The 72,089-nt window shown below is 40.8% G+C and overlaps 2 protein-coding genes and 1 long non-coding RNA gene across 3 annotated transcripts; 1 reads left to right on the plus strand and 2 right to left on the minus strand.

Annotated features, from left to right (window-relative positions):
• Positions 1 to 23,127: 23,127 nt before the first annotated feature.
• LOC141614843 (uncharacterized) lies at positions 23,128 to 23,766 on the minus strand. The gene is made up of 3 exons (XR_012529401.1): positions 23,650 to 23,766; positions 23,431 to 23,547; positions 23,128 to 23,329 (listed from the first exon to the last, which is right to left on the minus strand). It is a non-coding gene; the product is annotated as an uncharacterized LOC141614843 (long non-coding RNA).
• A 9,078-nt stretch (positions 23,767 to 32,844) lies between these two features.
• Positions 32,845 to 33,802, plus strand: LOC141614844 (transcription factor bHLH95-like). Its single transcript, XM_074433566.1, has 2 exons — positions 32,845 to 33,364; positions 33,622 to 33,802. The coding sequence occupies exons 1-2, from the start codon at positions 32,939 to 32,941 to the stop codon at positions 33,718 to 33,720; spliced, it is 525 nt and encodes a 174-aa protein (XP_074289667.1). The 5' UTR covers positions 32,845 to 32,938; the 3' UTR covers positions 33,721 to 33,802.
• A 32,259-nt stretch (positions 33,803 to 66,061) lies between these two features.
• LOC141611621 (U-box domain-containing protein 26-like) lies at positions 66,062 to 67,681 on the minus strand. Its single transcript, XM_074430206.1, has one exon. It carries the CDS (start codon positions 67,568 to 67,570, stop codon positions 66,299 to 66,301), a length of 1,272 nt encoding a protein of 423 aa, XP_074286307.1. The 5' UTR covers positions 67,571 to 67,681; the 3' UTR covers positions 66,062 to 66,298.
• Positions 67,682 to 72,089: the final 4,408 nt, after the last annotated feature.

The raw sequence follows: 72,089 nt of genomic DNA on the forward strand, positions 1-72,089 counted from the left end.
TGCACCGAATTCCGGGATCTGGCCGAAGAAGGCTGTCGGGGAAGTGATTGAGGAGCTCTTCCCTCTTCTTTGGTTCCTTTCCGTGGGGCAAATTTGACGAGCTGTTTGACGATAAGCTCGAAGCTAAGGAGAAAGCCGTGGAGGAGAAGGCCAAGGAGGCGGTGAGGGTGAAGATAGAGAAAGAGGCGGCCGCGAGAGTGCGACCCTTCTTGCCGAGAAGGCTAGGGCGGCCAAGGAGGAAGCCGAGAGGGCAAGGGCAAACCGAGGCCGCCGAGGCTAAGGCCGAGGTCGCCAAGCCGAGGTCGCAAGAACGCCGCCGGGTTGCCCATCGAAGAAGATGCTTGCTACCGCTGCGATGGCAAGCAAGCAACAGGCATAGGGAGACGGGCGGTCGTCACCGAGGCTCACCCGCGTCTCGGATAGCTTCACTGTTCGGGAGCCAATTACTAAGCCTTCCCTCCCTGCCATTTTTGGCGCTTCAAATGATACCTGTAATCTTTTGTTTTCTTTTCCTTGTATTTTGTACAACTTTGGTAGGTTGTATTTTGGCTTATCCTTATGGGGACGGCCGTCGTCTGTATTCTCCTCACTTGTAACTTGTCATTTTTAATAAGAGTTCGTTTCTTTTGTCTTCGGCTTGGCTGAGGTCTTTACCTCACTTTGAGTTTCCTTGCGCTAATAGTTGAGCGTATCAACTGTACTTAGCGTCTTCACTTTGCCTCTGGCTTGGCCGAGGTCTTTACCTCACTTTGAGTTTCCTTGCGCTAATAGTTGAGCGTATCAACTGTACTTAGCGTCTTCACTTCGCCTCTGGCTTGGCCGAGGTCTTTTTTCGTCTTCGTCTGAGTTGCCTTTTTGTTTCCGCCTCGGCCTGGCCGAGGCGGTCTAGAGTGCGCATCTCAACTGTGTTTAAACGCTTTTAAGGCGTTTTGATCGTTTCTGCGAGTATCAACTGCGCTGGCCGTAACTGCCGCGGCGTCTGCTTCCTGAGGGTGATTGCCACTCTTGTCGGTGTGACAGTGTGAGCCAGCGTCTGCTTATTGGTAATGACGGCCGCTCTTGTCGATGTGACAGTGTGAGCTGGCGTCTTATTTCTTGATGACGGCCGTGGCGTCTACCACTTGGAGTGACTGCGACGGCGTCTACCTCTTGGGGTGACTGCCGTGGCGTCTAATACTTGGGGTGACTGCGACGGCGCCTGCTTCTTTATGGAGACTACCGCTCTTGTCGGTGTGACAGGGTGAGCTGGCATCTATTTCTTGATGACGGCCGTGGCGTCTACCACTTGGAGTGACTGCGACGGCGTCTACCTCTTGGGGTGACTGCCGTGGCGTCTACTACTTAGGGTGACTGCGACGACGCCTGCTTCTTTATGGAGACTACCGCTCTTGTCGGTGTGACAGTGTGAGCCGGCATCTTCTTCCTGTTAATGACTGATGGAAAAAAATGGACACCTTGATGGAAGACTTGGACGATTTTTCATTAGGTATAAACATGCGTTGGGGTGCCCACAGCTATCTTGGACACCTCCGCCGCTACACAAAGTTTTCCCGAGATTACCAGCGTCCTAATGGCTCATCAAAGGCACACCTTCCCAGTCAGCCGCTAGTTGCATCCATGAGGTCGCCCTCCTGTTGTAAGGATGGACTTTTTCCTTTCTCTGACTTCTTTGCCACTTTGAGGGATTGCATGTTGCATCCTCTGGCAGCTATCTGGACGTTGACCACCTCGTCCTTTTCGTCCTTGGAGACGAGCTTATGCGCTTCCCCCCGGTCCGAGACGTATATCAGTGTTAGGGCCCGGATGGACATCACTGCGTCGGCCTCGCTCAGAGTGACTCGGTCTATGAGAACGTTGTAGGCGGATGAGCCGTCGATGACCACGAACTCGGCTAGGACATTCTTAGCCGCATTCCCTTCGCCGAGCATCATAGGCAGTCTGATTGACCCCAGTGGTACCAGGCCGGCCCCAGAGAAGCTGTATAGTGGATTGGTGCAGGGGCTTAAGTCCTTGACTCTCGGGGCAGAGGCCGAGGAAGCACTCCCTGAACATGATGTTCGTGTAGGCGCCTGTGTCAATCAGGCACCTCTTGACCAGGTGGTTGGATATGTCCAAATTGACTACAAGTGGGTCGCTGTGAGGAGCGATGACTCCTTCGTAGTCCTTCCTTCCAATAGTCATATCGGGGATGTTGGAAGCGGGGATCGCTGTGTTGGGCACAAAGTTGATGGCCTGATATAGCTCGTTCAGGTGCCGTTTGTGCCCATGAGCGGACCCTCCGTTCTCGTTGCCCCCGATGACAACATGGATCACTCCTATCCGTTCGAAGACGGATTTCTTATCTCGAACTACCGCGTCGGTCTTTTGGCCTTTGGCAACGTATTGCCGAGGCTCCCCTTCCGGATCGGTTCTTCAATGGCATTCTTCGATGATGCGGCGGTTGTCGATAAGGTGACCGGTGTGGCCGTGGTACTCACGATCGGCTCGTGTCACCGTCTCCCTTCGGCTTGGGGGGCCTTTCCCACTTCGGCCCTCGTTTTGCTCGGGCGAAGACCTCGGCGGCCGATACGACGAGGGGGGTTTTATCATTATACCGCCTCTGGCGGTACGATCCCGAACTCCACCCGGCGCCCGTCGAGTCCTGTTTCCTGGTAGATTTATCAGACCGTGACCTATTATTGTCACGGCGTCTTTCACCAGACCGTGACCGATTATTGTCACGGCGTCCTTCATCCGGGTTGTCCTCCCGGCGGCTCTTCTTTTCTGAGGGTTTGGCCTCGCTAGGGCCTACCCAGGTTTTGTGATAGTCTTCCACTTTAATGGCTTGATCAGCCAACTGTCTGGCGGCGTCAAAGGTCAGGCCGCCGTATTTGATGAGCTCGTTTTTTAGGTCTCCCCTTGGGAGGCCTTTCATCAGCGCGAAGGCTGCCAGTTCGCTGTTCAGCTCACGAATTTGCTGAACCTTGGCGTCGAACCTCTTCACATAACTTCGGAGAGACTCGCCTCCCTCCTGTCTGATAGTCAGGAGGTCCGATGTCTCCACGGCCCTCCTCTTGTTGCAGGAATACTGGGCTAGGAACGCGTCCTTTAGGTCGGCGTAACAGTATACCGACCCGTCGGGTAGCCCCTTGTACCAACTCTGTGCCATCCCATGCAGTGTTGTTGGGAAGATTCGGCACCAAACCTCATCAGGTTGCTCCCATACTGACATGTGAGACTCGTAAGCCTCGACGTGGTCGGTCGGGTCACCTTCCCCTTTGTATGCTATAGGTGGTAACTTCAGCTTAGTCGGCACCGGGGTATCTAGGACGTAGGCGCTGAGGGGCTGTCTGACCACATGTCGGACGACACGCGGCGATCGGCTCCTCGCATTCCTAGTCCGGCTTCTCTCCTCGTAGCGAGAAGGACTTCTCCTCCGACTCTGGTGAGTCGGGCTTCTTCTCCAACTCTGACGAGTTGGGCTTCTTTCGCTCCTCCGGGGTGTGCCTCGTTCGTGCCGCGGCGACGCTGTCTTCTCACGAGTGCGAGAAGGACTTAGGTCTACCACGACCACTTTGGGCTCCCCCGGTGTCTTGACAGGGTCAGCTTCTCCTAATGCTCTGTTCAAGTTTCTTGGGGTCACGTTTTGGGCCCTGGTCTCCTGGACGGTTTCCGCCGCTCTTGTCGGCGTGACAGTGTGAGCCGGCGTACTCCCAATTAGGTCCAGGAGCATCTTCAGTTTTGCTGCGTCAACCACATGTCCCATGATGGTGACCTGGTCGGCAGGCAGCGGAGTGTCTGGTATTATTGGCATTCCGTACTCCGGTTGAATCGCTTGACCGGCGGAGGGTTGCACAACTCCAGATTTGTGGACGGTATCATCTTGGTAGAATTCGGTTTCGTCAGTCACGAATGCCTCTTGTTGTTTCGACATCTTCTTGGCTTTTGGGGTGGGTTTTTTGTGTGTATATTTTTGTTTGGGAATGAATGTGACTAGCTTCTAGTGTCTATCCCCACAGACGGCGCCAATTGTTCCGGGTGTAATTTCAGAGCAAGTATTGTTACCACCCGTGGCTCGTAGAATGATGTCTTGAATTGGATTCCTCGTCTCTATCGTTCCTCTCGGCCTCTCCTGCAACAATGAACGAACTGAGGGTTTGGCTTTTTGCCAAGCGTACTCACTCCGACGCTCAAGTCAGTAAACTTAGAGGGATAAGTTGTTATTACTTGGCTAAGGATGTATTGTAGAGAGATAAGGAAGATATTACCAGATGAATAGTGATTCTTAGGTTAATTTTTTGGATCCTTTCCTCAATGAAGGTTGAGGAGTATTTATAGGCTTTCACCTTTTGTCACGTAGTGGCCAAGTGGCTAGCAGGTGGAAATACCGTTCTACCCTCGGCCGATGGACCGGTGGCAGGCCGGCCGAGGGTCTTGGATATGAGTACGCGGATATGTGTCCCGGCTGGCTGGTTGCCAGGCCGAGACCCCAGGTGACAGGCCGATGGGCCGCATCGGCTAGGCTGTCTAAGTCGTTGACTTTGCTGTGGATATCCTTGACCTTGCTCAATATGTTGACTTGGTCAGCGGTGCAGAATATGCCCCATCATCTATGAATAATTTTGATTTGCTACATGTTGATTTATGGGGTCCCTATCATACTCCTTTCACATTTAGGCAATAAATATTCCCTAACAATTATTGATGACCACTCTAAAACGACTTGGACCCATCTTTTCAGCCACAAGAGCAATGCCTTTCCCATAATTGAACCGTTCGATGTTAACATAATGCAATCTGACCCGTCGATAGGAAATGGCCTCTCCATTTCTTTTTAAGAAATGGAGAGGATCTTGACTCCCATGTAAGATGTACAACAGCTTTTCATTTATTCATGATTAATACAACATAATATTCATTCAAAATCAAAGCAACAATCTTTACATTCTCTGTTTTTATTTCTTTCTCTTTTATCATTGTTCATGAATTAAATTTGAAAGGAAGAACTAGAGTATTTGAGATGGAAATAACGTAAAAGAAATAGATAAAAAAACAAAACCTAGCAACTCCCCCCTCCGCATGTATTGTGCTCTTCTTATATACGAAGAGAAGGCCAAGCAAAGTCTACGTACGTAATCTTTTAATTGCTCACTTGGTATTGTCCAATTCACAACCCACTTGCCTATTTCCCATACAAAAACTCCACTATAAAAGCCCATGTGATCTATACTTTACCCGTAATCGTAGTACATGACAATTTATGGCAACATCTTTTCTTTTGCATTATTCCTGGCTCCGACTGATATAATGTGGATCCCCGACTTTCGGCTTCAGAAATAGACCAGCTTCTTAACTCACTCAGCTTATCGGCACATTTTAGTACCAAATGCTTCCTTTCTGCAAATAATTAAGAATACTCGTAGTAAACTGTAAAGGAAGGAAATATAATATAAAACATACTAAAATGCCAAAAACTAGTATAATATTACGGGAAATAACTATATAAAATATAGGTAGAATAATTAGTTATCAGTTCATCCTGTTTTATTGCTCATAATGGATCCAACCTTGAGAATTTCACACCATTATCAGGATCTAAAGAAACTACTAGTAACTATTCTAGTAAGTTTGACGCTACTATATCCACCTATTAGGTATAGCTTAAGGAAGTTAGTTATAGGTTCTAACCGACTATTATAACTAACCATGGTTATCTAGTCTATGGTAGTTAAGGTTGGTTAAGTAAGATAGCTCTCCATATATATACTGAGAGATCTCATTGTAACAAACTGATTTTCCATAACAATAATAACAGAATTACTCATTCAATATTATACAATCAACAATATACATTCATATTCATACATTTACAAGATTTTACATGGTATCAGTGGTAACGATTTTTCTGGGGTTTTCAATTGGGGATATTCATCTCTGCTTCTGATCTTGGGTATTTCTATTCCGTAATTCTTCTCAAGATTTGTAGGTATCTTCGAGTGTTCATCATTTCTTTTGTGTTTCTATCATTTTGTACTCTTTTACGCTTCCGCTACTATAGTCATTTGTTTACATTTACAACAATTTCTACAATATGCCTGCTTCTGAAGTTCCCAGTTCTACACCTTCATCTTATGAATATTATGATGATCCGTTGTTTTTAGCACAATCTGAACAGCCTACCTTTAGCTTGGTTTCTTCTGTTTTTGATGGCCATGATTTCTTGGGTTGGCGAAGGGATGCGTTTATGGCTTTAGTGTCTAAAAACAAGGATTGTTTTGTCGATGGTTCCTTTCCCAAACCTGCAAAAACGGACAAGAAACACAATCAGTGGATTAGATGCGATTTTATGGTTAAAAGTTGGATTCTAAGTTCTTTGTCTAAACCCATTAAGGATAATATGAAATATGTGAATTCTGCACAAGAACTTTGGTCAGAATTATTGGAAAGATATGGGCAGGCTAGTGCTTTAGAGATATACCAGCTCAAGAAGGAGTTAGATGCTGTTGTTCAGGATAATTCGTCTTTAGTGGATTACTATGGGAAGATGAAAAACTTGTGGGAATCTTTGGATGGTTTGGATCCTTTGCCTTCTTGTTCGTGTGGGAAGATTGATCAATGTTCGTGTTCATTGGTCAAGAAGTTTCTTGAACGAGAGAATACAGCCAAGTTGATACAGTTTTTAATGGGATTGAATGGAGGGTATGATACAATCAGGTCACAGATACTTTCCATGGATCCTTTGCCAACTATCAACAAGGCTTTGGGTTTGCTACAAAAGATAGAGCGTCAGAAGCAGATAACAGATGTCATTAGCAGTTTAACTGAAGTTAATGCTTGTGCCACTTACAGATATTCTGATAACAAGAAGCAAAATTTGCAGCAAGCTAAGTCAGATGCTCCTGTGAAGTATTGTGATCACTGTGAGAAGAAAGGGCATACCAGGGAAACGTGTTTTGGATTGAACAAGTGTCCCCACTGCAATAAGTATGGGCATAATCCAGATCATTGTTTTCTTGTCAAAGGCTTTCCTGGTGATAAGAATAAAGGAAAGAATAAGGGTACAGTGCAGAAAAATGGTGCTACTACTGGTGCTCCACATCAGCGATCTGCTAATGTTGCTGATGCTGGGACTTCTGCATCTCCACTTGATAATTCTGTGCTTGCTGCTGCTGCTGTGCATACCCAGCTACCTGAGTCTACATCTTCTGTGTCTCCTGATGTTCTGGATGGAATAATTACCTCTGTAATTGACCAGGTAATGCAAAGAATTTCTGGTCAACAGCAGACTGGTCTTTCTTCATCTCAGTTTGCAGGTATCATTTCTTCCTCTTCTGTTAATGCTGCACATAAATCAATGTTTTCCAATGATTGGATTGTTGATACCGGTGCATCTGATCACATGACACATAACTTGAGTATTTTAACTAACATTCATGATTTTGCTGTGCCTGTCAAAGTAGGATTACCAGATGGCTCAGTTAAATTAGTTTATAAATCTGGCACTGTGAAATTGAATGATATATTGAGCCTGCATAATGTGTTTTACTTGCCTGATTTTAAACAAAATCTGATGTCTGTTAGCAAGCTTATTGATCATAATTCTTTATCTGTTGTTTTCAATGGCCATGATTGTCTTTTTCAGGACCATTCAAATAAAAATATCATTGCAAAAGGAAGAAGAGTTGGTGATCTGTATAGAATTCGTGCTAAGAACAGTTCATATCTTCATAACAGAATAGTTAATCTTGTTAAACAAGTTTTTGATTCTAAATTCCCATCTGTAATAAATAGTTCAGCTATGGCAACATCTTCTGTAAAGGATAAAACATTCAATTTGTTTCATAGCAGAATGGGTCATATGTCTGTAAAAAGATTTCAGTATATACCCGATATAAAAGTTGCAATAAATTCTGAATTTTCTTGTGAGACATGTGTTTTAGCCAAGCATCATAGGTTGCCTTTTCAGTTGAGTAATAAACGAGCTGATTCTTGCTTTGCCCTTATACATATTGATGTTTGGGGACCTTACAAAGTTTCATCTTTAACTGGTGCCAAGTATTTTCTCACTATTCTAGATGATTATTCACGCAATACATGGACAATTTTATTTCAAAATAAAGATCAGGTCCCTGGTCTTCTTAGGGATTTCTTTGCTTATGTCCAGACACACTTCAATAAAATCATTAGGACTGTCAGATCAGATAATGGCACTGAGTTTTTGCAAAAATATTGTTCTGCTATGTTCAAGTCCAAGGGTGTTGTGCATCAAACTAGTATTGTTGGTACTCCTCAACAAAATGGTCGTGTAGAAAGGAAACATAGGCACCTACTTGAAACTGCTAGAGCATTAAAAATCCAAGCTAATTTGCCTATTAAGTTTTGGGGGGATTGTTTGTTAACAGCTACCTATCTCATTAATCTTATGCCCTCCTCTGTCATAAATAATCAGACACCTTATGAGCTTTTATTTGGTCAAAAACCAGAATATGAACACCTTAGAGTGTTTGGTTGTGTTTGTTATGCCACCATGCCTCCTACCTTTTCAGATAAATTTGGAAATAGGGCTAGGAAGTGTTTGTTTATAGGTTACCCTCATAATCAAAAGGGGTATAGGTTATATGATGTACAATTACATAAAACCTTTGTAAGTAGAGATGTTCTCTTTAGAGAGCAGGATTTTTTCTATAAGGAAACAACAGCTGCAGATTTGCACAACACACCTTGTGCACTGGTAAACCCAGTCACTTCCTCTTTTATTATTTCTCCTGGTGTCTCTGATGAGGGCCCTTCCCTTAACAATAATGAGGAAGATAGTCCCATTGGAAATGAGGCAATTGGAGGTACTGAAGGCCTTCTTCCTCAAAGTGTTGATCCATTAAACACTGGCTCTCCTCCTGCTACTTCTGAGAGTGCTAGTTCAGCACAAGAGGAATTGGTAAGAAGATCAGTTCGTCCAAGACAGCTAAGCTCCAGGCTCAAGGGATTTGTTTGTGGCAAGAGGATGCCTGGTCAGTCAGCTGCTTTGCATGCAGCTGTTCTTGATCAATTGTTTGAGTTTGATCCTGCATATGTTGCTTCTTTAGCAACTGCTTTCAAGGAGCAGGAACCTTATAAGTATTCTGAGGCACAAAAGGATCCTAGATGGGTAACTGCCATGAATGCTGAGTTACAAGCATTAGAGAGTAACCAGACCTGGGATTTGGTTGAATTACCCAAAGATAAGAAAGCCATAGGCTCAAAGTGGGTGTATAAAATTAAATACAAGCAAGATGGCTCTGTTGAGAGATTTAAAGCCAGATTGGTTGCTAAGGGGTTTAACCAAGTTAAAGACAAGGACTTCAAACATACGTTCTCTCCTGTGGCTAAACTAACTACAGTTAGAACATTGTTAGCTGTTGCTGCTATGAAGGATTGGCCCTTGTATCAATTAGACGTCAACAATGCTTTTTTACATGGGCATTTGGACGAGGAGGTTTACATGAAGGTTCCTGAAGGATATGCTGCTGGTGAGGGTCTGGTTTGCAGATTAAAAAAGTCCCTTTATGGTTTGAAGCAAGCTTCCCGTCAGTGGAATAAGGAACTGACCAAGTATCTTCTGCACATGGGTTATCAACAATCTATGCAAGATTATTCTCTATTCACCAAGTACAGTCCTGTCACTCAGGCTTTTACAGTTTTACTTGTCTATGTTGATGATATCCTTCTAACTGGTACATCAATAGATGAGATTAACAGTATCAAGAAAGGGCTAGATACAGCTTTTTCAATTAAGGATTTGGGTCTAATGAGGTACTTTTTGGGGCTTGAAATCTCAAGAAATCACACTGGTATAATGATCAACCAAAGGAAGTACATTTTGGATATCTTAAAGGATCTACAAATGGAAGACTGCAATCCAGTAGCATTCCCATTACAGAGGGTTCTCAAATTATCCACTGATGATGGTGCTCTCTTAGATGATCCTGAGAAGTACAGACGTTTGATTGGTAGATTACTCTACTTGAACCTGTCTAGGCCTGATCTGTCATACACAGTTCAGCACCTCAGTCAGTTTGTAAGCAACCCACGAGTGCCACACTTCCAAGCAGCACTGCATGTGGTGAAATACTTAAAAGGGACTGTTAATGCGGGCTTGTTTTACAAGTCACAGTCCATTGCAGACCCTGCAGCATTGACAGCATACAGTGACGCTGACTGGGGTCAGTGCCAGTTTTCTAGCAGGTCGCTTAGTGGATACTGTGTCTTTCTAGGTGACTCATTGATATCTTGGAAGACTAAAAAACAGCCCACTATAAGCAAGAGTTCAGCAGAGTCAGAGTACAGAAGTCTTTCTTTCACCACTTCTGAACTTGTTTGGCTAGATAGGCTGTTACTTGATCTCAGAATGACAATTCCCAAGCCAATTCCTTTGTATTGTGACAACAAAGCGGCCTTACATATTTCTGAAAACCCAGTATTTCACGAGCGTACCAAGCATCTGAGTATTGATTGCCATTACGTGAGGGAGCAGCAGGATGCGGGTTTTCTCTCTACCAAGCATATTAGGACTGGTGTTCAAGTGGCTGACATAATGACCAAGGCACTTGGTGCAGATCAGCATACTTATTTCCTTCACAAGCTAGGCTTATCCCTGAACAATGCCTAACTTGAGGGGGGTATATTAGGTATAGCTTAAGGAAGTTAGTTATAGGTTCTAACCGACTATTATAACTAACCATGGTTATCTAGTCTATGGTAGTTAAGGTTGGTTAAGTAAGATAGCTCTCCATATATATACTGAGAGAGCTCATTGTAACAAACTGATTTTCCATAACAATAATAACAGAATTACTCATTCAATATTATACAATCAACAATATACATTCATATTCATACATTTACAAGATTTTACACCACCACTGATAGTAGTAAGGATTCATCCAATTTGCCATCATTAAACAATGCTTTACACACACATGAATAAAGAAGGGTGATGAGAAGCAAAAGTTTCATTGAATGGGCACTGCAAGTTAAGTCACAAAAAGGGCACTAGGGTTAGAGACAATAACAATAATAAGTATTAGAATATGTAAATATTATTGTTAGAATATTTCTTATTCATGTATATCTTCTGTTAATTTGTATCCTAGTTTAGTTTATACTCTTGCTAATTACATGGGATTGCATTCCCTATCTTTAGATAGTAGTTATTGACTCCCCATGATTTATGGGATTGCATAGCTAAATTAGGATAACCATCTTGTATATAAGCTACTCAAGCCCTTACCGCTGTTTCGTCCGATGTCTGGCATGCCCGCTTAGGTCACCCGGGCCCTAGTATTTTAAATTCATTATGTAATAAATCCGACATTTCATGTCGTTCTCGTAAGTCTTTGTCGTTGTGTCATTCATGTCAATTGGGTAAACATATAAAACTTCCTTTTAGCAATTCTTTATCTGCAACTTTACATCCATTTGATATTCTTCATACGGACTTATGGTCTTCCCCGATTATTAGTTCGAACCAACATCGTTATTATGTCTTATTTCTTGATGATTTCACCAATTTTTTATGGACTTTTCCTATTGCTCAAAAATCTCAAGTTTATGACATATTCACTAAATTCCACAACATGATAAAAACACAATTTAATTCCCATATAAAGACATTACAATGTGACAACGGTCGCGAGTACGACAATTCACCATTTCACAAATTTTTTGAGTCACAAGGGATGCTTTTCCGCTTCTCTTGCCCTCACACTTCTTCACAAAACGGTAAGGCCGAGAGGAAAATCCGAACTATAAACAATATGGTCCGAACCCTTCTCATTCATGCTCACTTACCTCCCTCAATGTGGCATCATGCCCTTGCCATGGCCACTTATTTACATAACATCCTCCCTAGCAAGGCCAACAATTACCAATCACCAACATCGAGTCTCTACCATCGCACTCCGTCTTATAGCCACCTACGCACATTCGGATGTCTTTGTTACCCACATACCCCATCTACCACCATCCATAAACTCGCCCCACGAGCGACCCCGTGCGTCTTCTTAGGCTACCCGTCTTCTCACCGTGGCTATAAATGCTATGATCCTAGCACTCGGAAAATCATTATTGCACGACATGTGACTTTTGATGAAACAATTTTTCCATTAGCTGGACCAACACCCACGGCCCAAACCTCTTATGATTTCCTCTCTACTGACCAATCTCCTTATGTGGCCCACCAGCTACTTACCCCTGCCCCATTACCAAACCAATCCATACCCACTCCACCAAATTCTCCTTCACCTTCAACACCTGCCAATACCTCTACGGACACCCCTGCTTCTACCCCCGCCACCGCTCCAACCGCTCCATCCACTCGGGTAACACCACCCACCCCACCTACGCCACCAGCCCTGTCACCCCAAATGACCACTCGTGCCCAACACGGAATTTTTAAACCAAAATCCTTGTTTGACTTATGTACTACAACCCTATCACCCATACCGAAGTGTCCCAAATCTGCCCTCCAAGACCCCAATTGGAATCGTGCCATGAAAGACGAGTACGACGCCCTCATAAAGAATGAGACTTGGGTTCTTGTACCCCGACCTTCGGATGTCAATATTACTCGTTGTCTTTGGTTGTTTAAACATAAGTTTAAGGCTAATGGTGATTTGGAGCGATACAAAGCTCGTCTTGTGGTTAATGGCAGGTCACAGCAGATTGGTATTGATTGTGAAGAGACGTTTAGTCCGGTAGTCAAACCCGCTACTATTCGTACCGTCCTTAGCTTGGCTGTTTCCAAGAATTGGCCTATTCACCAATTGGATGTCAAAAATGCATTCCTCCATGGCCATCTTGCCGAGACAGTTTACATGCACCAACCACCCGGTTTTCGGGACCACTCTCGGCCCGATCATGTGTGTTTGCTAAAGAAGTCTTTATACGGTCTTAAACAAGCACCGAGGGCATGGTATCAACGGTTTGCGAACTATGTCTCTACAATTGGCTTCACACACAGTAAGTCGGACAATTCTCTTTTTATATACAATAATGGTGACCAACTTGCTTACCTCCTCTTGTACGTAGATGATATAATTCTTGCTACGTCGTCGGATGCTCTTCGGGTAAGTATTATGTCACTGCTAAAATCAGAATTTGCTATGTCCGATTTGGGTCCTCTAAATTTTTTCTTGGGAATCGCTGCTATACGACACTCTAGGGGATTATTTCTTCATCACCAAATATGCTCGGAAATAATTGCTCGGGCCAATATGTCTTCGTGCAAACCCGCGCTTACCCCTGTCGACACTAAGTCAAAACTTAGTGCTACTGGCAGCAAGCCCTTCTCTGACCCGGCATTATATCGGAGTCTCGCGGGGGCGCTACAATATTTGACATTTACCCGTCCCGATATCTCTTATGCGGTACAACAAATTTGCCTTTTTATGCACGATCCGCGAGATGAGCATTTTAATGCCCTGAAACGCATCATCAGATATCTCCAAGGTACATTTACTTATGAGTTGCACATCAGTCCCGCGTCCACCAGCTCCCTCATTGCCTATACGGATGCCGACTGGGGTGGGTGTCCAAATTCCCGCCGCTCCACCTCGGGATATTGTGTCTATCTTGGAAATAACTTAATTTCATGGTCTTCCAAGCGACAACCGACTGTCTCCCGATCCAGTTCAGAGGCCGAGTACCGCGGCGTTGCCAACGTTGTGGCTGAGTCGTGCTGGCTCAGAAATTTACTTCTTGAGCTGATGTGCCCTATCCGACGTGCGACTATTGTTTATTGCGATAATGTGTCGGCTATTTATTTATCGGGAAACCCGGTTAATCATCAGCGAACAAAGCATATCGAATTAGATATTCATTTTGTCCGGGAAAAAGTCGCGATAAATGAAGTTCAAGTCCGTCATGTTCCATCACGTTACCAGTACGCCGATGTGTTCACAAAAGGCCTACCAAAAATTTTGTTCGACGATTTCAGGTCCAGTCTCAACATCGGTTCACCTCCCGCTTCGACTGAGGGGGTGTATTAGAATATGTAAATATTATTGTTAGAATATTTCTTATTCATGTATATCTTCTGTTAATTTGTATCCTAGTTTAGTTTATACTCTTGCTAATTACATGGGATTGCATTCCCTATCTTTAGATAGTAGTTATTGACTCCCCATGATTTATGGGATTGCATAGCTAAATTAGGATAACCATCTTGTATATAAGCTACGTTGATTTACAGTATTATTCAAGGGAATATAACCTCTTTTAATAAGAATATGTAACATGCTTAACACCAGCAAAGGATAAAAGAAACGAGGATTTCCTTCTTGCAAGTATTGATGTAAAAGGGGTCATCCTCCTATCAAACGTTCGATAAGACTTGATCAGAAGTGTGCAAAGTGTATCAAGCTTAGATACTGTAAAGAACTTTACAAAAGAAATTTGCAGCGAAGGAAGGATGCTCGAATAACGAGTGAGAAGATCAAGAGGAACAGTTTTTTAAGCGTAACTAATTTACAATCTCAATTAGTGAAAGGATTTAAGCCTTCTTTGATTGTAACCAATCTACAATCTCAAGGACTTTTATAACAATTTGAAGTTAAAAAAGTTAAATCAGTGGAAACAATTCACTATTGATCCAATGCAGAAAGAGAAATCCACTTATTTGTCACTATGACTAACGCATAGAAAAACACATTAGGTTAAATCATCTCCATTGAGTACCAAATTGATATGCAAAGAAAGGAGTTGGCTTGCAAATTGTCTTACATGAATGTTATCAACCAAGTTGAAAAGCATGACTTGTTGGTAAATAAACAAAACGTTTCAAAAAAAAAAAACATGAAGAGCTACCAAGAAGTTACAGCTCATTGATACGAATGTGGGCTAAAATAAAAACAATCCTCACACAATGAAAGTAAATATTACATTGCCAGTAACGTTGGATTTATGCTCTTATTTTAAGTTGGAAATTACAGGGGTCTACTTCAAATTTAAGCATGAGATTGAGAATTGAAAGGAGTATAAGATTTAAATCTTCAAGTCAAATAACGCAAAGAGTACACTTCCTGTGAATTTTGTAAGTACTATGAGGATGATAAAATCAAGCACCAGTTTACAGCTTCATACACTCCACAACGGAATAGCCTAACTGTGGCGAGTAAGAAGCATGAGAATAATGGAGATGACCACATGTATGCTTTGTGAGATGTATCTCCAATAAAACACTGGGCTCAGGCATCAAATACCTCTATATAATTGTTAAAAAAATATTCCTCAAAAGCAATATGCATGTGAAAAGACGCCTTTGAGGCATGGTATGCTCAAACCTCTTATAAAGAATCTAAAAAAGTGTGTGATAGTTGTGATTTACCTATGTGCTGGGGATCAAGTGAGGCATAGTTAGACAAAAGAATGGAGCCTCGTTACCATATTTATTAGGTATAAATCAATATTTACAGTTTATAAAGTATTTCAACCTAACACGAGAAAATCCTTAATAAGCATATACGTAATTTTATCGAGAATGAGAAATTAAACTCGAACAAGTCAGAAAACCAGAAATATATTAAACTGGATTTGGATGAATTAGTGTATAATTAACATATTATTATGAGACAAGATTATTCGCTTAAATATAACCGAGATGAATGTTATTAGTATTGAGTCATCAAGTTATTGGAAAGATGATAAGAATCCTCTTAAAAGGTTGAAAAGGAGGGAGTGCTCTCTATGATTGAAAAAAAATTAGACTTGGAAACAGAAAGTCGTGAGCACGAGAAGGTCATTGGAGTAAATAGGTGCTTAGAAGAAATGAGAATGCAAGTGGCTTGCTTACCAAGTACTAACACGTTAATTGTGCATGGACGCATGGTTATGCTCAAGGAGTAGATTTCTCTAATATATGACGTTAAACTAGATATTATTAAAACTTTAGTACTAGTTATTTTATCATAAAAGTAATGAAAACATATCAAATTGATGTTAAATCAACTTTTTTAAACAAATATTTAGATGAAGAATTTTATGTCGAAAACTTAAAGGCTTTGCTTTTTGGTTATGAAGATAAGGTATATTTACTTAAAAAAAATGTCATTATGTGGGTTTAAAAAAGTTTTGAGGGTTTGGTATATGTGAATCAACGATTGCCTTTTGATGTTGGGCTTTTCTAGAAGCCTAAGTGAGTGCACGATATAAAAGATAGTGAAAAAAATTTGTCAACGTACATAAATTGTTCTCTAAGACTACTCTTAGAGTAAGACGGGCCCAATTTCCACAAAGTCCAGTCTATTTTATTAATCTTTCTTTTCCTCTCAAACCTTTCTTCTCCCCTTCTACTTGTTAGACAGTACACCTTCAAACTTGCTCCAAAAGCTCTCCCAAAGTCACGTCGTCCGGATCAACCAGACAACTATCTCGCTCCCCGTAAATAAAATACTCTACGCAAAACCTTCCCTGTATATTAATCTTAAGGTTGTGAGTCTTTTACTTAAAATATTAAGTTGTCAATTTACCTTTTTTTTTCCAGAAAATTCATATGATTTTATCATTAAGTTGTCAAATTACTTTCATTATATTTCATACAGGAAATTAAACTTGTAAAACACTCAATTATCATAACTAAAACTAGTGGTTTTTTAGAGTGAAAATATTTACAAACATAAAGTAAAAGGGAACAAGAAATAATATGCAATTTCCACATTAAAATTGCAAGTTTTGAACTCCAATTTACTAGTTATCAACCTAAGTCTTTGAGCAGAAAGAAGACCATTTACTGAGCATTTAAATTTAATTGCAAATCCCATCATTTTCAATTTAAAACGGGGTTATTAATTTAAAACATGAATGCTCCAGTTAATACAATTAGTTTTCATAAATTAAAATTTTTATCTTCGAAACTGATGCTTTTACGATCAATTCATTGGAGGAAGGAGCTCTTTGTCGTTCACCGTGAATCCGTCACTGTTGGTGATCTCCGTTGCCGTAATTGTCCGCCGTTCTTCCTCTTTATGTTAATAAATTGGAGAAAGGATACTTAGTTGTGCGAGGATAGTGGAGGGTGAGCGGGTGCTGAAAAGGTGGTGGAGTTATTGGTGTCAGAGGTGATAGAGGTGGTTACTACGGTGGTGTATGTGAATCTTGACAATGGTGGGTAGTGGTTTACACTTTTATAAAACTAAGGGAGTGAGGTTTTTGTTTACACCAGTTCATTTCATTGGGCTAATTATCAGTATTTCTCACTATTGGGCCCGTCCTATGGTATAAGACGGTCCTATAGGAGAGTTACTGTAGTAACTATGTTTAGGTCACTGGTAACAATATTGAACTTATTAGACATGATATGTAAAGGTGATCATTAGCGGGCTAGTGGAGGACATGGACAGGCCTACACTTGAAAAAATTGTTTGATGGCCTAATTTTAATACTCATGTTCATAGCAAGACTAGTTTGATTGTCCAATCCTACCCATCAAAATAGGCGGGCCTACCCACGGGCTTGTGGGTCCAAATTTAAAACAAAAAAACTAGTTGTTATCAAAACAAAACTACCTTCTACCAAGAATAAAGTAGGTTTATAAACATTTTTGGATTTGACTTCATTTTGCTTAAGTTTATAGTAAAAAAATAGTTAGTTCATAGTTACATACATTTTTTTTAAGTTATTAAAGTTGTCATGTAGATAAAAGTAGGAAACTGTTTTTTTCGAGCCTAGCAGGCCGGTCCAAAATTTCTCTTAGTCCATACATGCCCATTAATTTTAGTGGGCCTATTTTTGTTGCCCGTTAGTCGTTATTTTAATACGGGTCAAACGAGTCGGACCACACTTGATCAGCTATAATATGCATCTCTGAGATTACTGGTTTTATAGAATTGATTTATTTTCTCAAAATGGAAATTAAGCAAAACGAAGGTGAAACTTTCATCTCCCATCATAAGTATGCAAAAGAAATATTAAACGATAGCTACAAGAATATGAGTATTAAAATGAGCCGAAATAAGAAGTTTTGCAAGTGGAGTCAAAAGCTTGTGAGTAAACATATAGATCTTGATGTAATCTTACTCAACAAGGTTTTGCATCTTATATGATGTGAGGGTTCTTGCTAGTTATGAACTGTAGCAATAAGACTTGCCTGAGTCGCAAAAGGAGGTATTCGTTATGTTAACGAAACATTAAATTATGAAATGAAGTCCAGTTTAATCACATAATTTTGAGCTGCAAGGCTATTCTAGCAGTGATTGGGTAATGATCATTAGATGACATGAAATGTACTTTTGGTTTCTATTTATTTTGGGTCTGGATTTTTTACTTGGAGTTAAAAGAAGCTAACTTTTAATCATATAATATGGTTGAAAAATTCGGAATGATTTTAATGTAGAGTTAAAGATGATTATCACAGTAAATTTGATTAACAATCATCCAAATTTAGCTATCTAAAATATACCTATATTTTTCATGAAAAGAGAAAGCACTTTGGCATTAAATTGTACTTTATCATATGTTCATAAGGGTGAGGCATATCGATTCAAGTATTGAGAAGCGATTAGCTCCCTGACTTATCCACAATCCTTTTTCAAATGGAAGGTTTCAAGACACAAAAGAAAAACTTCGATTTGCACCTATTGATGCAAGGAAGAGTATATGATTATGCAATTAGTCTCACTATAGACGGATATCACTATAGACGGATATATCCGTCTAAAGTGAAAGACGGGTCAAATATGTTTAAAGTGGTGACATTTTTGGGTCCTACCATGTAACTTGTTGCTTGTCTTATGCTTAAAGTGGGTGAATATTTAGCATGTTTATAATTATAGATGAATATTTTCCGTCTATAATGAGAATTTGTGCTAATCATGTGAATCATCAACAACTTTGAAAGTTTCATTTTGCCCATATTTTATGTATTTTTCTTTTCCAAAGTTTTAATTCGATCAGGAATTGTTGTAGATTTGAATACATGAATCTCTTATATAGTATAATGTAGACTCGTTATATCCACTTATAGTAGGATATATAATCATATAAAATATCTTATAACAATCCTAATAATAGTATTTCTTAATACCTGGTAATATCTATCTTATTTTGAATTTATCATATCACATTAATATAATATGGTATATTTTCATACCAATTTTTTAACAATTTAGCAATTGTTAGAAACATTCTTGTTAGGGATGTCAGCGGGGCGCATACAGGAGGGTGCCGCCCCCGCCGCAATTGGGATAGGTCCGGGTAAAACATTTGCGGGTGGTAGGGCGAGTATGGGTACAAAAATTTCTCCCGTCATGGGTAATGGGGCGGGGGTAGATTTTACATTATACCCACCTATTACTCGGTTACCCAACAATTATTAAAAGAAAAATTAATATTATTATGACTTTTTATAATGTTTTTTATTAATTTTTTTATTGAAAATATTAAACTAGAAATAAAAAATGAAAATTCACGGATATTCATAGCGATAACATTTTATTAAAAAAAAACTATCGACAAAAAATATGACATAAGTGATTAGTGGGTAAATGGGGTAGTACCCCGGCTAATTTTTTTTCTTCTAGCCTGGTCTGTTTTCCTGCGGTCTTTGGATGGGTATAACTGTGACACCCTTATCTAGCCTTAATTAATTACGTAAATTCTACAGAAAAACTGGTAGGATATGTTTGTAATTGGTTCAACTAGCCAAAAACCTGTAATTTCAAAAACTTTTCTAAACCAATTAATCACAACATTTCCAACATTCTCAAGAGGCGGGTGCCAAAACCTGCAATGCTAATGAACTACTTACATGCCATAGCTAAATAAGAAAATAGAATGATACAAACCAAAAATAGAAAAGGGAGACATATGTCCCTTCAAATTATATACAAAACCAAAAGGTAAAAGGTTTACTAATAGAATAGCCAAAACTAGGTCCAAGGTTCCTTGCTCACTAGCTCGTCTGTGACCCCAACAAGCATCAACAACCTGTCAATCGCATTTTATACAAACACGAAAGCCACAATTCAAATGGGGGAGTAACTTCGAGTCCTCCCAGCCACGAATCGTCAAAATTAATGTAACATGTAGTAAAACATGTAAACAATATGATAAACAATGTAATTATCATGTAAATCCAACCTATGACCCCTAAACCGACCAAACTAAACTATCATGTGAATCATATAATTCAAATAGTAATCCAAACTTTATCAATCAGAATCCGCTTACATCTCACCTATTACGATTCATAAAATCACCATACAAGAAAGGGCAATATATCAAAGACAGGCATAAGTTCTTAGTACGGTCAATAGTCACTTTGTAACTCGAGTCTATACCACGAGGTAGGGAAGGTAATCGAACCGGTATCTTGGCTCAACGGTTAATATTAATAAAACATGGCCAAGAGACAACACAACCCTAGCCTAAAATCACAAGAGACCTAGACATGCGGATACACACCACCGCACCCAAGACCCACAATTTTTCTAAAACAAAGTGAGTACCCTAAGGAGTCCACCAAAGGGTTGGCTAGTACTTAAGTCGAACACTTACTATCAAAATAAGTAACGAGGTCATGCCCCAACTTGGATATAAATCCACTAGTCAGGAACACAAAGGCTATCAAGCGGTGAACATATACTCGTCAAAGACTATAAAGACCTATCTATGATGAAGGCCGAAATACTCACCTAGGACCTAGTCCCACTAGTCCCACTTGAATACTTTAGCCCACACCACACAAGACTCACCACACAAGTCAAGTAAGACACCCACTTAACCATAAGAGGACAAAGAGTCCTACTTACCAACATAAATTCTAACATTCTATCATGTGAAAGGCTATATAAATGTCTATTCAAAGATACAAATCCAACAATATCCTCAATAATTATTAAATACCAAATTTCAATTCTAACAATATTAACCATATTAAAGGCTTCAGGGAATCTAGGGCCGTTTCTACAATATAAGAAGCTACTTAAATCAACTAATTACACATGTGAGATAAAAATATAATGAATGGCCTAAAACAAGAAAAAGGCCGACTATCTAATTCATTCAAAATTTCATCCAACCGAATTTTTACCCGCAACCCCACCTGCGGCAGTGCGGGTTAAATTGCGGCTGACCAATCACTCAATTGACTGACATCGAATCAGTCAAAGGGATTAAGGCTCAGTTTTCGGCACAATCATCAAAACATGGCAATTATTGCTATAAAATTTACCTTGAGCCTAATCATTACAATTTCATCTTATAAACTATCCTAACATGTGATAACTATCAATATAAGCTAAATTTTACCAACCTCATTATCTATACTACTAACATTATTCATTTTAAGCCATTTTATTACCATTTCATTTTATAACCTATACTAACACATGCTAACTACCAATATAAGAATAATTTCTACTACTAGTATGGTTCAATTTAAAAGTGTACCCATATGTGACTTATACAACTCTAACATTAATTAACCCGAAATGACCAATATTGTACGAAAAACCGCGAAACAAGCACGGACCAACCCGGGCCAACCCCAAGGCCGGCCGTGGGCTGCCGTGGGCTGCACGGTTTACCGTCACCCCTACACCACCATTTTTCCATTTTTGTTTAGAAGACCATCCAACACTAATTAATCGTTCCCAATTCAACTTTGTTAATTTAAACTAACAAAAGGCATAAATTAAGCATGCATGCAACAAATTTTAACATGTGAAAACTACTACTCAATTAAAAATCACCCAAACATACAAAAATCAAAGCATGTGACGATCTTTCGTCGAGTAACTCGAAATATGTTACCTTAAGCTAGAAAATGAGCAATTAGCACCTCAAAAACCCAAACCCTAACAACAACTAGCCGCTATCCTCTACAATATACGAGTCCCCGAACTCGTCCTCCAATTCTTCACCTAAATAAACAATTAAAACACAATAATAAGTACCTAAAACCGAAATTACCGAAAATTCATCTTAAAACAACTTCAAGAAAACTGAAATTAAATTATACCAAGTTGTAGATCTCGACGAGGGGATTCCGGAAATATAAATTATGCGAAAAACCGATAAGAAACGCAAAAGTTATGGCGAATATGAGCTTTGATTTGGTAAAATGGTGTTTTCTTATTTTAGAACATTGAAGATGTTGATGGAAGCAAAGGAAATCAGAAAAAAAAAAAAAAAAAAGGAAGGGGTGTGGTCCGCGGGAAAGGGAAGAGGAAAGGAGAAGAGCGGGTTTGAGTCGGGATTTTTCGAGTCGGTTTTGACTCGTTTCGATAAAAATTAAAACCGTAGGTCAAACGCAACACTACAACAAATAAGGTAATTGGCGACCATATAAGGCGACTGAGAACAGTCGCCATTTAGAATAAAGCGACTAAGGCCCGTCGCCCGCACTTCGTAGCAAGGTTTGGTCGCTTTTGGCGACAGGCGTTCGTCGCCAATTTTGGCGACTGAATTTTTTAAAGAGGGCGACAAATTAAATCGCCAAAATTGGCGACTGTCATTAGTCGCCAATTTAGCGACTGCCATTTGTCGCTTTTTAAATATAAACGTCATCTCCATATCCTCCAAAATGGCGACGGGTAATGGTCGCCATTTTGGCGACAGAACTTGGTCGCCATTTTGGCGACTGATTTCCGTCGCCAATAACACTGTTTTCCGTCGCCAACGTCCCTAAAATTAATTCATGACCAGAGACTTAGCGACGGAATGCCGTCATAAATGCCCGTGTCCGTCGCCAAAATTACATGTTTTTTTGCCTAAAAATCGTTTTTGACCTAGCCAAATACGTAAAACCTGCAAATAAACCAACACTTCCAGCAGAGAACACATGGGAAGCCAACACAACCAAACTTGATAAAGAAAATCAAGTTCCATACACACAACTACGAGTTCTACGAGTTTGGTCATCTAACATTATCCGGGAATAACTACGAGTTCTACTACATAACTACGAAACAGGGAAACTTGCTCCCGCTCCACTACCACCTCCATGATTAGGATCTCTAGGATCCTTTGGTTGCGGGCGCCACCCAGTGTTGCAATTGGCGAAGAAGGAGTTCATCCGTTCCATTTCCTCCTTCATCCTCCGAATTTCAAAGATCTCTCTCGGCATCCCGCCTCTCCCTCTCGGCATCCCGCGCTCTCCCCCGGCGGCTAATTGAGCTTGGAGCACACTCACGACACTTGGGGTATAAGGTTGTTGTTGGGAGGAAATTGACCCTCTTCTTCTTGTAGGAGGGTAGAAAATCTCCTTTGCCGACCCGGCTCCATACACATCTCCTCTTTGGAACCCCTCAACAAGATCAAACCATAGCTCATTGTCATCAATTTCCGGGTTGTTCTTCCTACGGACAAGGAATTGTTCCTAAAAATTGATAAAACATTAATGGTTAGAGGTTACTTATCTAAAAATTGATAAAACATATACTTTAAAAAGCTAAGAAATTTTTATTTTTTGACACTTACATATAACTGTTGATCTTTTTCCTTCGCGAAGATCAACTTGCCCTTGCTTGTCTTCTTTGCGTGAGTGTCAACAAAGAGATCAACAATCGTGGGTACCTTACCCTTATTCTTCTTGGTCTTCCGGAAAAAAAACAAGGAAATTGTTACTCAAACATGATAATTAATGAGACTAATTAAATTAGAAGACTATTAAATTAAAAGCTAAGACAAATAACTTACATCTAATACCACACGATCATGAAAAGATTGAGACCCTCCATAATGAGTAGGCTCAACTTCCGCATCCTTATCTCCTCCTTTCCTGTTGATCTTGTTCCGGGCCGATGCTTCCTTGAACTCAGGATTGTTCCGGTACTTGGTATATTCCTCATATGACGAACCCGTAATCAATAAAATAACAATTATTAATTAATATATTTTCAAAATATGTAATGAATTTTAACTAATTACGGGTATTAAAAGAAACTAAATACCTTTCATGAAAGATGGCGCCTTCTTCCTCTTAGACACCTTATACATGTTGTCCCTTAGCCTCTTCTTGCCAATGTCATTATACCTTTGCCAAACTAGGCGCTCAAGGTTGGTTGGCCAATAGAACACACGCTACAAAAAGTAAACACATAGATGAGAAACAAATTAATAATAAGGTAAAAAGAATAAATAAATTATATTTAATAATATATATTTTATAAATAGATACCCGGAAGTTGTTGAACCACATCTCCTTATCTTCATCACTAGCGTTACTCCAACAAGTAACGCCGTGTGTCATGTTCTCTTGGGTGCTATTAGTCACACCACGAACAACTGTTTGACTTCTAAACCTGAAATCAAACATGTTAAAAACATAATTATATAGGAAAAAAAATAATGTATAATTAACATATGTCTAAACAAAGTCATTTATTACTAAATAAAAAAATTACAAAATAGAATGAATAAAAAATTACCAAAGACCATTCGGATCAAGGATCATCCTGTTGTCAGTATGTCGGGGTATAGCAACCTCCTCCTCCTCCTCACTCACCTCCGTAGTAGAACGGTCAACGTCCTCCTCCCGCTCTCCTGAGCTACTACCTCCCTCACTATAGCCTCCGCGCTGCCTACTTCCTCCAGGAGCCATGTGTACTACAATTGAATAAAAAGTGTTAGCAAATATTACAAGATAATTATTATAAGATACAAAAAAATAAAACCTAATAAACAAGTATAAAAGACAAAATAAAACGCTAATAATTGTTTCCAAATTTTGATATGTATACTTTTAATACCTTCTCTTACTCATCATCATCATCATCCTCATCTTCTTCTTCTTCTTCTTCTTCTTCTTCTTCCTCTTCCTCCTCCTCTTCTTCTTCTTCCCCCTCTTCTATCCCATCCCTCTCCTTATCATTCTCTTCTTCTTCCTCTTCTAACTCCTCCTCCGCTTCTATCTCATTTGCATAAATAATTTCATCATGATCAACGGGACAAAACTGCTTTCGATACAACCTCTTCTTGGAAAAAAAGATGTATCAACTTCTGATCGTGCCTTTGTTTTAAAAACGGCCCACCATTGCTTTTGTTGTCTATCATTGCTTGTGCTCGGAAGAGATGCAAAATAAACTTGATGAGCTTGTTGTGCAAGTATAAATGGGTCATATTGAGAGTAGGTTCGAGTATGATTCACTTCCACGAGTTTGTAACGATCATGGACTCTCGTTCCAGCTACGGAATTATCCCTCCATTGAATCTTGAATAAGACGGTTTTATAACTCCTATCCCGGCCATTGTAGCACAACTCAAAGATATCCTCTAATATGCCATAATAATCATTGCCATCAAGAGAAGAAATAGTAACGCCGTAGTTGCATTTAGCCTTACTTTTGCCATAGTCAAATGTTTGAAACTTAAACCCATTAATTGAATATCGATTCCACGTCACAACCTTTCGAGAAGGACCCAAAGCCAAGCTTCTTATCACATCATCTTGAATATTTAGCTTACATACATGCTTCCGAAACCAAGCTGGAAATTGATCCTCATGCTTATGCCAAACATCCTCTCTGTTCACATTAGGGTGATCTTTAATGAAATCACACAAATTGAGCTTCATATGGCTCCAAAACCTCACAATTAGATAGCACATAAAGGTGGGCACGGTTATACTCCTTGTCATCCAGAAATCTTGTTCCCCCAACTGATGAACACCCTATTTCATCCTGCATTTGGAAACACTTGGGTATACTTGTGTCTAGTTCATCCGCTTCATCAATATTCAAGTATTTTGCTTTGGTCTCAATATGTTTTTCAAAATAAAGAGAGCAAAAATTGGCAATCTCTTCCGTTAGGTAGGCATTGCATATAGAACCTTCCACACGAGCTTTATTACCAATTTTTTTCTTCACATGATTAAGAAACCTTTCGAAAGGATACATCCACCTATATTGGACGGGTCCACCAACTTTAGCTTCATATGGCAAATGGATAGGTAGATGCTCCATCGAATTGAAAAAGAAGGCGGAAATATCATCTCAAGTTTACACAAAATTTCTGGTATTTGGTCTTCTAAACGACTCATGTCCTCAACCGATATCGTGGAGGAACATAAATCTCTAAAAAATTGACTTATTTCTCAGAATCGCATTCCAAACTGTAGTCAGGAGTAAATTTTTAAAAGCCACGGGTAATAAGCGCTCCATGAAAACATGACAATCATGACTTTTCAACCCTTTCAACTTCAGTTCCTTCAAATCAACACAACGGCTCAAATCGGATGCATATCCATCGGGAAACTTCAAGTTTCCTATCCAATCGCACAATACCTTTCTTTGAGCTTTGTCAAGAGTAAATATGGCTTTTGGTTTAGCCCCATCCTTACGAATATGAAGTTTAGGACGATCACAAAATTTCTTCAATTCTATTCTTGAATTAATATCATCACGTGTCTTTCCTTTTACATCCATAATCGTATGAATAAGTAACTCAAAGAAGTTCTTCTCTATGTGCATCACATCCAAATTGTGTCCGATCAACATTGTTTTCCAAAGAGGGAAGCTCCCAAAAATACTTCTTTTAAACCAACCATTTTTTTTCTTTTTCAACTCTTTAAACTCTTCTTCAATCCCATCGACAGTTGTTGGCAAATCACGTACAGCCTCCCATATCTCATCCCCTTGAGTCGAACCGAGCATTGTCACGCACCTCCTTACCTTTTAAGAAAGATTTCTTGTTCTCTCTATGAATATGTCCATCCGGTAAGAAACATCTATGACAATCAAACCAACTAATTTTTTTGGAATTAGGAAGATAAAATGCTTTACTCCTATCCATGCAATAAGGACATGCCTTTCGCCCAAATGGTTGCCCATCCTGATAGCATACCATATGCGGGAAAATCATTTATAGTCCATAACAATGAAGCTCTTAGTTGGAAATTTTGCTTCTTCGACACATCAAATGTTTCTACACCAACTTCCCACAAATACTTCAGTTCCTCCAAAGAACGGTTGTAAATAAACATCCGGATGGTTTTTTGGGTTATCGGACCGGAATAAGTAAAGAGAGGAAAATAAATTGTCTTTTCGCACAAAGCCAAGGAGGTAAGTTGTACGGCGTGGTCATTACGGGCCAACAGAGTAGTTTCTACCAAATCGACCAAAAGGGTCTAACCCATCCGTACACAAGCCAAGTCTCACATTGCGAGGTTCCTCGGCAAAATCGGGATATAACCTATCAAAACGCTTCCACTCCTCCCCGTCACTCGGATGACACATCTTTCCAGGTGTACGAGGATTTTCTTTGTGCCATCTCATTTGGTTGGCAAGATTTTTCGTGGCATACATTCTTTGAAGTCTAGGAGCTAATGGAAAATAAATTAATGTGTTTTCTGATATTGGTTTCTTTCTCTTTCCACTCCTTTTATTACCCTTCTTCCCCTTCAAAACAATATTTCCTTCACTTGTCTCATATCTATCCCTTTGACATTTCTTACATTTGTCAAGCAAAGCATCATCTTTCCAAAAAAGCATACATCCTTTAGGACATGCATCAATCTTTTCATGTGGAAGTTGAAGACCTTTGACCACTTTCTTGGTATTATAGAAATTTCTGGTCATAACATTATTATCGGGTATAACATCCTCAACCAACGTAGCAATACTATCAACGGCTTTAAATGGCATATTATACTCACATTTTAAAGAAAATATCCTGGATGCAACTTGTAACAATGTCATTCTACTCCCCTCATATAAGGTTTTTTCGGAAGCACTTAGCATGTCAAAAAAGGCTTTTGCTCTTGGGTTTGGTTGTTCTTCATCAATCATTGGTACACGGTCGTCATTAATGAAATCATTAGACCGAAAGGCATCAAGTACCATTTCTCTATATGGGTTCTCATTTTGTTGGATTTGAGGTTCTTCGGGATAATATTTTTCTCCATGGGAGATCCAATTGTAGTAGTTTGGAAAAAAACCATTTGTAACAAGATGCTCTTCTACTTCAATGTCAAATAAATATTTTAAGTTTTTACATTTAGTACAAGGACACCTAAGTTTATGTTGTTCCAAATCATATGAATCTTGACATCTAGCAAATTCAATAAATCCACGAACTCCCTTTACAAATCTAGCGATAGGACGTTTCTTCTTATCTACTCTTTCTTCGTACATCCAAATACGTTCGATCTCTTCATTTTAATCTATAAGCAATATATAGCAAACTAACCATTTTAAATAATAATATTTAATTTCAACAAAAAAAGCAATGGTTATCTCATCCTCCATTTTATGCTAATTTCAAGATTTCAATTGGGTCCTTATCACTCCAACCTAAACCCATCAATGTACGTTTCAAGTCACTAGCAAACACACATTTGTGAATTATTAATGAGAAAAAAATTCGGCATCAATTCCCCTTAGTTCTCCAAATACACAATGTGGAAAAGATACATATTCCACATATGTATTCAGAGAACATTGGAGAAATTTGCAACCAAATTCTTTTCTCATTAATAAAATCACAACTATGTGTTTACTACCTAAGTGACTTGAAACGTACAAAGACAGTCCCAAAATGGGGACTATTCAAGAATTGCTCCTAATGAGTAATTCTTGAACGGGTACTAGGTCATTATATATTAAACAAGTTGTCAAAATTATAAGGCAAATTTATACAATCCCCTAATCAAATGACATTACTAATTTAACAAATTTATACATCATGCTCATTCCATTCAAGAAAAATGCTAATTAATTTTTTAAAAATGCTAATTAAATCATTCTAACTTAATTAATTTGGTTAATTATACAAGTTGTCAAAAATGCTAATTTCTAACCCTAACTCAAATTAATTAACAAAAATGCTAATTAAATTACAACTACATACAATAATAAGCATCACTAATGTATAAATTACAACTAGATACTAAATAAACATCACAACTTAAACAAAATATGAAGGATTGAAGTAATTAAATCGATTTGAGTCGAAAACAAACCTTTATTATAAACAAAGGGTCGGTAGGGATGTAGTGTGCGGATGGCGGCGGCGAGTGGTGGCGTCCGGTGGTTGTAGTTGGTGGTGGCGTCGGATCGTCGGACAAACTGCTGCGTTTTTTTTTTTTTTAAGTTGATTGAAGTGAATGAAGGGGACGGGGTGAAGAAATTGGCGAAAAAAAAATAAACAGAGGGTTGGCGACCGTTTTTGGTCGCCAAATTGGCGACGGGTTTTGGTCGCCAAAATTGGCGACTGATTTCGGTCGCCAATTTGGATAATATTGCGTCGCCCGTGGATTTCATACGGATTTTTGGATAAAAAGGTATAGTCGCCAAATTAGCGACGGATAGTGGTCGCCCGTTTTTTTTTTCCTGTCGCCAATTTGGCGACTGTAGTATGTCTGTCGCCTTTATCGTGTTTTCTTGTAGTGCAAATTCCGTCAAGACCAAAGTTCTTAAACACGAGATTACAAGAAAATTGAGTATTCATACGACCCATTTCCAAATTCGTTTACCCAACGTTCAAAAGAATTGTCATTTTCCCCCCGATACGCCCTTATTTCGAAATAAAAAGTTTTACACGGTTTAAACTATTTTTAAACATCTCGAAACTATCAAAATAAATACTTTTCTTCAAAATATAATAAAATTATATTTCTTTGAATTATTTTTACTTTAAATACTTAAATATCAACTTTTATTTGATTAATAAATTATTTTCGAAACATATTAACGGTCCGAAATTACGGGGCGTTACAATAACCCATCTTTTTCGAGTCTTGGTGTTTTATGTGGTGTTGTTCGTTGGACCGATATGGTGTTCCCTTCCCTCTTGCCCTTTCCCCCACTTATCGGTTTCTTGGATGGGCATAAATCATCGTATTCGAGTCGTTGTGTATCATATGGTGTTGCCTTTTGGGTAAATATGGTGTTCCCCTCCCTCCTCGCCCCTCCCCCACCCATCGGGCCCCTTAAAGGTGATGTATGGTGCTTGTTTGGGTCATTGTGTATTTGACTGGTTGCATGTTTAGGTCATTGTCTCGTAGTCTGGTTGCATGTTTGGTTATTTGTGTTGTCATTGCGGTTTCGTATTGGGTTCGGTGGTGGACGCGTTTGTTGTTGTCGGCTGGCCTTTGATGGCCTTGAATGGTTCGGTGGGTAGGCTATTGTTGTTGATTGGAGTGGATCATTGTTGGCGTGGTTTTTTTTCTATTTGAGGTGTGATTGGGTAGGTTTTGAGTTGGGTCGGATGTGGTGGTGGTTTGGTTGGATCCGTTGGTCTCCATCTCATTATTCCGCTATTCATTTATCTTTTGTTATTTGTGTTGTCCCTATTAATAATCTATCCTAAGAATAATGACGGAATGAGGTCGTGTCTGGTGTATGTTGGATTCATCCTAGGACGGTTCCTTATGATGTTTATGGCCTGGCATTTGGTTGATGAGCTATTTGTGTACTGGTCCGTCTGTTGGCGCGACTATTTGGGTTATCGGTCTTTGGTTTGTCAGGTTGGTTCTTCAAGATGTAGGAGATCTTTCTCCTTTAGAGGCAAGCTTGTTTGGCTTGTTTTCGCCTTTCCCTTTCTACGTCCTTGTAGCGTAAGTGCATCTTGAATTGTCAGAGCAAATGTCTTGATGGTCTTTGGAAGTCTCGTGTCATGTTGATGCCATGCATGATGAAGTTCATGTCCAAGCTACTGCTCTCCACCATCGACCGTACTAGTTTAATAGGAAGTTGTAATTTTATTTTCAATAATGTTGTACTTATGTACGACTTTGCTTGTATGTAAACATCTTATCTTTACTGCTGCAAAAAAAAAGGTCTAGATTTTCACCCGGTAGGGCCGTTACGGGGTATGAAAACTTGTACTCGCCATAGGTGGTGGGGTTGGTATGGGTATGAGAATTGCTTGGTGGGTATGGATACGAGCTGGGAGTCTATATCCACCACCGCCCCACCCCAATGACATCCCTAATTGTTATTCCACAGCCACGGATATTTAAGTTTGACTACAAATTATATGCTAAGTGTCTAAGTACATACTCTTTCCATCCCAATTGTGTCACCTCTCTCTTCAAAATTTAAGGAAATTATAATGTCACTACACTTTTTTTTTTTATTAGGTAAGAAAACTAGGTTGATCCTCTAGGGTATGACCAACCAATCTCATCCTTTCGAAAGGGAGAGGTAAGTTGAAGCCACCGGCTATCAAACCACCTCGAAAGAGTTGGACATAAATGTCCAATAGAAGCCATGAAGTCAGCAACCTTGTTAGCTTCACGAAAGCAATGTTTAATTATCACTTCATCGAAAAAATGAAGGTCTAATTTCACATCCTTGATAATACTAGAAATTTCCCAAGGAATTTGCCAAGTACCTCGAATTGAGTTAATAACACATAAATTATCACCCTCCACAATTAACTTTGAGATTCCTAAGTATTTAGCTGTTAAAATACCTTCTTTTAAAGCGAGAACTTCCGCAACAAGGATACTATTGGATCCGAACTTTTTTGCTCCCAACAAAACGACTTTACCATTGTGATCTCTTATAGATTATTCTAAAGCAGCTTTATTACCTTCTATTCTCGATCCGTCAAAATTTAGCTTCAGGAAACCGTTTCTAGGTTTTTCCCACCAAATTTCTTCCTTACTAGAGTTGTTTCTAGCTGACTCTTCTATCTCGGGATTGTTGAGATCCTTAAATCTAGTCACATTCTAGATCTTAATGCTATTATTACATAAAGTAATAAGTTTGCTGGTACTTAAATTAACATTATTAAAGATAATATCATTTCTATAAAACCATGCATTCCACCAAATAAAAATAATCTTAATGAAATCATCTTTTGGAATTAAATCTCTGAGATTATTAAGTTTCGTTAGAAAACATTGGCTTGTAATATTATCATAATTTGACAAAAACTCGTTGAAACTAATAATGTTCAGGTCTTGGATGACAGACCCAATCAAGGGACATTCGTAAAAAAGATGATCTTTGTTTTCAATAAGATTATTGCACAGAACACAATGAGGTGGGACATCAATATGACTCTTGAGAAGTCTACTTTTCATTGGAATACCGTCAACACAGGCTTTCCAAAGAAAAAATTTCAATTTTGGAGGAATATTCAATTTTCAAATCCACTGAAATTCACATTTGTCAAGAGCTTGATCGAACAAACCTTGCGCTAACCAAGTTGTTGTTTTGGTAGAGAAAATTCCATCTACGGACAGCCCCCAAATGAGGGTATCTGGAATATCATTATGTGGCAGTGGAATGTTAGTAATCTGATTAACAATATCGTTATTCACTAAACTGAATAATTTACAAACATCTCATTGTTTGTCTGAGGTTATGAAATCTTTAACCAAAAGATTAGGATTACGGTTACTATCTTCATCAACCATACTGCTTGTAAGTGGGTGTGAAAAAACCCAATTATCAGACCAAAACTTAATGTTGTTACCATTACCTACCTACCATATCAGTCCTTTTCTAAATAAAGTCCGAAGACTCATAAGTTTACGCCATTGCCAAGAAGAGACTGGATTAGGCTTATGATCAAAGAGTGAACAATTTTTCAAGTATTTTTTAGTTACCACTTTGACTCATATACTTTCCTTATCCATAAGAATGTCACAAAAATACAACCTAAGTTTAATGATACGTAACTAATTCACTGTCTCACAAATATTTTCGCCCGCTGATATTAGTGATTTTAGTTTAGTAGTGCCCATTATGCTATACCAAAATTATTGTCCTTTTTTCTATATTTAGTAAAGTATGTTGCATTATAAAGTATTCACTATTTGCTATTAGTACTCTCTCCCATTTTAGAGGTTCTTTACGTTTTTATTCTTTTGGACAACATAAATGAAATGCAAAGGTAATATTCTGGTAAACAAACGATTCAATATTTAATGACTGACTATGCAACCTGTTCCGACAAAATTCATACTCCAAGCATCTAACAAGAATGTGTGATTCCGTAATTTTGTAAATTTGTCTATATGCATGCTTAATGACTAATGTTATTGTTACAGGCAGACAATTCGACAATTATTGAAGGAGCAATTTCCCAAATCAAAACATTACAATCCACCCTCCAAATGCTAGAAAAAAAGAAGTTAGAGAGGATGATGACTCCTAAGGTGTCGTATATGAACAACGACGACATCAACAACAATAACAATAGTAACAACAACAACAACAATGTGAATTACTTGGTCGGGGCGGGAACTGTGTCTCCGGTTATGATGAGTACATGGGCATCTTCAAATGTGGTGCTTAATATATGTGGTAATGATGCTCAATTCACGGTGTATGCGGTCAAGAAGCCCGGCCTCTTGACAAATCTTTGTTGTGTTCTCGAGAAGCATCAATTGGAGGTTGATTCAACTCATATTTCCTCCCATGTTGATCAATGTGTGTACATGTTCCATGCATATGCACGTGTAAGTTCATACTTATCTAATTTCCTCTTCTCTTGTTCATATGTTTATTATTTTCGTCGACCTTAATATGAATTTAAGGTCCATGGATAATCGACTTTATTATTTATTATGAAATTATGTTCAAGGACTCACATTCTATTTTCACAAGTCCATTTGAATATCTATCAACTTATAAATTTGAAGATTAATAATAACGTGAAGTATTCCTCCTTATGTCTCATTCGTTTGTTACGTTTTATATTTCGTGTCAAAATCAGGTGGGAAACGGGAAATGTGATCAACTTCCGAAACAAATGAATGTGGCAGAAATATACAAGCATGCAGCTGAAGAGATGATAAAGTGGGTCTCTTCTTAAACTAGCTTCTTCGCCACATAATTTGAGATCGAATGATTAAAGATACTGAGATTTATTATCATAAACTTTACATTCTGTTGGTTAAACCTTTGTTTCTTTTGATTTTATTGGATGGAAGAGCCAATAAACATCTTTATATTTTATTTAGTTTTTAATAGATCATTTTCATCATGAAACTAAGCTTGGAAAGTAGCGGGGGTGATCATCCCCTCTGGATATTGGGAATTTCGAATTTCTTAGATAAAATTTTTGAAATTTCCCGAAATTTACTTTGTGGCATTACCTATCCGCTTCTGCTGAAATTTTTCAAATCCTAACTCCGCCACTACTGGTTAAATGCAGGGGATAGTAAATGCAATAAATTGGGTGGAAGTCCATAGATTTCCCAACTTTAAACTTGATTTCCCTTCCCCCGTATATTGGTATCCCGAGCATTTTTTGCCCAATAGTTTATTGAGCTGGGCTAAGTAATTGAGTTGGGCTTTGTCTTCTTCATAGCTGAAGCTGTCAATAAGAAGTTGGCAAGGAATGTACATAAATTATATAATTGGGCCTAAATAGAACGGGTTACCGTACACAGATTCTTATTGAAGACGGTAATATCCGTCTTAACTTTAAAACGACTTTTAGAAACATCCAAAGGTTTTGTCATGTACATGCAAGTAAAAATATATTTGACTCGTTTTCATCCTAAGACGGATATTATCGTTCTAAAAGAGATTTATTGAGCAAAGTACTCTTCATGAGTTCATGCGACTCTTCTACTCCGTAGTCATATATTGAATTTTGAACGGTCATCAATATGATGAATGTTACAAATCCTAAGAGTTATATAATCTCCGTTATGAATGAGATTATGACTGAAACATTTGAGAAATTGAATATGTTTCAATGCACATAAATCTCCATAAATTTCCTGTGACACCACCATATACCAAGAAGCCTTACTAAGACCTTCCCTAGCATATAAGGACATCACCATCTCGGTTGCCCGAGGAAAGTAATCATCAAAGGTCAATAAAAGAACATTTAAACTGTTTTACAAGTGTTGCAACCAAACTATTAAAAGAAAGATACAACTCATCACTATATACTACTTCCTGTCGTAACTCGTGAGGACTCATCCCAGCCTGGATTCCAGCAACCATCCAAGACAACACCTGCTAAGACTGACTGCTCACCATAAGGAATCATGACAGACACAACAAAACAAACAAGAAAACCACACAAGGTCAATAACTGAGACAAGACACAGCAAACATAACCAACTTATAACAACCACAACCAAACACACACACAATCACAACCACTCCAACCAATCTCCGTCACCGACTGTCCACTGGACCAGCCCTGCCAGTGGGGGACCGCATCCGTTCCCACCTAAGCCCCACTCATCACATCGAGCGATAACCCTGTCCCATTAATGTACACATCCCCTCCCGTGGCGGGTTCCACGGAGGGCGAAACTAGGGCGTGAAGCCACTCTCGCAAGTGACTCCACTCAGCCGAGGACGCACCTCGAGAACCAACGACAATAATCATAGACAGCTGCAATACAACAACAATCAACAAAACAGCATACACCAACCGATTACCATATATACTCAACCACACGGTCACGACAACAACACAACAACAACGCAGCAACCGACATACTAGACAATCAACAGAAACTGAGTAGGCGAACCTACCTTTAAGCGACTGCAACGATTACATGTCCACACACGCAACACCCAGCAATCAAGCAACACCTATACACACAATACAATGCTCTATCACTACCCTTCTAACCTTAACAGAAAAAACAAAGACATGGATGATGATGACGACATACCTACATGTGGAAATCTGGCAAAGGAACTGCTACCCGACTCAAGCTATGCACTCCTATGGCACAAGCACCCTTAAAGGCTCACATAGAAGTGAAGGAAAAGTAGATCTATATACTCAACATATTCATATATGTTTTATGTTAATTTAATCATAAAATTAATTGGTGATCTTATGCATGCAAACTATAAACAATATAAAGAAGAAATCTTTATCTTACATTGGAATTTCGGTTTATTAGGGCACAAGAGAGATCTCCTTCTCTCTTGTTCTTGTGCTTTCCTCAATGGATGAACAAAGATCCAAGTATAGGATCTCTCCCAAAGTTTAATACCCAAGGCACACTCTTAATCAAATTAATATTATGTATACTAGAACAATATTAATTTTAGTGAAAAATTGACCCTAAATATTTGGTTTTTATCTCCTAAAACCGGTTAGGAGAAAGAGGAAGAAGAAGAAAATATTTTATCTCTCTAAAATATTATTATGATGAATGATGAATGAATATGTTCTTATAAGATATTATCATGTGTATATCTTAAATTATAAGGCAAAACCCTTGGTTTTGCCCTTGTCCAAAACCGGGTAAGAGGAAGGGAGGGGAGCCAATGCATGCTTGAGTTTGTCTTCACAATGACAACTAGTTTGCATGGCTAGTTTAGTAGGTAATCATTGTGCTTACCACTAACAAAATCAACTTAATTTTTGCCTAATCCACCTCTTAATTTCGGCACACATAGATAATATGGACTCCATATTATCTTTGTCAAAATGTCAATTTGTCTTATGTCACATGTCATATGTTAACATAAATTTGTTATGTATTTTTAACATATTAAAAATCAACGTATTAATAAAATACGTCATATACAAAATCGACTTAGTAATTCATAATTACTTGTACCAAAATATTTTACCAATTATAAATCACAATAATTTGTATTTATAATAATTCATTCAATTTCAATTGTTTCTTTAAACAATAATTTCATCTGAGTAATGAAACAATTCGATTACTTAGACCATATCTTATTTAATCAAATTTCAATGAGACACGTAAATATTACTTCCAAAATCGTCCGTCAATTTTAAATAATTTAATTGACTCGTAACGTTATACGATCAATTAATTGTCCAATTAAGAGTGTTGCCCTTTAGGTATGACCTAGGGGATCAACTGATCACCACCGTCGCACGACAGTAATGTCAAACTCTAGTCAGCCAATCATTACCGATATGTGTGGACCGATTGACGATAAAAATATTACTTCCCAATTGTATTCTTTATAATGAGACTTAAACATGTGATCATCATGATCAACAGTTGTGATCGCATTATTGTCGGAGGACACATATTCCAACAGGAAGATATTTGGTGAAGGGAAGAGGAAGGGACGACATCTAGTTTAGAGGAAAGAGGCGGAAATGATTTGCGGTTTTGACGAAACACGATTATAAACCCTCGCTGAAAAGACGCTACTCGATTGAGTAACTAACGTACTCGATCGAGTGCCCCCTACTCGATCGACTACCCAAGCCACTCGATCGAGTAGCCTCTACTCTATCGAGTACCACCCCACATCAAAGGCAAGCACGGCAAATGGTAACTTTGGCACGCATCACTAAGGGATATTACCTGCTCCCAAGGTCTGTCAACGCTGGTCAACGGGTCCCTAAAAGGGCGGGTATTACAGTCTTCCCCGCTTAAAAAGAACTTCGTCCCCGAAGTTCAACTCACCCTTCCTCAAAGCACAAGACATAGGACAAGGTCGACACCACCGTTCTTTTGACATAGGTCACTACTCTCTAGAAGTACTAACCCACCATGTCATCATCACCAACTGTCTAATACCATATACACCAACTTTTACGAATCACAACGTTAATTACCAAATTCACCACATGTGCTAACACAACTAACGACCATACTACTACTCCGAACTTTTGGCCACACAGCTATGGAACTATACTCTCACTAGTCCATGATTACCAACACGAAATATGTCACATAACACAAACATGTTACCTAACAATCCTATTACAATGTATGACCCAAAGCTGTACTACTTCGTTACCGTTCCTGACATACTTATCTCTCTATGACCGTCCTTTCATAGTAAATTACTCAACTTTTACTTAAAAACACAAATTACTCATCAAATAATGAAAACAATTATAACTTCATGCTGGAAATATAACAGGAACAATAGCAAACATTATAAACAAATAACGAGATTATTATAATATCGGCCTTTTTATTTTGCGACATTACTCTTCCCCTCTAAAAGGAACTTCGTCCCCGAAGTTCACCACCGAATTATTACCCACATTTCTAATACTTATCTCTTGTCACTTACCCAACCCATGTAAATCCTTGTTGACATTACTCATTAGTCATAACAAACATGAAGGTATAAATGCATCTGCTACTTTACTCGAATGTTTAGCAAAAATCATGAACACATGTATGTATCTATTTGTATATAAAGGAAATATGCGAATTCTGTGAAATAAATAACGAGTCTTTTCCATAATAAATAAGTTAGGCTACTAAGCTAGTAGACGTTGAAGATGGCAAATGAATGCAATAAGAACCAACTACTACTTGCACTATTCGTCACAAATTTGCATTCATAATCCAAGCACGGCTTCCAACATATCAAATTAACGATCCAAACATAAGACTAATCATCAGAAACTATGTTAAACATCGAAACATGCAAGAATATAATCATTAAAACAATTTTAATCACCGAAATGTTCCTGAAACAGTGCTACTCGATCGAGTGTATAGGGTACTCGATCGAGTGCCCTCTACTCGATCGAGTGTCTTAGCTACTCGATCGATTAGCCTGAGATCAGAATGCTCTTTTCCTGTCACACCTGCAGCTACTCGATCGAGTGAGGGGCACTCGGTCGAGTGGCCACCGGTCAAATGCTACTCCAAAATTTCTGACACATCACAAGGTAAATAAATATGTGCACATCATCTCATAACCGCGAGTCGGGATGACAACCTGACTCCAAAATCCTGCAAACAAGTCTAGGCTAAGCAAATACGGCCTTATGGCCACCAATACAAACTGAATGTAATAAGTACTAACTGAAATAAGCTACTATCCAACACAACCAATAACCATAAACAAAAGAGAAAGAAAAGGAGTAACACTCCTGCTGCTGCCGCTCCTCAATCACCTCATCCTCGGCTCTGTCATCTCCAGAGGTGCCTGCTCCTGAAGTCCCAAGACCCACATCAACCCATGCTCCAACCTCTGGACTCATGTACCATGGGGTCAAACCGCCAAAAGAAAAAGACTGTGGTGCTCCCCACGCGGACATGTCCACCCCGTAGGAGTGGAAAACCCCGCTGTAGTCTCCAACTCCGCTCCACCACACTGGATGCGGTCCCTCGGTCCCAATACCCTGAGTATATGCCATCTCGTGCATGTTCCGGAGCGTCAAGGTAGAAGACACTCTCTCTGCCAAGTAGCTCGCACGTGTCTCTAGGGTATCAAGGTAGGGATAGCAAGGAAATGGGTGTTGTGGTGGTGCTGCTGGCTGTGGCTGGGTCTCAGCCGTCCTCTCCCTCACACGACGTGGTCCACTCCCTAACCTGGGTCTATCCTCCGCCTCTCTCATATTCTCCCCCTTCTTCGGCTCGGGCATAACCAGAAGGATCGTATCATCAATGAGGTACGTCTGTCTCGGCCGAGGTACATCCTCATCCTCCTCCTCATCAGAATCAACTGCATCTAAAGGTTTAGTCGGTGGGAGGTGCTCAGGAGTCGGTATCCTCATCCAGCTCATACCCCACACCCTCCATGCTAGGCTACCATCCGCCAAAGTTCTCAACCATTTCAGGTCGAGGAAATAATCTCTATCCATGGTAGGCACCGGGGTGGCTAAGGGAACGTACTCGGAGGAAGCCTCAAAAGAAGCTAGCTTTTCAGCTAACCGGGTGGCAATAGCACCGCAACTCAGGTACCTGGTACTAGAAGAGGACATCAAGGCAAGGCTGGCACAAACCATAGCGGGAGCATTGAAGACCACCTTCTCGGTCCGCTCGGGGTTAAGATATGCCATCAGAAGCAACAACTCGTGAGAGTTCAACTTACTCATATCCGACCTCTCATAAAGAAGGCTCGGCACAGCACGTAGGAAGATTCTCAAGGTAACATGTTGCACATCATTAATCAACATGTTACTAGCGGTGGGAGCTGATTTCCCGGTAATGCAGGGCATAAGGCGGCAAACCCCGCACTCAGCTGGAATGTCACGGAGAGATCCCTTGGGAGGCCTAGCCAAACCAAGGTGGGAGGCAAACAGGTCCAAGGTTAAAAGGAAACTGGTGTTCATAAGACGGAATTGCACAGTCCGCTCAACCGGCTCGTATTTAAACGAGCTCATGAATTCAAGGGTCAGAAAAGCATAAGAATGCTTCCGTAGACGATATAGCCCAGTGAACCCCAAAGTCTCGAAAATGTGACGAACATCTGTCTCAATACCCAGGTCCTCTAAGATAGTCGTGTCAACACAACGGGTTGGTCTCATCTTGCGAGACTGTAAAGCTACAAACCTCTTTCGTTGGTTAAAGTCTACAAAAACTACCGAAGGGTACTCTGGTACCGCCGGTACTACTGGTCCGCTACCATCCCCAACTTCGGGCTGAGAAGCCCTTCCCCTCTTACTTTGTCGGGTTCCCAAGTTTAGTCTCGGCATCTGTTCAACACATAATTTAAATACACCAACATGGATCCACCAAAACATGCTAATTACACCAATTATGCCATGAAAGAATCATCTAAGTACACACTATCACCAACAATTTCCCAAATTACAAGTAAAATTCAAGTTTTCAAAGTTCAGACGGTCTTTACAGCTGCGAAAATTTTGTCAAAATCAACATGAATTAATTCATCTATTACAATTTCTAGGACTCCTACATTCAAATTGCATCCATGTACAACACAAAATCCCAATTATATAAAACGAATTTCAATTTGAGGCACTTTTAAGACGGAGTTTTAAGGCAAATTTTGAGGTGAAAATCACAAAAATCAACTTCCCACATCATATATACAACATACATTATCCAAATTTCATCCTATAACATGTAAAAGACAACCAAAAATCAACTTAATTTCTCAAACCCTAGAAAATTCGTCCCCAATTTATGCAATTTCTATTCAATTTTTTAGCATAATAAACAACAACAATCATAAAAGGGAAGCATGTGGATCATATTACAACAACTACAAGCAACTTTCCTTTCATATAAATCGAAATTTTGGATTTTCTATCATTCTAATTGTTCCTAATTAATGGAAAGCATCAATATATAAAAGAAATTCATACCTTAAGCAATTACGATGTGAAAGAACGAATCAAAGCAACGAAAATCACCCAAATATATCACCACAAACACAAGGATTGAAGAGCTTGAGAGAGATTTAGGGTTTAGGGTTTGTGATATGTGAGGAGGAAATAGGAAGAATGAGGAAGAAAAGGGGTTTATGAACCCGTATAATTTCCGGTACTGTAGCTTACTCGATCGAGTGTCTAGGGTACTCGATCGAGTGCCCTCTACTCGATCGAGTAGGCGCTATTTTATCGAGTAACCGTAGGAAATTCCTACATCTCAACGTCATAGCTTCCTAACTAGATCGAGTGAGGTCTACTCGGTCTAGTAGGCACTCACACTCGGTCAAGTAAGGTTGGGTACATGGTCGTAACTTACGAGTTTAACTGAAAATTCCTGCAAAACAAAATTGCGTGTTGATTCCAAACCAAGTCCGGAAGTCGTCACTGGTCATCGTATTCATCCACATTATGCCATTACTACTCAAATATATATTGCAACGGTTACACCAACTAAGATTCATATCACATTATTTTATAACGAAATTCACACAACATAGTTTACCCTATTATTGAGTCATCCATGTATGCAATTAACTCATTATATCATGTCTAAACTTTTGTCTACAACATTGCTAACAAAATGATAATCACCTTACTCTGAGCACATATTTAGTTAACTTTCCATGTGTTATCCAAGTGCATTAGCAACATATTCATGCCTCAACATAAACTAATTAACCTACTCAAATTAATCACGTCACATGCGGAAACTTTCAGCCATACATGTATCACATTCATCCATTAACGTTTTATAATGCTCTTTACAATCCTATAACTATTTAACTACTAACATTAGCACTATTATATAACTTATAAAATCGTATAAAACTACCATTACCAACAAGTTGAAGCAAATATAGCTGTTACCACATTCCAGATCACATCACACATTTCTACTCTTTCGCATACTTCTATCGTATTAGACCTTTTCACGATCCTCATTATCATCCCACTCACATATAAGTTCCAACAATTTTTTTTTTTTACCATACATACTTCTATCTTAACTATTACGCACATGCCAACATCTACAGAGACTCGACCACAAACAATTTCAACATAATCACCGTACCCATAAAACACATGATTACTGACCCTACATTTCCATACCCAGTGACTGGCTTAAGCACAATGGGGCCAAGATTTTGAAATGAGGGCGCCTACTCACCCAAAATCTAGCATCAGCTGGGGCTCCCATTATACATACACCAAGTTCATTTTATTAGACTCACTACGTTCATTGAGTGCATTTGTTCAGGTTCCAAAATCGTCGCTCTGATACCACTTTGTGACACCCCCATATACCAAGGAGCCTTACTAAGATCTTCCCTAGCATATAAGGACATCACCATCTCGGTTGCCCGAGGAAAGTAATCATCAAAGGTCAATAAAAGAACATTTAAATTGTTTTACAAGTGTTGCAACCAAACTGTTAAAAGAAAGATACAACTCATCACTATATACTTCTTCCTGTCGTAACTCGTGAGGACTCATCCCAGCCCGGACTCCAGCAACCATCCAAGACAACACCTGCTAAGACTGACTGCTCACCATAAGGGATCACGGCAGACACAACAAAACAAACAAGACAACCACATAAGGTCAGTAACTGAGACAAGACACAGCAAACATAACCAACTTATAACAACCACAACCAAACACACACACAATCACAGCCACTCCAACCAATCTCCGTCACCGACTGTCCACTGGACCAGCCCTGCCAGTGGGGGACCGCAGCCGTTCCCAACTAAGCCCCACTCATCACATCGAGCGATAACCCTGTCCCATTAATGTGCACATCCCCTCCCGTGGCGGGTTCTGTAGATACCTCATTTCTGCACCCCTCGCAAACCACCCGGTGATGATTGGGCCGCATGTTTGGTACGCGGAACGATTTATGATAGTTCGTAAGTTTATCATCAAGTGATTGCTCAAACACTGATGTCTACCTCTTAGTTGTCATGTACGTGCCGATACGGTCATTTTGACAGTAATTAGAGTACATTTGGAGTCCGGGCCTAAAACCGTCTTCATTTTCTGATAACCGTTAAATCCCGAGTCAGAATGTTCTGGAATGTTCCGGATATTTCTATTCCATATTTTATAAATATTTCACAATCTTTTAATCTTTGGTAAAGTATTTCCCGTAATATTCATACAAAATATTAAGGAAAACCAAATTATCTCGTCATTCCATAACTTAAACGCGGAAATCTTTCTTCCGCAGGAGGAACCACCTGGGAACAGACGCAGCAAGTGCTGCGTCTCTTGGAGACGCAGCAAGTGCTGCGCCTCTTCCAAGAGACGCAGTGCAAGCTGCGCCTCTTCCCAGGTCCTTTTCTGCGTATTTTTCGTATCTTTTTCATATCTTTCCGAGATTCACTTCCAAAGTCTCTCCGAAAACCCTATTCCTTCACGTGATTAGTATAAATAGGAGCCTTCGCTCCACATATTTCTCACGCGAGTGTCCGCCCTTCTCTTCTCCCTTTGCATTCTAGACATTTGTTCTTACTTTTTGGCGTCTACGTGCTTGAACATTCGACCACGTAAGCTCGGATCCTTCTGAGTACCAGCCTCGTTTGCATGACCGACCAATTTGACCAACTCCACATCAATCAACTTAATTAATCTTAATCGTTTTCCTCCTACGAGGGCACTTTCGTTACATTCGAGTCGAGCATCACTAATCGTAAATTTAGTTCATCTCGTTTCGTCAAACATGTAAGTCTGAGGGTGTAAATCTCTCTTTTTATTATTGTTCTTTACTTTTTGTATCATTAATGTAAGGTTTATGTCGAAAATACCTCTTAAAACCGATTTCTAAAACCCCGTTTAAAACCCTTTTTACGGATTACCAGAAGACAAACCGTCGAGAAAGAACGCAGCAACTGCTGCGCCTCTTCGTGAGGCTGCCGCAGTTCCTGCTTCCTTTCTTCTTCCTTCGTCTTCTGTAATTCGTCAACTTTTATTCGTCTTCATTTGTTTTCGTCAATTCTTTGTTACGACAACATAATAATTTCACATGTATATTGTTCATCATTAACACGTTTAATTCGTCATTAAATCCGACTTAAATCCCTTATAATCTCATATTTGCGGGTTTTCGTCATTAAAGTCAATCCGGGTTGTAGAAATTCGATTCTTTCATATTGAGTTTCTGGAATTCAATCTTTGATATATTTTCATCCATTGTTCGTCATTAATTTGTCATTAGTTTGTTGTCTTTAGCCTATTTAGTTCACCCATGTCACTAATCAATCGTTCATCCATGTAAATAATTCATCTTAATTCCGTCTCATCCATGTTTATTGCTTTTATGACCATTAATCATATGTAAATAACCTGATAAATCACTTCCATCCGAGTAAATATACTAATCAATCTTTAAATTCACCAATTAATATTAACGATTTGCAGTTCCGGCTTCACAGCCAGAACTCACCCTTGGAACAGACGCAGCAACTGCTGCGCCTCTTCCAAAGGGCGCAGTCCTGCTGCGCCTGTTCCAGGTTGATTTCTGTCTCTGAACTTCCGTTCTGCCTTGACTTAGTTTAATTAGCTTACGTATAATTAACTATTAACCGTATTATCTCCTAATTCATGTTCGTTAATTCTTTCTTTTATTCTTTTTTTCGTAAATTATCCGTTATAAAGGTATTTTCGACATAAATCAATGAACCTGATGTAATTAATGTAATTTTCATTATTGTAATTTTCTTATTGTCTTTATCATACCTCTTGTATCATTTGTATGCCTTCACATATAATTGAACTTAAATCCCGACTTTGACCAAATTGTATGCTAAATTAATTGTTTACCGACTTAGTATTAATTCTCACATGCTAGGATTAAAACTTGGATGTTGCATTGCATGCATATAATCGACGATATATCGAGTATGAATAACTTCCCTAATCATTAGTAGAGGCCGCTATCGAGGCGGGCGGGATTAGGTGTTCGATCAAAAGAGCTTCCTAATACGTACCCCCATCCCTTACTCCAGATCTCTGTGAACATCCGTGTTCATTGGCATCCACGAGAGTCATTCTAGACATAGAATGCTAAGGGTAACGAGTTCTTGGTGTTCATGTCTCTACTTTGTGTCTTGACATGGCACGAGGTATTCGAACGGTTCCAATTTCCCATAAAAATTGGTGGCGACTCCACAAATGCAAACGCTTGTTCTTCCCAAGCGCCCCCGTGGGCCCGCGTCCACAGTTTGGCGACTCCGCTGGGGATAATACACTTACGTGTAGCCAAAAGGGTGAAACTTGAACAAGGTTAGGGAATAGTTTGTACAAGACAATTGTCGGTTTTCATAACTCGGTCTTCCTAGATCGTTTCATTCGGCCTTCCTAGGCCCAACCCAACCCATTCGACCAATCGTCCCGTCTAAACGGTCCTAATTCTTATTTGGGCCTAAGGATGGATAACGATTGACGTCATCCATACAATGATGCTTACTCTTGTTTGTATCAAGGACCTTCACTACTTGAGGAAATGGACTAGGAATCGGCCTTACTCTTGTTTGGTACGAGCCTCTCCACAGACTTCGGGTTTGATGGTTCGGTATGGCAACCCACCCTTTAAACCAAAACCCTTTTAAATGCACTCAGCATCCCGTTATAATGCTTGTATAAATGTTTGTACCTTACGTGATCACCATTTCTAAACAAAACCATGACGATTTTTGAAAACTCAAAATCCCTTTCTTAAATGAAAATTTCGAAAAAGGCCATTGATTAGCGCAAAACCGAGTCAAAACTCTGTCCGTTTGTCGAGTCAAATTTCGGGCCCAAGCCCATTTCAAAACCTCACTTCGAGTCCACTCCTACAACTACACTATAGTTGACTAGGATACACATTTTCAAAACTTTGTCTTTTCTTCAAATCTCACTCAACACAAGTGGCACACACCCATTTCACGAGTCAAAACATTTCTTCTCTTAGCAAGTGTGTTAGAATGGTCGATCGTGTTTTGATTCGTCGTCGATCTCTTATCCAGTTTTCAAGATGCCTGAAACAAGTGACGTGAACTTCAACCAACTTCAAGATGGTAATGATCGAATCCTAGCCGCGTTAGCTCAAATCCAAGTTACCCAAGACCAAGTGTAGGATCGCCTTGACACCATCGAGGGCCGGATCTACGCCGTAGAGGGGAGGTTGCCTCCTCAAGAAAGTGAAGTAGTGGGTGACCTCGCGAGTGACCTCAAGGACGAAAATCCTCCCATGGGAATGACTGCAGCTGAGAAAAGACTCCAATACTTAGAGGAGCAATTGATGTACCTCAAAGGGGATGACATTTATAGGGAGAATAGTCGCAAGTATGAGGCCGTAAATTCCAAATTGCGAACCAACTTCAACATGACGGATATCCCTAAGTTCAAGGGGCACGAAAACCCTTTGAACCACATCCGTGCTTTTAAGGATTACATGTCTATCAAAGGCATCAATCCCGAGATGTTCTTAAGGATCTTTCCTTCATCTCTCGACACCATCCCAAAACAATGGTTCTATTCTTTAGAACACAAGAAGATCGCTACTTGGGAAGATGTCGCGATCGAGTTTGCTAAGCAATATGCGGATAATGCTGAGATCCAAGTTAACATGCGCACTCTAGAGGTTCTTACCCAAAATGACAAAGAAGGATTCACCGACTTCCTAAGTAGGGGGAGGAAGACTAGTACCCAACTAGTTGAACGCCCGGATGAGGCTACCCTTGTGGAGAAGTTCGTGGACAATCTAAAACCCATCTATGCCAATCATTTGAGGTACCAAAACATCAAGACCTTCAAGGACTTAACCGTACTAGGAACACGAATTGAAGATGACATCCGTAAAGGGCTCTTGACCAAAACGGTAGGTCGAGGATATCAAGGCTCAACAAGTCGTTCATACGGCTCCACTAGCAAGACCGATGAAGTTAACCTTCTTGAACGATCCAAGAAGAGTACCCCACCAAGGAAATTCACAAATCTTGGGGACACTTACTCCAACGCTCTAAAGAGGTTAATGAAGCAAGGCAAACTCCAACCCATCGGACCTACTCCCGAACCCGAAAAGAAATCCAAATTCTGGGACGAGAACTCGTACTGTGAATACCATAGGGGCAAGGGGCATGACACAGAAAAATGCTACAAATTGAAAAATGTGCTTCAAGACATGATCGAGGATGGTCGACTACCAATACCGCCGGGAGGTAAACCCAACAACACTCAGAACCCTATTGGCATTCTAGTGATCACAAGTGAAGAATCTACCTTAGATTGTTCACACCTCATTTCTCCAATTGAAGATGAGATCCACGCAATCGAGAGTGAAGGGTTCTACTCTACTATCTCTCCTACCATTTCCGACTTCATCACATGGGCAAGGAGTGTAGATAGGCAAGTTTGGGATTTAGAAAATGTGGTGACAACTTTACATGACCCCAACGCAACACCTAAGGAGCATGTGCCACTAATCTTCTCTCAAAATGCCACTATGCAAGAAATAGTCGCCGTGGTTGATAAACTAGTCGACCAAATCACGCAATTAGAAGACGAAATCATAAGAATGAGGGAATTAGCTACAATCAATGGAGTATGGGCCGATGACGATGAAGACGAGTATTTCATTGAACACTCCCTAGTGAAAGAAATAGTCCAAAATGGTGAAGACCAAGACGTGGACCACCTAACTCGTTCGGGGCGTCCATATCAAATCACTACTCAAAACGGTCCAACCAACGTTGTCACACCAAATGATAACGAAGATGACTCCACTTATCATTTGCTCAAGCAATTACAGAAGACAAAGGCTGATCTTTCAGTCTGGCAACTAGCAGCAAGCTCATTCCCACATCGCCAAGCTTTACTGCAAGCTTTGGCCAAACTAAATGTAGCACATAACTCCACACCCAAAGATGTAGTCAACTTGGTCTTCCAAGAATCACCGAAGCTAAGTAATCCTATTACTTTCTCAAACGAAGATTTGCCACCTTTTGGCGCTAGCCACAACTTTGCTCTTTACATCACTGTCGTTTGCTTAAAGAAGAATGTGCCAATGACCTTGGTAGATGATGGCTCTGCGGTCAACGTCATACCCCTCAAAACGGCATACAAATTAGGCATGAAAGAGTCGGATTAGACCCCTACCAATCAAGGTGTTCGCGCATATGATGGTACACGACGAAAGGTAGTAGGACTCGTTAACCTAACCATAGCCACAGGGCCAATTGAGCGAAAGGTTAACTTCCAAATAGTGGACATTGAAGCTTCCTTCAACATACTTCTAGGAAGACCTTGGAGTCACGCTTCCAAAGCGGTAACATCCACCCTTCATCAAAAGATCAAGATCCCACTAAATGGCAAAGTGGTGACAATCACTTCGTCACCCATCAAAGCAATAATCGAAAAGAAGTCAAACAATCAAGTCCTTGCAGATCCAGTATATGAGCTTGGGGGCTTCCAAAGCATAAATGTCATAGAAAGCGAATTGGCACCCTTATACTACAATCCCTACTCCAACTTGGTGGTCAACCACATACTCAAATCCCAGGGATACTTCCCTGGAATGCCTTTGAACCCTATCCGAAGAAACACCTTCTCACCCTACAAGGAAGGCAACTCAAAAAGGATACCACTTGGACTAGGGTACAAACCCACTAAAGAGGAAGTTCTCGAGATGCTTGCTCAAGTTCAAAACCGTAAGTACGTAGGAGTCCAAATGCGACCCTATCTCCCTACCCTAAATGGATACTTTGTTAAGGAAGGAAGTCTAGAACTCTTTCACGGATTTCCCGAACCTTGGCACTATCTCGAAAGGAAGCTAGCTGGAATCGAGATCTTTCACGATTGCTACTTCATTCCTCCAGAAACGGTTTCTACCGTCAAAACTCGTCAAGCACCTTGCCTAGACGAACAAGCTGTTAGTCTATTGTTTGGAGAAGATCGATTTGTTAAAGCCGCGCATGATAAGATCATTACCATGATACTTCAAGACGATCACTTCAACCCTACCGCGTTAATCACAGAAGCTAACGCGAATCAGCAGAAAGGATGGAGAAAATCAATCAAGTGGACCAACAATCAAGGAAGACTCTTCAAGCTCACCACTGGAGAAGGAGAGATATTCAAAGGAGAACCAGAAGACGATGAATTCGAGTCAGAGTCAGAGTCGGAGTCAGAGTCGGAGTCAGAGTCGGAGTCAGAGTCGGAGTCTAGAGAAGTCACTAAGGAGTCTCCTCCTGTCGTCATCCCCATTCCCATTGTTTCTCCTAGCTTAGCCTCGAATAGTAACAGTAGTTCGGGAAATGTCCCAACCAGTGTCGCTTTACCGCCACTAACCACAGATCAGATGGCTTCTTTGTTTCAACTTTTCTCAAACTTTAATATGAATAAATCAGGTTCTGCTTACTCTTTGTGTTATCTTGAGTGCAATTCTGTTTACGATGATACTGAGGATAACCAAGACCCAGACTCAATCGAGATACCTCCCTACGTAGCCAAAGAAATACTACAGGAAGGGGAAGGGGGACCCGTAATAGAGAACACCGAACCCATCAATGTAGGAACCGAACTAGAACCCCAAGAACTTAGGATAGGGACTACCTTGAGCTCTACCGAAAGGGCCGACTTCATAGACCTCCTACACGAATTCAAAGACATCTTCGCTTTGTCCTACAAAGACATGCCAGGGATCGACAGGGATATCGCCGAACATAGAGTCCCAATTAAGCCAGGCTTCAAGCCTGTGAAACAGAAGCTTCGTCGAATGAGAACAGAATGGGCTCTCAAGATCAAGGAAGAAGTCGATAAGCAATTCAAAGCCGGGTTCATCAAGGTTTCCGAGTACTCTGACTGGGTAGCTAACATAGTACCTGTACCCAAAAAGGATGGGAGAATCCGTGTTTGTGTTGATTTTAGGGACTTAAACAAAGCAAGTCCTAAAGATGACTTCCCTCTACCACACATCGACATATTAGTGGACAATACCGCAGACCACGCGCTACTATCCTTCATGGATGGGTATGCGGGTTATAACCAAATCAAGATGGCCATAGAAGACATGCATAAGACCGCCTTTGTCACTCAATGGGGAACCTATTGCTATACGGTCATGCCGTTTGGGTTAATCAACGCCGGAGCTACATATCAACGCACCGCAACCACACTCCTACATGACATGATGCACAAAGAAGTTGAGGTATACGTAGGCGACATGATTGTCAAATCCAAGGATAGAGAAGGGCACATTGCAAACCTTCGCAAATTCTTCTCAAGGCTACGAAAGTACAACATGAGGCTCAATCCTCAGAAGCGCGCATTCGGAGTAACATCTGGCAAAATCCTGGGATACGTCGTTAGCCAACGAGGTATAGAAATAGACCCTTCCAAAATCAAGGCTCTGATCGAAATGCCACAACCTCAAACAGAAAAAGAAGTCAGAGGATTCCTGGGGAAAGTGCAATATATAAGTCGATTCATATCGAAACTCACCATGATTTGTGAACCTATCTTCAAAAAGCTCAAGAAAACGGATCACACCATGTGGGATGATGATTGCCAAAAGGCATTTGACAGAATCAAGGAGATATTGGCTAAACCACCAGTGCTCATGCCACCTCAACGAGATCAACCTCTTGGTTTGTATCTCACGGTAACCGAAACAGCCATGGGCGCCATGCTAGCTCAAACCATAGGAAAAGAAGAAATGGCTATCTACTACTTTAGTAAGAAGTTCTTGGAGTACGAGTGCAAATATTCACAGCTCGAAAAGACATGCCTCGCTCTTGTGTGGGCATCGAAGAAGCTACGCCATTACATGCTTAGCTACCCCGTCAAAATATACTCCAAATTGGATCCAGTCAAATATCTCTTCGAAAAACCCGTTCTCAACGGACGCCTAGCAAGATGGACTTTGATGCTCTCAGAGTTCGACCTCAAATACGTGCCTCTTAAAGTTATAAAAGGGCGCGCCGTTGCCGAATTCTTCGCAGAAAATCCCATCAATGATGCACAAATAATAGATACTTGGTCATTTCCAGATGAGGATATACTCCAAACCAATGTAGACTCCTGGGACTTTTACTTTGATGGAGCATCAAACTTAAGAGGATTTGGAATAGGAGTGTTGCTCATTTCTCCTGAAGGTGAGCATACACCAATCTCTGTCAAACTCGACTTCGAGGTGACAAATAACGCTGCAGAATACGAAACTTGTCTCATTGGACTACAAGCGGCAGTGAGTTTGGGCATTAAAAACCTCCGAGTACATGGAGATTCATCACTGATCATCAACCAAGTTACGGGATCCTGGAAAATCCGAAGCGAAAGCTTAGCACCTTATCAAGCCAGAATAGACCAAGTTGCCCAATTCTTTGATCACGTGACCTATCTACACCTACCTCGGGAAGAAAATTAATTTGCAGATGCTCTTGCAAAACTCGCATCTTTGATTAATATGCCAGATGACATGGTGGAAATGCCTTTATGTATCGAGCGACGGTCAGAGCCAGCTTATGTCCACCAAATCACCAATGAAGAGGAAATCACACAGGAATCCTGGTTCCAAACAATCCTAAATTTCAAGCTCAACGGTACCTATCCACCAGATATGGACAAAAGGGGACAACGCGCTATACGCCTACTGGCTTCCCAATACGTTCTCATGCAAGGAGAGTTATACAAAAGAACACCTCTTGGTGTAATCCTACGTTGCCTTGATCATTCACAGGCGCAGAAAGTGATGGAAGAAGTCCATGACGGAGAATGTGGTCTTCACATGAGTGGGCCCATGATGGCAAAGAAAATCACACGCTTGGGGTATTATTGGACCACAATGGAATCCGATTGCATCAAATATGTAAGACATTGCCACAACTGCCAAATCTTCGGGAATGTACAACATGTCCCTCCTTCATTGCTCTATACGATGACATCTCCTTGGCCATTTTCTGCCTGGGGAATTGATATAATCGGGAAGATAACCCCAGCCGGAACAGGAGGTCACTGTTTCATCCTAGTGGCAATTGACTATTTCACCAAATGGGTAGAACCGGCTTCCTACACTAGTCTCACGGCTAAAAACGTGGCAAAGTTCATACAAAACAACATCATCTGTCGATACGGTTGCCCACATGAGATCATTAGTGATAATGGATCACATTTCCAAGCTGAGACTGAGCAATTGCTAGCCAAGTACAAAATTAGGCATCACCACTCTTCGCCATATAGATCACAGACTAATGGCGCGGTAGAGGCAGCAAACAAGAACGTTGTCACAATTCTCAAGAAAATGATTGACAACTATCGCGATTGGCCAAGCAAGATACCCTTTGCCTTGTGGGGATATCGCACATCTGTTAGGACGCCCACTGGGGCCACAACTTTCTATTTGACTTACGGCATGGAAGCTGTACAGCCAGTCGAGTTAGAAATACCATCCTTGCGTATCTTACTCGAAAGTCAAATCCCGGAAGCTGATTGGAAGAGGGATAGATATGAAGAACTCATCCTCCTGGATGAACGTAGGCTACTCGCCTTGCATAATGTCCAAACGTATCAAGCACGTACCAAACGAGCTTTCAACAAACGGGTTAAGCCAAGAAACATCAAGGAAGGAGACTTAGTACTCAAGTCGGTTAGAGCTCTTTTACCTGTCGATCCACGGGGAAAATTCAAACCTAATTGGGCCGGGCCATTTCTAGTCAAGTCCATACTTCCAGGGGGTGCGGTTAGAATCACAGACCTAGATGGGAATGAATTTGCCAACCCGACAAACCTCGACCAACTAAAGCGGTATTATGCATAGAACAGGAACAAAAACGCGCCTCGCGTAACCTCACGTGTCGCTCTTGTGGCGCTAAATAAACGGCCCCTGGCCAAGCTGAAATAAGCTAATGTCACTCTGCTCTTGCATTTTGACAAATTTGTCATCCTCATATCATCAAATAAACTAAACTGCACCTTCAGAGTAAGCAAAAAGCTCATGCTTATTTTCTAAGTTCATTACAAGCTCTTGCTTAGGACAATTATTCTTTTACATTTACTCGAACTACGCGCAAGGGTTTGATTTCATTTTCTTAATGAATACGTAGGCAATCCTTCACGGGATACAACCCATTTAATTATTTTAAATGTAAATAGAAGGACATTTGCAATTGCATTTGGAATTCGACAAGAATAATAAATAGAAAATCACAACGGTTTCATAACCATTTAACCTTTTTTTATTCCATTCATTTTCTAATAATAATACGTTACATAATAAAAATAAAAATAGGCTAGGATTCTAAAAAGCCCACCTTCTTATTACAATAATAATAATAATAAATAATAATAAAGACTTGGGCTATTCCTCCATCTTCCCTTTGCCCTTGTCATTCTTGTCATACTTCTTGTCATGACCCCGAGCCGGACGCTCTTGCGCCACTTCGGACTTAATCACCAACGGTCTTTCTCGCGGTCTAGCCTTCCCATTCTTATCAATCACTTTGCCCACGGCAGGAGAGGTCTTCGGTTTCTTCGAAGGATGAACAACTCGAAACCCGACTTCTTCCTCTCCCTCAGTCAGATGCTTCTCTTTCTCCTTTTCCACCTCACGCACCTTGTAGTCAACAGGCTCGCGCTTCCTCAATCTCTTGCGCTCTTCCGGAGTAGTAGCCTTCCTCCATCGCAGATAGGAATCCGACACCCATAAGGCATTAGCAGAAGAGTTCAAGAACCATACATTTCTTTGAGCCCATTTAATGGCCCACTCCCTTCGACTCTCAGTAGTAAGCGTCACGGCAGTCTGCGGGACGGTGTCAAGCTTCGAGATCGTCTGCTTTAGCCCAACCTGTCTCATCAGCCTTTCCGGGAAGATGCATACCATGAATTCCAAGCCAGGAATGCGCACAGATCGAGTAGGATCCAAGGAAGACACTCCAGTGATAGATTTGAGGTGCCACCATGGTACAATCCACCTAATCAAGGGGCCATCATCACTCTTCAGTTTATTCTCCCAATAATTGCAAACTCGAGTGAAGTCCACCATGTAAAGCCTGGTCCTCATTGCGATCGAACGAGCATGATAAGAAGAAACATAAACTGGGGGCTCGATTAATCGAAGCCGCTCCATAAGCCAAACCTACCAAAAGCGGGTATTAGAACGAAAAAAAAAAATGAAAAAAAAAATGAAAAAAAAAAGAAAAAAAAAAGAAAAAACGAACAAAAAAAAAAAAGAGAAAAAAGAAAAGAAAAATGCTCTTTTACCTGCAGAATAACGGGACTTCCCAAGTACGGTAGGTCGCGATTGGCTTTCCTATTATCCAAGCCCAATAGGATCTCTCCTAAGCATAAACAAGTTGGGCTCCTGCGCAGCTCCATTTGCTCAACTAGGCCCAGGAGACGGGGATCACCTCTCAAGTCTTCATCAACATGCCCTTGAAGGACATATACATGCAACAAACAAAATCCAAATGCCCTTCGCCTCGCAACATAAGAAACGGTGAGGTCGGCCCTGTTAATGAATCGGTCAATGAAGTCCAACATTCGCACTCCCTTCGAGGTCACTAAACGGTCCACCTCAAGTCTTGTCAACCCAAGCAAGTCTCTAAATTTGCTCTTATACCCTTGTGAAGTAGAAGGAATAGCAGGCAAGTGTTCTGGGTCCCACCTACCGATCGCAGCAATTTCTTCAGGAAATGGGCAAATGTCGCCTCCGGGGAAAGCAAAAACATGATAATTCGGGTCCCAATAATCAAGACAAGCATCTAAGAATGGTTTGACAACCTTGATGAGCTTCAAAATCAACAAAGATCCGAGATTATAGGCGCCCATGTCGTGTTTCTCCATGTTGGAAAACTCGTTGGTCCACTCTTTCAGGCGAATCTCCAAAGTATTCATGATGAATGATTATATTGAGAGTTTTATGTAATAAGACGAAGAAGAGACGGAAGAATTGTGTGAATAAAAACTCTATCGGCGTCTCTATTTATACTAAACTCTGTTTCCTAAAATCTGCGGAGCGGACACACCCGAGAACAAAAAGATTGCTGCGCCTCGTCAAAGGGACGCAGCTCATGCTGCGCCTCTTCCTCAGCAAGGTTTCTGTGATTTTCCGCGTTGGATCTTTCCTAAATTCCTTGACGAATAATTTCCTATTCCTACGGGTTATTATTTTGATAAATACGTGGAAATTGCCATATTTCGTGTTTCCTAAATCCACGGGCACGCATTTCGAGGCAATATCAGCATTCTCGTCATTTTAACACACTTGTATATTTTCATTTTAGGAAATAATTTTCATTTTAATTTATTTCAAAACTTATATATATTTCTTTTATTTTTTCTTTCTTTTGTAATCATTTCATTCCTAACTTATAGGTTTATATTTTTTCATTTTTTTAGGGGTAACCCTCCCTACCGTCCGGTCATTTTCGGCAAGTTTTTTGCATTTTTGGCACTTTCTCTTGCATCCTTTTTGCACTTTTGAGTCATTCGTTTTGCGCTAATTTAAGCCGTATATACAAACGTGTGTTCTGCGTGATTTCTATGTAAGTTTCGGCAGCATGACGGCGTAAACCGTCATCTACCAAACCTGTTCAAAGCTAACCTGCAGATACAAGCAACACAACCCAGCAGCAAAAGCACTCAGGCCATCATATATACAACCAAAAAAAAGAAATGTACAACAAACTGGGGGCTCGAGCCCCAAGCAAAGTCCAAACGTCCAAAATGAAGGTCCTAAAAATGTACAAATGTGCAAGATACAAACAACAACAAAACAGAACTACTGCCGGTCGCCCTCTAGCTCCGCAACTCTCACCGCGAGAGCAGCAACCTCGGCGTCGCGAACCTCAAGCTCCCTCAACAAGCGAGCTGTCTCCTCCCGAGACTGGGCCAACTCTCACTCCAGCTCACGATCCCCATGTAAACAACAAAATTAGCTCATGTCAATCATTTCAAGCAATTACAAGAAAAGTTGGAAAATCAAAATTCAAAAATGGAATAGACACAAGGTTCATACCTAACGACCTCGACCGCCGACAAGTGCCTCGACGGCGGTAGCTCGCAGCCGGTTGGCCACCCTCCATAACGCCACAAACCGAGACGGCGCGACCTGCATTTTCAAAAAAGAAGTTCTCAATAATTGAATAAGTTCAATCAAATGTGTTCTTACACAAAAATCATACAAATTAGAGGCTCACCCTCCGAATCAGATGCTGCCAATCATCCAGGCCAGCATCCGTCACAGCCACGTCAAAGTCACGCAGCTCGGAGATCGTCGTCCTCCCGGTCGCATCAGTGTACTCAAGGGTCTCAGGGTACTCTGGGGGCTCGATGCCCGCCGCCTCAACCTCCTGCAAAGTCAAATGTTTCTCATTAATCGATGCTTTCATCGTATTCTCAAAATCAGCAAAATAAAGGAGAGTAGAATGCTCACCACAACCGGCCAGTACGCCAATCTCCCGTAGAGAAACGCCGAGTAGTCCTCACCAGGAAGAAGGAGAGCGTCACCACCAACGCCAGCCAAGTCAGCCTCCCTCTCAGCCTCAGAAGGCTCCCTGAACATCGTCCTAGGAGGATCGATGGGAACCGTCAACACATCCCGAGAGCACTGACGAGCCAAGCGCTCGCCCAAGTACCACACAGGACCCATCGACGTCCTCAACCGCCAGCCGACTCGAGCTCCTAGGTCGAAGGACCTCAGCCACAAAAGGAGGCACTCCAGCGTACTCCGCCCAAGGCCTGGGCACCCACTGGGACAAGACAAACAAGGAATCATTCTTATGATCGATTAAAAGCAATCAAGAAGCAAAATGAATATAAGTGAGATGCTCACGCTGTCCAGCTAAAGAACGTTCACGTCCCGCCGGTAAACACCTTGAGAGGAACGCTTGCTCCTCGTCCGACACATCACCCAATCCCTCACCACGGGATAGGCCTTCTCCAGCGGCTCCGTCCTCTTGGGCGAGAGGCTCGGAAAGTAGGAGTACACCCACGCCTGTAAAGCAAGATAATCAATAACGATCTTTCGTAATTCGATAAGGAAAAGAATTGATTTTAGTCTAAATGAAGGTTCATACCTCCAGCAGTAGTCCAGGGCCGACAGCACCAGGAGAAGTCCCCTTCTCCATCAACTCCGGACGAACCATGGCCCTCATGAAGCGGATGAGGACCGCAAAACCAAAGAAAGGGCCGGTCCCCAACGCCCTAGGGAGCTCAGGTCAGAAAGGAAGGGAAGAAGCTTCGTCGACAGCCTCTTTCCCTTGTCTCCGAGGTAGATAGAAGACAGAAACCACCAAAGCCACAAACGGGCCCTCTGCTCAGCTGTACAGGGAGGAGGAGCTGTCTCTCTCCCATCAATCGTCACCAGCGCCGGGGTCTTCCCCGCAAAGTAGTCTCGGACATAGGAACTGGGCACCAAACCAGGCAATGTAACAGCCTTCGGCGACAAATTCCAGCCGATCAACCTCCTAGCCTCGGCCGAGTCCACCCTCATAGAAGTATCGGGCCACTCCACAGCCTCAGTCCCACACGGCAGACCAGAAATCATGCCGTAGTCCTCCAACGTGACTCCCACCTCACCAAAAGGCATGTGAAAAGTGGAAGTCGTATGCCATAATCGGTCCAAGAAAGCGCGGACCAGGCTAAGGTTAGCCCGCAGCTTCCTCTTCGCGATATCCCTCCAAGCCTGCACCAAGGCACCAAACGCTCCACGCTCGATCATGGCGCGCTCCTCCGCCGACAGCCTCTCGTAGCACTCCATCGCCGTCGTGTAACCCGAGAACGACCTGATGTTCCCGGCCTCCTATTGTGATTTGAAACAAAAGCTATCTTTAGTTTTAAATGAAAGTTGGAAAAGATATGAGCAAATCGAATGAAAGAAGATGAGTGATGAGTAATGAATTCAAGATTACTAAGCTCTTCACCGTCCTGTAGGACAGGTGACCCTCCACAACCCAAAGCAAGTGCCTGCTGTCCCAGGTCTCAGCCCACGCGGGTGCTCCCCTCAGCTGACGACCTTCTCGTCCAACGTTGGCCCGCCTCGGGGCCTCCTCCTCCTCAACAACCTCCTCCTCGTGGACCTCATCCCCAGCAGCCATCACCGCAGCGGTGAAAGCCTCCTCCAAAGCCTCCTCGATAACACGAGAAGGGTCAACAGCAGTGTCTATCTCCATGGGAGCTCTCCCAGAAGTAGAAGCCTCATCACCTGCAACGTTAAAGTAATTTTAGGCTGCGTCACGTGACGACAAGCCTTGATTAAGGATTTTCGAGCTTTCGGAAGCCCTGAAATCGCTCTTTTCTCGCCATATTTGGCCGCATTCTCACAAACCCGATCACTCATGTGGTAAGTAGGGTCAAGTCAAGCCTAAGTGGAAGCCTAGTCATGGGTTCGAGTCGAAATTTCGACAGCATTTCGTTATAACGGCGATTATGCCCTAGGAAAGTGTCCAGAAAAAGCCGTCACAAACCAAAATTCCGAGATGGTAGGAAGTTTACCCACCATCCAAGGATCCCAAATATCAAGTTTCATCGCAAATGGGCAATCCTAAGGTCATTTTCGAAGCAATTTACGGTTTAGCTGTGAAACCGTCAGTTTCACTCAAAACTCAACGAAAATTCGAAACAAATACATGGTTATGTTCCTTATATTACCAATTGTCCGTTTCTAATACCAATTTTACAAGGTAAATCCATTTGGGGGAAAAGCCCCAAATTTTCGAATTAATTGGGTTGAAAACCCTAATTTTTTCAATCCAAATTAAGCAAAATGTAGAAGATTGATGCAAGAATGATATACATACGTCGATTAGTCATGATGAATGCAAGATTTTGGATCAAATTTTGGCGGAAATGGTTAAGATTTGAGAGAGAAATTGAGGAATTTGTATTTCGAACAAATGAATTGAACCCTCTGTTTATCGCGTTTTTACGCAGAAAAGACACCCTCAGGAACAGACGCAGCAGGCGCTGCGCCTCTTCCTGAGGTTCCCTCCATACGAGTTTTCAAAAATTCGTTATGAGTTCGTTATTTGTGGGCCCATCTTTGGTGCGCCTCTTTCTCGATGCCATTTTATCTTTTTGGTCCGTTTGACGATTATTCTTCGTTCAGACCCGCATTTCCAAGCTGACAGCAAGACTATCATACGTTATTTATCGCTCCCAAGACTTTGCTTGTCACAACGAGCAAGTATTCCTTCACAGGTGTTTCGACACGCCTTCATTATGTTCCCCCAGCGAGAGTAAGCGGATAGACAATCCCTCTCGAGACATGGAGATAAGTTCCTCATTATGTTCCCCCAGCGAGAGTAAGCGGACAGACAATCCCTCTCGAGACATGGAGATACATTCCTGATAAAGGTTTCCCAACACGAGAGTTCACGACATACAATCGTTCCTCTCAAGTCCTTCCGAAGTTTGTTTGAAGACAACCCCAAGCAGATTTCTCCCAGTAGTTCCCGCCTGTGTCCTGCTACTCACAACATTTCTTGTTTTCCCGCGGAGTGCGATAAAGGTGTCGTTCTCCCGAAGTTCCCAAACCCATAAAGTTCCTACACCTAAACCTTGGTTGCCCTCAGTTTGAGATTATATTTGGCCTCCTTCCCGTCGATGCTTCCTTTAGGGCCCCACACCCTAGCACAAATCCTTACATAACTTTTAGGTCTTAACCTTAGCTCATACGCTTAACCTTAGCTCCTATGCACCTCCGGAAGCATCTCAAGAAGAAGTCTCAGGTATGATCTCTTCTTATGGCTGGCGAGCCTACTTACGTAGTCTAATGGACTTTAAACGACCCTCCCCGATAGTCGACAGACTCTAAAATGTTCCCGACGACAGGTCCTTGGCTCAGACCCCTTGAGCCGCCTCGCGTCGCCATAGTCGTCAGGTTGTAATCTTCGATTGACCTGATGGCTATACTTTGACTTTCGCCTTGTCCAAGCCTCAGTCAAAGTGGGGGCTCTGTAGATACCTCATTTCCGCACCCCTCGCAAACCACCCGGTGATGATTGGGCCGCATGTTTGGTACGCGGAACGATTTGTGACAGTTCGTAACTTTATCGTCAAGTGATTGCTCAAACACTGATGTCTACCTCTTAGTTGTCATGTACGTGCCGATACGGTCGTTTTGACAGTAATTAGAGTACATTTGGAGTCCGGGCCTAAAACCGTGTTCATTTTCTGATAACCGTTAAATCCCGAGTCAGAATGTTTTGGAATGTTCCGGATATTTCTATTCCATATTTTATAAATATTTCACAGTCTTTTAATCTTTGGTAAAGTATTTCCCGTAATATTCATATAAAATATTAAGGAAAACCAAATTATCTCGTCATTCCATAACTTAAACGCGGAAATCTTTCTTCCGCAGGAGGAAACCACTTGGGAACAGACGCAGCAAGTGCTGCATCTCTTGGAGACGCAGCAAGTGTTGTGCCTCTTCCAAGAGACGCAGTGCAAGCTGCGCCTCTTCCCATGTCCTTTTCTGCGTATTTTTCGTATCTTTTTCATATCTTTCCGAGATTCACTTCCAAAGTCTCTCCGAAAACCCTATTCCTTCACGTGATTAGTATAAATAGGAGCCTTCGCTCCACATATTTCTCACGCGAGTGTCCGCCCTTCTCTTCTCCCTTTGCATTCTAGACCTTTATTCTTACTTTTTGGCGTCTACGTGCTTGAACATTCGACCACGTAAGCTCGGATCCTTCTGAGTACCAGCCTCGTTTGCATGACCGACCAATTTGACCAACTCCACATCAATCAACTTAATTAATCTTAATCGTTTTCCTCCTACGAGGGCACTTTCGTTACATTCGAGTCGAGCATCACTAATCGTAAATTTAGTTCATCTCGTTTCGTCAAACATGTAAGTCTGAGGGTGTAAATCTCTCTTTTTATTATTGTTCTTTACTTTTTGTATCATTAATGTAAGGTTTATGTCGAAAATACCTCTTAAAACCGATTTCTAAAACCCCGTTTAAAACCCTTTTTACGGATTACCAGAAGACAAACCGTCGAGAAAGGACGCAGCAACTGCTGCGCCTCTTCGTGAGGGTGCCGCAGTTCCTGCTTCCTTTCTTCTTCCTTCGTCCTCTGTAATTCGTCAACTTTTATTCGTCTTCATTTGTTTTCGTCAATTCTTTGTTACGACAACATAATAATTTCACATGTATATTGTTCATCATTAACACGTTTAATTCGTCATTAAATCCGACTTAAATCCCTTATAATCTCATATTTGCGGGTTTTCGTCATTAAAGTCAATCCGGGTTGTAGAAATTCGATTCTTTCATATTGAGTTTCTGGAATTCAATCTTTGATATATTTTCATCCATTGTTCGTCATTAATTTGTCATTAATTTGTTGTCTTTAGCCTATTTAGTTCACCCATGTCACTAATCAGTCGTTCATCCATGTAAATAATTCATCTTAATTCCGTCTCATCCATGTTTATTGCTTTTATGACCATTAATCATATGTAAATAACCTGATAAATCACTTCCATCCGAGTAAATATACTAATCAATCTTTAAATTCACCAATTAATATTAACGATTTGCAGTTCCGCTTCACAGGCCAGAACTCACCCTTGGAACAGACGCAAAGAATCGCCGCGCCTCTTCCAAAGGGCGATCTCTTCGCTGTTCCAGGTTGATTTCTGTCTCTGAACTTCCGTTCTGCCTTGACTTAGTTTAATTAGCTTACGTATAATTAATTATTAACCGTATTATCGCCTAATTCTTGTTCGTTAATTCTTTCTTTTATTCTTTTTTTCGTAAATTATCCGTTTTAAAGGTATTTTCGACATAAATCAATGAACCTGATGTAATTAATGTAATTTTCATTATTGTAATTTTCTTATTGTATTTATCATACCTCTTGTATCATTTGTATGCTTTCACATGTAATTGAACTTAAATCCCGACTTTGACCAAATTGTATGCTAAATTAATTGTTTACCGACTTAGTATTAATTCTCACATGCTAGGATTAAAACTTGGATGTTGCATTGCATGCATATAATCGACGATATATCGAGTATGAATAACTTCCCTAATCATTTGTAGAGGCCGTTATCGAGGCGGGCGGGATTAGGTGTTCGATCAAAAGAGCTTCCTAATACGTACCCTCACCCCTTACTCCAGATTTCTGTGAACATCCGTGTTCATTGTCATCCACGAGAGTCATTCTAGACATAGAATGCTAAGGGTAACGAGTTCTTGGTGTTCATGTCTCTACTTTGTGTCTTGACATGGCACGAGGTATTCGAACGGTTCCAATTTCCCATAAAAATTGGTGGCGACTCCACAAATGCAAACGCTTGTTCTTCCCAAGCGCCCCCGTGGGCCCGCGTCCACAGGTTCCACAGAGGGCGAAACTAGGGCGTGAAGCCACTCTCGCAAGTGACTCCACTCAGCCGAGGACGCACCTCAAGAACCAACGACAATAATCATAGACAGCTGCAATACAACAACAATCAACAAAACAGCATACAACAACCGATTACCATGTATACTCAACCACACGGTATGACAACAACACAACAACAACGCAGCAACCGACACACTAGACAATCAACAGAAACTGAGTAGGCGAACCTACCTTTAAGCGACTGCAACGATTCCATGTCCACACACGCAACACCCAGCAATCAAGCAACACCTATACACACAATACAATTCTCTATCACTACCCTTCTAACCTTAACTGAAAACACAAAGACACGGATGATGATGACGACATACCTCCATGTGGAAATCTAGCAAAGGAACTGGTACCCGACTCAAGCTATGCACTCCTATGGCACAAGCACCCTCAAAGCCTCTCATGGAAGGTATTTGGTGAAGGGAAGAGGAAGGGACGACATCTAGGTTTAGAGGAAAGAGGCGGAAATGATTTGCGATTTTGACGAAACACGATTATAAACCCTCGCTGAAAAGTCGATACTCGATCGAGTAACTAACGTACTCGATCGAGTGCCCCCTACTCGATCGAGTACCCAAGCTACTCGATCGAGTAGCCTCTACTCTATCGAGTACCACCCCACATAAAAGGCAAGCACGACAAATGGTAACTCTGACACGCATCACTAAGGGATATTACCTGCTCCCAAAGTCTGTCAACGCTGGTCAACGGGTCCCTAAAAGGGCGGGTATTACATTTCCCCCTCGAAAATGTCTTATTGTGACACTATAAATTGTGGACTGATCTAAGCATAGAGCAACCAACAAAACAGTAACTGTAACACCCCACGATAGTTGAAGAGGTCCATTGATAGGCTTAAATGACTAGTGCTTAAAGAGATTGAAAGTACTACTCAGATCACCAAAGTGCACTTTCTTTTATGGTCATCCATACAAAAGAAATCCACAGTGAATCGTGCTTGGCTAGGAGTAGTCTTAGGATAGGTGACCTCCTGGGAAAGGTTCCCGGGATGCGCATGACTGGGGACAAAATGCGCTATAAAGGATTCGTGTTGATCTATGGGCCATGTACACGGCCTCGTGAGCTATCATAAGTAACCGCTCCCGGCCCTAGTTTTGGGTCGGGGTGTTACAAGTGGTATCAGAGCAACCCTGCGATCGTGTGGTGATGGGAGGCAGTTATTATACGCTCCTTGAGGCAGTTGTTATACGCTTCATTGTGATCACCCACCTAGCGGGGGAGGATTCTGGGTTAGCGGTTATGCTCCCAGTGGCAACGAGGACGTTGCGTTCTTCAAGTGGTGGTGATTGTAGCATCCCACGGTAGTTGAAGAGGTTCATTGATAAGCTTAAATGACTAGTGCTTAAAGGGATTGAAAGTACTACTCAGATCATCAAAATGCACTTTCTTTTATGGTCATCCATGCAAAATAACTCCATAGTTAAACGTGCTTGGCTGGAGGTAGTCTTAGGATGGGTAGCCTCATGGGAAGGTTCCCGCGATGCGCATGAGTGAGGACAAAATGCGCTATAAAGGATCCGTGTTGATCTGTGGGCCATGTACACAGCCTAGTGAGCTATCATAAGAAACCGCTCCCAACCCTAGGTTTGGGTCGGGGTGTTACAGTAACTGTAACATACAATCACAACAAAGCCACCATCATTTGAGCTTTTGGGATTTGGAGTGTGAAGACTGTGAACTACCTTTGGTGACTCTAATAGCCATCTAATTCGACTTTTCGTGGGCAGAAATCGATCGACACATTGATATTCGTACTATTCCGCTGTTAAGGTACGTTTATTCTAACAGTGATATCAGAGAATAACTTGTCGGATTCTGTCCCGAAATGATTAATAACATGCGTATAATAAATTTTTTTTTTGTTTGGTAGTAAGAGACTGCTTATAATCTAGCATTAGCGGCTAAACTATGTACATGTGTATAATAATTACTCTATGCGTATAATAATTACTCTATAAATTATATGAAATGTCAGATTCGCAACTTCTAACCAAAATGCCTGATTCGCATCTCATAAACAAAATTTTGGGCATGAACTCATAACTCACATTTCCTTAATACATTTCCCGCAATATTGACATATCTAATACCATTTTGCCCATCAACTTTTAAACTTTTTATTTTTCTTTTCGAGTTATCCATCTATTTTGATTGAAAACGAACGTTAGAATAAAAAAGGGCGTGAATTACCAAAAAAAAAAAGTTCTGGGAGATTAGATTGAAGATTTTGTTTCCTATATAATTATGTTTTTATAGTTAATTTGTGTTTGTAGAATTGAATGATGCAATTCAAGTTTATCAATTCTATCCCAAATTTTTATACAAGAGTAAAATGAGGATCCTAATAGTATTGGTGAAAATGGTTTAAATTCCGTAGTTAAAATAGTTCAAATTCGGTAAACAATAGATCTCGTGAGAGACTGTCTCCAACTAATTTCAGTAGAAATTGTGTTTGTGATTTGTTCCTTTAAAAATGTGGTATAGAAATTGAGTATAATTTCCGGTGAAAAAAAATAATGGGATATACCGTTACATGAAAATAACTAGAAATATAAAAAAGAACACTCCTAGGTCAAGATACTCGGATCAATTAACATTGAGTTCCATAAGTTAAAAGAGGTGTAGAGGTAGGTTGCACGGACACTCCTTCTAATCGGTGTTCCCGTGTCGGACACGACACTCGTCGGACACACGTCAAAACGTGTCGGACACCTGTAAAGCCGTGTTTAACTTTCATCTTTTATTTGGGCACGTGTCCGACGTGTGTCCATGGTATTTTGAGCCGTGTCCATGGTATTTGGACACACCTTCAAACGGAAAGTTGAATTTAAGGTAAATGGCGTGAATTGTTATATGGTTGAATTTGGTGGGCAAATGATGTTCTTTAGACAAGTAATGAGATATCGAAATAGATTGATTATAAGTTGGTTTTTTGTTTTAGAAATGAGAATAAGTTATATTTAACGTCAAATTTTACCTTCATTTATTTAAATTTAATATCAAATATTTTTTCAAAAATAAAATCACACATATATAACTACAAAATATATATTTTATTAAATTTAAATAACGTATCCCGTGTCCTAAATTTCATGGGATGCCGTGTCCCATGTCCGTGTCCGTGTCCGTTTTGGTGCTACGTAGGTGTAGAGGTGCTTTGTCAACAATCTCGATCTCTCTTGACTCCTCGATGTCCAAATTAGCCAACCGATCTGCTCATTTATTGACTTCATAATAGACATATTGTACATCAAACTTCCATTTCAAAGTAGCCATCATCCTCCAACATTGTGGTGAGCCTAACCAAAGCTAATGACGTATTGACTCATTTGTTGGGAAATTGAATTCTTAAATTTAGTGAGACCATACATTAGACCAGTCAATGGCATTGGTCATTGATAATACGTTTACTAACTATATACACGAGTTACACGGTCATCTAATTTCCACTACAATCCTTATTATTATTAAACCTATACTTTTCACACCCACTATCACCACTCACCCTTCACCAATTAAATGGAAAAGAAAGCTCAAAATAATCACAAATTCTCATTTAAAACGGATATTATTCATCTTAAGAATTTATATCAAAACCATATAATAACTTGCCTCATAAATGCCAAAAGTTGTGATAGTATTTGATCTGTTTTAAGATTAAGACGGACACTCGACTAAATGCAAAATGATATTGAAGAATCAAAGATAAATACACAAGTTGTTGCCGATAAGAAACGTTTCAAACTAATTAGTGACATGTCTACAAGACTACCACCACCTAATTCTAATTTTACCCGCTTCATCCTTTGACAATTACAATTAATTAACACTAATAACAATCAAATTAATCAAATTACCACATCCAAAATTTACTACCCTCAAAAAAAAAAAAAAAGTTACCCCGTGGTCAAAACGGAACGACGTCGCTACAATTAAAATCATCAGAAATTCCAATAGAATGATCGGGCCAAGAATTTCTAAGCAACTTCAACAACATCTGCGCCTTTCTTTTAGCGCGTTCCGTGCAATCGCTTTGTACCAACAATAACAGCTGGGTCAATACCCCTGCGTTGACTGCCTCAATCTGAAGCCTCTCTGCAGTTGAACACAGTGACAGCAACGCGCCAGCTGCGTACTCTGTTGCGCGATCCGAAACTTTGAGAATTGTCTTTACCAGCAGGGGTACCGTTAGCGCGTGCGAAGCAAACGCCGCACATCCTTGTGGAATTCGACATAACAATTCTACGGTTGCTAGCGCTCTCTCGCAATCGCACTTGTCGAGTTCTGCCAATCGCATTATCAGCGCGTCGACTGCACCCGCGGATACTGCTTTGTGGCGATGTTGTTTGTTGAGGCACAGCGCAAAGAGTGTCTTTACCCCGACTTTCAGCGCGCGTGGGGATGGGCTAGCGAGCGTGAGTAATGCCACAACACCTGGGAAGACTTCGTCATGTGCGGTAATGAAAGACCGAAGTTCCGGCGATTTAGTTCCGGCGATGACCGATTCAAGCAACGAGGCCGAGTTGACTCGGACCTCGATCGATGTCGGGTGGAATAGTAAATTCACCAGATATTGAATTTTCCCAGGATCCGACGCGATTGTTGGACAGTCCGAATCGGAAGGCGGAAATACCGCCAACAGCGCAAGGGATTCATACCTCAATTCATCGCACAAATCCGGAGCTGAACTGAATAGAATTGAAATTACAACGTCTCTTACATTCATAGCGGAAATAACCAACCGATTCTTCTCCGAATCCCGGGCAAGACCCCTAATCCTCCTCATCGCGGCCACCCGATTTTGAACCAGGTTTGAACCGGATGCAACCTGGTTCAACAAAGACCGAACTAAAGATGGGTCAGCCGGTTGTTTAGGCGTGGGAATACGCTCAACACCGAAAGACCGGTTCGCAACGCACCACTCTTGAATGAGCCGGCGGAGAGTATGATTAGGAATAAGGGTAAAATCGGAAAGAGGGGAGCGGGTAACCGGGCACGTAATATTACCGGTGGAAACCCAGGACTCGATGCTAGAGCGGTCGTAGGTTTGACCGGTACAGACGGTAACCGGGTCGGTCATGAGTTCGAGGGAAATGGGACAGCGGAAGTAATAAGGGATTTGAACGCCGGCAGCGTCTAACGGTTCTATTGGTAACGACGGCATCCTTCGCTCTCTCATTAAGATTAATTTAATATACTTAGTTAATTAATTAATTTATTTATTTACAGAGGATGGGAGGTTTGGGAAATGGAGAAGTGTGAAGGGGAAATGAAGAGGAAGGAGAGGAGGTGAGTGGGGTATTTATATTCTGATGGCTGTGTGGAGAGAGTTCCACACGTGTGGCTGTTTTGACTGAGGGGAGCTGTGGTGGGTGGGTGTAGTGTACGAATACAAATACAAGTTGGATCACAATATCAATATGCTACGGAGTAAAATTTTACCTAATTTATGCTTTTAAATCCGAACCTAAAAATGAGCCGGTCCGATAATAACTCGTATATTTAGGATTATGACCCGATCGATCTGTGATTTGACCCAAAAAAAAGGTAAATTTATTAAAAAATTGTATTTTAAGCTAATAAAACTACTATAAAACGGCATATAAAAGAACAAGCGGATCGTATTTCCCTCGAAAATAGCTGATGTGCGTGTTTCGTTCGCATTTTCTACGGGATCCCGAAACCACCAGCCACCCCCGATTCTACTGATATCTCGGAATTTCTAGATAGGATATTACCTCATTTATAGTATGAAAGGGGCAATCTCCTTACTCTAACAAGTAAGCAAGTAGAAATGACCGCTTATTGTATTCTAATTCAACTCTTCTGAAAAATGTCCTATCGGAGTGCGCTGCGCACGCGCCAACCACAGGAATTATCCTTTCCGCTTTGTAGGCAAGCACCGCATATGTAGAAAAAGAGGGCTTTCTGTTTTTTCAAGGAACTGCTTCGAGAAGCTTCCTCGACTCTCTCTCGCTCCACATTATAGAGGAAGCCAACCCAAGACAAGAAAGCATGAATGCTCTAATAAGAAGTTTCGTACCGCCATGGAAGTGTTGGAAGATAAATCGTAACAATGAAAACAGACAGAAACTTGAACAGAAACAAGAGACAGAAAAAGACTTATCGGAACGGAAATTGCAGCGCCGTGGTATGGAGGCCACTGACTTGAAAACTATATCGGCACGACCGTGGTGGTAATCGTCTCTCGCCGGTAGTTCCCCAAGGTTAACACTGCGACACCCGTACACAACCACTCGTGTATGAGAGCCTTAGAACTAACAGTACCGAACCCAGAAGTAAAACTCAGAAGCAGAATATTATCATATAGAGAGATGTAGAAGAAATTGTGTGAATCTGTGTGTCTCAAGTGATGAGAGAACAGCTCTATTTATAGTCGAAAATAGAGCTGTTACAGGCAAACGGAAGGATCAAAAACGGAGGAAATAAAGGAGACAATAATTCTCCTTAATGACAGTCAAACGGGATTAATGGAGAATAAATCTCCTTAATCACAGAGATTTTGTTTGACTAAGATCCGTTACTGGACTCCAAATACACACACAAGTCAAGCCCAAAAAGAAAGATAAAAGGGGGCCTTTGGCCCGCACCGCAGGTGCTCTACCCAAACCCAAACCCGAGCCCGAGCTCGAGCCGGGCCGGGCCGGCGCGCGCGCGCGTGTGTTTGTTTGGACCCAAACCCACAGGCCCAACAATCACCACAAAAGCCTCCTTGGTCCAATCTCTTACCCAACATTGGACCAAAGGCAATATAAACACTTAACATACAACTCTCCCCACCGATGTGGGAGAGTGTATGAACCAAAAAACCAAAAAGAACTTTGGCTGTACTTTGGCATCACACCAACAATCCCCCACTGATGATAAGGAAAAGCTAAAGAGAAATTCTAGGTAAGGAAGGACTGGATACTTAAACGTTCAATGTCTTTCGAGTTGAATTGACGTATTAGTGAAATGAGGCAACAACTTACTTTTAACAAGAGAATATCTTTCGATTTGAATTCCTTGTCGGTCTTCGGTCATTGATTCCCCCACAACACATATCATACCTTCAAAGACTGTTTTGTTCCGCGATTTCAAGTGCAACGCTTTTAAAGCCATGCGTTTACCCTGGTTTAGGTGAGTGCTCTAGTGAGAATTTTTATATTCTTACATAGATGGTGGCTAAACCATCACACCCCCAAAGGTAGCTCAAGTGCTTCTCAGTAGCACTTCTCATAAGAGCTATTAAGGACAAAGTCCAACCTCATATAAAAACACAATCCATCAAGTGCGTCTCAAAGCACCACCAAAATTGGCTATGGATATCAAATGCCATAGGAATAAGCTATAGAGTCCATCAAGTATCACACTCAAACTTGATTTAAGGACTTAAGCCCCATTCCTCTCGACATGTCAAGGACTACTCTCCTTGTTAACCCTTTAGTAAAGGGATCGGCAAGATTACGTTCGGACTTCACATAGTCCAAAGCAATTACTCCATTTTTCAGAAGTTGTTTTACCACACCGTGCCTGATTCGAATATGTCGTCTCTTACCATTATAGACATTATTCTTAGCAACACCGATAGCTGCTTTACTATCACAGAGTAGGGAGACTGGTGCTACCTGTCCCCCCCATATGGGCACGTCTGCTAGTAAGTTCCTCAACCAATCTGCTTCTTGACCTGCCAACTCAAGAGCAACGAACTCAGATTCCATGGTAGAGCTAGCTATACAAGTCCTGCTTTGCGGACTTCCACGATATAGCTCCTCCACCCAATGTGAACACATAACCACTAGTGGAATGAATTTCATCATTACCGCAACCCAATTTGCATCACAATATCCTTCTAACACAAAGAAATTTACTATAATGCAAACACAAATCAACTGTTCCTTTCGGGTATTTAAGCGATTTACGAAGTGCATTCCAATGCTCGGCAAGATCAAGGTTATGTGTATATCGACTCGATCTACTAACAAAGATAAGCAATGTCCGGTCGAGTACAGTTCATGAGGAACATCACACTTCCTATAATTCTAGCATATTCTTCTTGTGAGACACTATCACCCAAGTTCTTACACAAAGATATACTAGCATCATAAGGAGTTCTAGCAGGTGTAACATCAAAACTGTTAAACTTCTTCAACACTTTTTCAACATAATGTGATTGACTAAGGGATATACCACTTGGGGTTTTCACAACTCTAACTCCAAGGATAACATCAGCTTCTCCTAAGTCTTTCATCACAAACCGTGATGACAAAAATTGTTTGGTTTTATTTACAACAGATAAATTATTACCAAGAATTAACATGTCATCAACATATAAGCATATAATCACACAATCTGATCCAAACATTTTAGAATAGACACACGAATCAGAATTGTTAGTTATATAGCCATCGTCAGTCAAAGTGTTGTGAAATTTCTCATACCACTGTTTAGGTGCTTGTTTAAGACCATATAGTGATTTTCTCAGTTTACACACCTTACTCTCTTGACCTTTTACCACAAACCCCTCAGGTTGCAACATATAGATCTCTTCATTTAGGTCACCATTCAAAAATGCAGTTTTTACATCCATCTGATGTACTACGAGATCATGAATAGCAGCTAAAGCAATAAGAGTTCTAATGGTGGAAATTTTAGTCACAGGTGAGTAGGTATCAAAGTAGTCAATATCTTTCTTTTGTGTAAACCCCCTCACCACAAGTCTGGCCTTGAACCTTTCTATTGTTCCATCAGGTCTCATTTTCTTTTTAAAAATCCATTTGCTACTAATGGGTTTACTACCTTTAGGCAAATCAGTTAACTCCCAAGTCTGATTAGAAACAATAGAATCTAGTTCATTTTTAATAGCTTCTTTCCAAAAAAACAACATCTATAGATCTCATAGCCTCATCATATGTTTTTGGATCATCTTCTATTAAAAAGGCGAAAACAAGCTCATCAAAAGCACAAATATCACCTGCGATTTCGGATAAGTGAAGTCCGATAGCATCGCTTCGATGAAATCACTCCCGTAGCTCTTTTCAATTCTGGGCCTTTTACTCCTTCTTGGTTCAACCGCATGATCCACGAAGTACTAGTACTCGCATGCATAGAACTGTCGGTAGGGTTAACAGCACAAGAGAAACGACAGGGGCATCGGGTAGTGATACTGTTTCCTTCTTCAAAGGAAATACCGCTCAAAAAACTCAAAGATCTCTAGCCTCGGATATAGACCTGTCACTTAAAGACATGAACCTATAAGCAGAACTGTTTTGAGCATAACCAATGAAAACGCAGTCATAAGTCTTAGGTCCAATGGTTGGCCTCCTAAAGCTAGGTAAGCCTACTTTAGCCAAACACCCCCACACTTTAAGGTAACTTAAGTTAGGAGCATAACCTTTCCACATCTCATAGGGTGTCTTGTCTAGTTTCTTATGAGGTACCCTGTTAAGAATATGACAAGTCGAAAGCACCGCTTCCCCCACATATCATCGTAAAGGCGAACTTAAAAGCATAGCATTCATCATTTCTTTCAAAGTTCTATTTTTACGTTCAGCTACTCCATTCGATTGAGGTAAGTATGGTGGACTTTTTTCATGTATTAAACCATTTTTCTCACAAAAATCTACTAAATAACCAGAGCCATACTCTCCTCCTCGATCGGACTCGACTCTTTTAATCTTCCTATCAAGCTGATTTTC

Source organism: Silene latifolia, chromosome 11 (genome assembly GCF_048544455.1).
Source record: "Silene latifolia isolate original U9 population chromosome 11, ASM4854445v1, whole genome shotgun sequence".
Lineage (NCBI taxonomy): Eukaryota > Viridiplantae > Streptophyta > Magnoliopsida > Caryophyllales > Caryophyllaceae > Silene > Silene latifolia.

Bases quoted from the DNA above. Each gene is read 5' to 3' on its own strand.
- LOC141614844 (XM_074433566.1), top strand. From the start codon at position 32,939: ATGTTATTGTTACAGGCAGACAATTCGACAATTATTGAAGGAGCAATT. The intron at 33,365-33,621 runs GTAAGTTCATAC...TGTCAAAATCAG, and splicing joins TGTTCCATGCATATGCACGT to GTGGGAAACGGGAAATGTGA.
- LOC141611621 (XM_074430206.1), bottom strand. From the start codon at position 67,570: ATGAGAGAGCGAAGGATGCCGTCGTTACCAATAGAACCGTTAGACGCT.